At 32.0% G+C, this 72,089-nt stretch overlaps 2 protein-coding genes, 1 long non-coding RNA gene and 2 pseudogenes across 3 annotated transcripts; 2 read left to right on the top strand and 3 right to left on the bottom strand.

The window, feature by feature from the left end:
• Positions 1 to 112: 112 nt before the first annotated feature.
• LOC114733624 (uncharacterized) lies at positions 113 to 3,038 on the bottom strand. The gene is made up of 3 exons (XR_003739088.1): positions 2,871 to 3,038; positions 2,284 to 2,291; positions 113 to 124 (listed from the first exon to the last, which is right to left on the bottom strand). It is a non-coding gene; the product is annotated as an uncharacterized LOC114733624 (long non-coding RNA).
• A 34,478-nt stretch (positions 3,039 to 37,516) lies between these two features.
• Positions 37,517 to 41,038, bottom strand: LOC114733653 (protein DETOXIFICATION 43-like). The gene is made up of 13 exons (XM_028921146.1): positions 40,947 to 41,038; positions 40,708 to 40,829; positions 40,365 to 40,589; positions 40,070 to 40,254; positions 39,777 to 39,912; positions 39,586 to 39,682; positions 39,395 to 39,495; positions 39,142 to 39,305; positions 38,658 to 38,729; positions 38,420 to 38,536; positions 38,043 to 38,138; positions 37,799 to 37,920; positions 37,517 to 37,677 (listed from the first exon to the last, which is right to left on the bottom strand). Exons 1-13 carry the CDS (start codon positions 41,036 to 41,038, stop codon positions 37,635 to 37,637), a joined length of 1,572 nt encoding a protein of 523 aa, XP_028776979.1. The 3' UTR covers positions 37,517 to 37,634.
• Positions 41,039 to 54,133: 13,095 nt separating this feature from the next.
• On the bottom strand, positions 54,134 to 58,476 carry LOC114733632 (PTI1-like tyrosine-protein kinase At3g15890; annotated as a pseudogene).
• A 4,374-nt stretch (positions 58,477 to 62,850) lies between these two features.
• LOC114733633 (potassium transporter 5-like) lies at positions 62,851 to 66,548 on the top strand. Its single transcript, XM_028921127.1, has 9 exons — positions 62,851 to 62,988; positions 63,080 to 63,302; positions 63,447 to 63,695; positions 64,067 to 64,108; positions 64,221 to 64,481; positions 64,577 to 64,629; positions 64,932 to 65,046; positions 65,149 to 65,403; positions 65,502 to 66,548. Exons 1-9 carry the CDS (start codon positions 62,863 to 62,865, stop codon positions 66,524 to 66,526), a joined length of 2,349 nt encoding a protein of 782 aa, XP_028776960.1. The 5' UTR covers positions 62,851 to 62,862; the 3' UTR covers positions 66,527 to 66,548.
• A 1,522-nt stretch (positions 66,549 to 68,070) lies between these two features.
• Positions 68,071 to 70,675, top strand: LOC114733650 (uncharacterized; annotated as a pseudogene).
• Positions 70,676 to 72,089: the final 1,414 nt, after the last annotated feature.

Below are 72,089 nucleotides of genomic sequence, written 5' to 3'. Positions count from 1 at the left end.
AACGGAAGATTTAAGCATCAACGAATCTGGATTCAATTGTACATAATATTTATACATATAAATTAAACTAAAATTATGCAAATAATTTCTACATATCATCATCATCATCATCTCCACATACACACTTCTCTATGATGTGCGATTAAACTCCACCTACTGTGAGGGTCGGGCCCAACCGTGGGGGAACAGCTTTCACCACAGTTTAATTTAACAGAAATATATGTACTCCATCTAATTCACAGCATAAATCACTTTAATTAATTTATCAATATGAAAAAACCGTAGTTAACTCATTAAGTATGTCCTAAATTGAAATGTTTTCCAACTTTATCCATAATGAATGAGGTTGTTAAAAAAGAGAAAAATATAATGGGTAAATTTAACTGATTAAGTATGTCCTAAATTGAAATGTTTTCCAACTTTGTCTATAATAAGTGAGGTTGTAGAAAAGAAAAATAAAAATATAATCGGTACATTTAAATATTAATTATGGAAACAAAAATAAGGATTAATTACTCTCCAAATGATTTATATTTTTGTATCAAGTTATTTTTCTAAAAGTGACTTATATCAGGAAGGAGCAGATGTATAGTCAATGTCATTAATTTCAAAACTCTATATCAAGAAGATTGAACTATAAACAATAATTATGCCTTTTCTTTTCTTTTGTGGCTTTTTTTTTTTTTTAAAAAACGATTGTATGGGTCTCACTCAAGTGATAAAAGATTACGTGGCCCCCCAAACCCCCCCCCCCCAAAAAAAAAAGAGAGAGGTGAGATTAGAATAGAGGTCAAGGATTATTTAATCCCCCCTTCATGTATAGGAAAAAAGTTAACTAAAAACGCATTCCCCTCATATATTTCAGCGCGAAAAGAAAATTAAATCATCCCTTCTTTACTATTTTAATTGATTTATTTAATTTATTATTTAAAAATTACGATTCAAAATTATATCTTGTTAGATTTAAATTTTTCTATAAATGTTTCAATAATTTTCAAATTTATATTAGTATTATACCTATATTTAAATTAAAATTTTTTAAGATATCAAACAGAATTTGGTTTCTTTACAAAAGTAAAAAATTTCTTCCACTTCATTTTCTCAAATAAAACATGTATTATAAATAATTTGACTATTTTACATAAAATTTAAATTATAATGGACAATGTGAAGATGAGTTGCATTACTTACATAGAAACTGTGAAAATCATGGTGAAAAATATAATTTTATTTATTATATGAGTCACCACTCACCACAAAAAGTTGTGATTATATATAAATGTAATTGTTCTACATGGAAATAGTTTAATTAGATCAAACAAAAAGTGATCATTAGTGACAAATATCTTGGGATTGCTACGAGAATTTTAAACTTCTTCCCTTGCTTGTTGATAAACTAAAATAATACTTGGTGCTAAAACTTTTAATGGTGGCCTCGAAAGTTACTTTTTATTAGATATATTATTTTAATAATTATATTGATTAACGACACAAAAATAATATATAAAGGATATGATTACGCTTCACTAATTATTGAGTTATTATTAAAATTCATATGATCATTAATTAGTTGAAGGTGGAAAACAAGAAAGTAGGAAGAAACAATTCATTTGGAATCTCTTCTAGTACCATAATATTGCCAGTGTTGCCCAGATCACAAGCTACAATCATCAATATCAATTATTGTTTTGGTTTTTTTGGACGCATATATTAATAACAATATTTAATACTCTCTCACGTCTTATTTATAAACTTTAAATTTATGAAGGAGTTTGATTCATTTTATAAGTTCTAATTTAGGTTTATCTAAACATTTAATGTATTTTTTTTCAACTTTGCTCTTAATTATTTATTCTGTCTCTTTGTCATAATCTCTCTTATCACATTTTTTCACATATCTCTTTCATTCTTTTTTTTATTTATTATAAGGCATTTTAAAATAAAAATATATTTCTAACTTATTAATTGTTTTTAATTAATTATTCATTATTCGTGAATTAGTTATTTAAAACTTCTAATAAGAACTGGATGAGGTATAAAATAAAAAGGAAAAACATTTTGCAGGTATTTATAGTTTTTCTTAATTTTTAATTTGGTACTTGTGTATTTTTCTCTCCTAAATAAACACTATAATTTTGCTCTTTTAGTATAATTAGCTTTTGAACATAGGCTAACAATACTAATAGAGCAAAGTTACCAATAACGGTATTAACAGAGTAAAATTAGAGTGTTTTAATTAACAAGAAAAAATGTAGAGGTACCAAATTAAAAAATTAAAGAAACTATACGTACTTGCAAAATGGTTTTTCCAAATAATAAGACTACAATAACACCATTCCTGTTATAATATCAATTGCTATTATTAGCTTAATGTCATTTCACATTAAGCATGGTGATTAACTTGATTATAAATTTTATATTAAACTACTGAGTGAAAAAAACTAAGAAAAATATTTAATATCACTAAAATATATTGGCAGTTGAACTGTTGACAAGTTATGAACAATATAATTTTTTTTAATTTCATGTCAATTTTTATATTCTTTCGGTAATTTTTCATATACATCGTTGAGTTTTAATGTGTATCACTTTGTTTTGATTAAATTAAATTTTTATTGAAAATTCTCCAATATTTCTATAAAATTTAGACGTTAAAAAGATGAGCACAATTTGGCCACACATTTATGTACTAGCAGCGAAAAAGAAATAGCTATAAGTCGTGGAAGAAGCTATATTTATTGAATGAAAATCTCACAATGAAATTAAGAACATAAATTAAATTAGACAGCTGATAAATAAGAATAATTAATCAAAGCTAATCTGGCCATCACGCACACATATGGAAATTAGGTTGCGTACCTGGTTTCCACAGTATGATAGAGATCTCATCAGGGTCCGAAGAACTTGAACCCTCTTCCTCAGTTCCTTCAACAGACACACACACTCACAATTCCTCTATGCACAAACTCACTCACAACCATAGAAATAATCCTTCAATCTTCTACTTTTGCCCCCTGACCCAACTCCCCCTTCTCTCTTCCTGCGTTCACACAGAGAGAGGGGGGGGGGGAGTATATAATTGCAAAGAAAATGAAGATGGCGGACAGGACAAGTAATTAAATTAATCAATAAATATATATACTATATGTATTATAGATTAAAAAAAACATGTAGTTATTGTCTTATATATCTTTACTGGTTTATGTAAAACTTCAATAAATGGCATTCATCTAAAGCTTTTTCTCTCTTTTAGAGGTTGTCATTTAGTGAAAACTACTTTCTCTAAAGATTCATATGTCCACCACCAAAGAGTAGTGATAAGCCAGCTAACTAGCTGTAAACATACATGAATGATATCCTCCGTCCTATTATAAGACCCAATTTGACTTTTTATTTGGTCCTAATTATAGGACCCAATCCATTTTGTCTCTTATATTATGCATTTTTTTCAAGATAATCCTTCTAATAATGATAGTTTAGCCAAATACTTAATTAGCAAGGATATTTTAGGAATGACAACACTTATTATTATAAATAACCAACTTAACTTACTTCCTTAATCTCCTCAAATAGTCAATTGGGTCTTATAATTAGGACGGAGGAGTAATATATTTTATATTTTATATATATATATAGTTCTACTGTTATAATAGCTTTTCTTGGCGAGTTCAAAAGTTGTGGTGTTGTGGACTACGTAAGAATTCCATTATATATATCTAGAAGGCCCCACGTCGCATAGTTAGGAGTATTCTTGCCTCAAGTTATTTGAGGTGAATAAGTAATGGAAAGAAATTAAAGAGGGGGAAGAAAAAGTATATATGTATATATTATGAGATCCACACAATAAAAGTAAATCTCATTTCTTTTTAAATTATGTGTCTTTCTCTTTGTTTGATTTACGTAAAGTTCATTTCAAAAGATCATCCATGATGATATTATAATGAAACTTTCTTGTGGTGCAATCTGACCTAATTTTTGTGGTTTCAACGTGTGAGCTCACTTCTTTAGCTATATATATATATATATATATATATATATATATATCTATTTGCCACTCGTTTAATATCTATCTAACAATTCTACGTCGACGTCAATATTTGTGTCTTGCAAAAACCTACGTGTTCTTAATATTTCTATATATATGTTACAATTATTTTTTTTTGAGCAAAATATGTTACAATTATTAACACGGTCATTTTTATAAGTTATAGTACTTTATAAGTATTTAAATATTATTGGTTAAATTCATTGCTTTAGCTATCCTATGTATTGGCTTGTTCCCTCTTTTCTTCTGATCTCTCTCCATAATAAATAATAACATTTTTATACGTTTTTTTTTTAAAATTATGTCCCGGCTTGATTATTGCCATAGGGGTGACCGGAGATCAATATATTATAAATTAATTAACCCAAATGCTGAATCACTATTCAAAGCGTGCGCATACATTCACGCACCACCTCCCATCCTAAATAGAAAAATTAGTTAGAGATTTAATTTAATTATAAATATAAAACATCAATTCACTTTTTTTTCTTCATTTTTTTGCCAAAATAGTCATATGATGATTATATATGTTAAATAGTTTTTATTTTACTCCTTCAGTCTGTTTTTGTAAGAAACAATTTCATTCATAGTGATGTCTCTAATATATAAGAAACAAATTCTCTTTGTATGAAATTTTAAATTAATGTTTCACTTTTACCTCCATTAAATATATGCCCCCCTATTCTCTCTACAATAAATTTTCATTTATTATTTCTCATATGCTCTCTTTACAAACGGGGTATAATTAGAAAAATATGTATATATATATCTTATACATCTATCATTTTCAACTAAATTTAATTAACATTTTCAACTGTGTGATTTTTTTTTTATAGTTTTTCTTAAATAAGAGATAAAAGAAGTAATGCACATTATTAACAAAGATATTTTTAGAAAAAACAACACATTTATTATAAATAATTAGCTTAACTAATTTATTTAATATTTGTAAATTAGTTATTTAATTCTTATGTTAAGGAGAGGATATAACATATAATAAAAAATAAAAATAGATAATATATCTTGAGGATATGGTTGATTATTCTTGGAAAAAGATTAGCTTCATTTTGTACATATCAGCACATATCATTAATATTATTATTAGTTTATAAACAAGAGACTACCTATTTGTCGAACCATTAACACTCCTCACAATCATTAGTGTGCTTTTGATAAAATTATTTGATCCAGATATATATATATATATATATATATATATAATTGATCATCACAAATTAGTTTATAAAAAAATATTAAATCAAACGAAAAATAAAATTTACACACGAAAAAAAGATAGGAGTGGAAGAAACAGAATCGAAGATGTTTCTTTGATTATATAAAAAGAAGAGGAGACGCGTTCAACTGTACTTCAAATTGCCGTTACCATTGTTTTGTTTTGTTTTGTTTGCCAACATGTTGCCATTATCATCTGACATGTCTTTTCTTATGAAAAGCCAGAAAAAAAATAATATCTGATCGCGAAATTATATATAAAATGCATTTATAAAGTACATTACATAATATCCACCAAATTAAAAGCCTACTGTCAACTTTCGCGTGGCAGGCACGAGCTTGCTTGCTTTTGCCTTTATTAAAATATTCCATAATTGATGTGGATTTTTCATTAACGCACGCAAAGTCTGTTTTTTTTTTTTTAGAAAAGCAGTTTATATATGTGTGTGTGTGTGTTATGAGTTTAGAAAGGACAAGTAATGTGATACATTGAAATATTTTTTAACGGCAAGTAATGTGATGTTACATTTGTAGTGTGTGTTTGGAAGGGCCATTGGATCTAAAATAAGTAACTTTTGGAGGGTTATGCACGTTTGGGCCAAGATGGTTGTGTTTGCAAAGCTTTTGACTCATATCACTCAAGGGCCAAAAGTTGGTTTGAACACCAACAAGAGTTGGTCCAGTTAGTAAAGAGTCGACTCATAACCTACAAGGTCGTGAGTTCGAATCCCGCTGCCGATATGAGGACCTTGTTGGTGGGCGATCTGTAAGTACCTCTGTAGCGCTCTTTGAGCCTGAAGGCATGTCCTGGCCCTGGTGAGCCCCGGGACCCAACTCACCTAACTTTAGTATACTAAAAAAAAAAAAGTTGGTTTGAACCTGGCTTTTTCAGAAGCTCCTTTTTTCCTGCTGGCTTTAGCTAATCGAGCTTATAGGCAATTATGGTGGCTCAGAAAAATATTCTCTCTCCTCTTGCTCATTTTGTCTCACCCTTCACTCTCTCCTCTGTTTTAGGCTTCACGCATCTCCTTTCTCTAAGCTCGTCTCCTTTGTCTTGGGTGTGTAGGGGGAAACAATTTGAATTAATTTCAATTTTTATATTAAATTAATTTAAATTCATTGTATCATGTAAATTTATTTTTTTATCATATTTCACTTTATATTTAAAATATTTTTTATAATTTTTCTAAAGTTTTAAAATTTAATTCATTCATTAAATTTCACTTCTTCATATTAAATTAATTTAAATTCATTATATTATGTAATTTATTTTTTTAAATCATGTTTCATTATTTATTAAAACTCATACCTATTTGGTAATTTTACAAACAAACTTACTTTTACTCAATCATAATCTAAACAACCTTTTACCAATCTTACTTTTACAAACTAACTTTTTTAAATTCCAATTCAAACACAATTCACCTTATTCAATTTAACTTTTACCCAATCTTACTTTTGTAAAAGTCAGATTGAAAATAAACTACTTTTTCCACTGCTAATCCAAATGGATCCTAAGTAATGAAAAAATAAGTTCAGATATAAAATAGCCTGACTTATATATTTATTTATAATCTAGTGATACATATGAATATTTTAGAGAGAGAACATATAACATATGATATGATTAGATAATTTATTTAGCTTTTATAATCTCTTCAAATTAGTCTATTGGGTCTTATATTAAGTACCTGAGACAGTATATTACATGTACATAATTTGATAAATTTAAGACATATAATAAATAAAAAATGATTAAATTATTACCCACAAAAAAAATCATATTATTGGATCAAGATAGAACCTACTTAAATACCCTTATCATTATTTTCATCTTCATTCTTTCACTCTCCATGTTAGAAACGGAGAGAGCTAATATTTCTAGCGTTGTACCGTATTGAGCTTTTCCCCCCTAAGTTAGTTGGGTCAAAAATCCACCCAAACAACCTTTAATCTGCAAATGAACCTTGAATTACCTGCGTTTCACAGAGTCCCAAGCACTTTACCTTGATGAATCGGCAATCCAAACACACTGTAAATCGTTATCATTATCACAATTAAAATTATCCCAAAACATTGTTGTGAATTAGAAATAAACATTGCTCAAATTTCATTAGGATGTTCTAACTGAGAGCAACCAGCTGAGTGATAACCTTGATAGTCTTTGTAGTAGTTCTGAGTTAGCAGTGAAAAACCATACCTGTTAAGTAGCTATAGATGAATTATGTGTATTATAACTGATTATACAAGGAAAATCTCTTAAAATCCAGGATACCTCTCTGTGTTTTGGATTTGGACAGCAAGCATAGAGCCTGGTTAACAGCTGGTGATCGGATTCTAGACCTAGTGCCTTCAAAGCACATCTTGTGCCACTAGACCCAATAGTCTTCGGAAAACCCCAGGATATCTTTACTGTATTCATTTCTCTACTCTTACTTATTTACTTTCAATACTAATTGTCTTGCTATATATAGTTGCTCAAACACACTTTTACGAGATGTAACGGAGTAAGGTGGAGCATGGGTAATAAGGGTTACTGATCATGAACTAATCATATAAGAAAAGAAAAGTTAGAAAATACTCCTCTTGTCCTTAATATATGATCTAATTGTTGAGTTAATCTTAACCCTAAATATAAGATCTATTTTTCATATTTATTAATTTTTTTCTAAATTATCTCTATTAATACGCTCTCAACTATAATCAAATAGCTAGTGGGATGAAGGATATTAAAAAAATGATTATGGTATTTTACAAAAACATATCATATTTTGTATAATTAATTAACTTACTTAAATTTTTTAATCTAATTAAATTAGTTAAATAGGTCTTACACTAAGAACATAAAGAGTATTTGGAAATATAGGAAAAGTAAGAAGAATGTAGACAAATTATCTGAGACGAAGAGGTTGGGGCGAGGAGAATAGCGACAGAGGGAAGGCCAAGCTTTCCATGCAGCGACCACGACCACCAATACAGTTGCGAACTAAAGAAAATAAATAAATAAATATAATAATTGAGAGTGCCACGGGCACAAACAGCAACTGTGTATAAAAAACAAAGATTGCGCTTCATTATATATAAAATGACAAAGATTCCATCACATCTTATACATATAATGGTTTTCTTACATGCATATTTATGAGCAAAAACTTTCTAAAATTACTCTTTTCCAAAAACAAAATGGAATATCTCAAACTACAAAATTCCAAATCAATACTTATGACTAAAATAGAAATATGAAGTGTTGCTACATTTACAATATGATCCTTTATTTTAAAAAAAAAACTCAAGTTACATAATCCTAGCATCCATTTTGTCCTTGGAATTGGAGAATCACTTCTTTTTATTACTTTCTAATTTTGAAAATAGTTTTTCATCAGTCTTGATATATTTGTGTAACTCAAAAATTAAGTGAAAGTGTAATAATCAATACTTGATCAGGCGTTGTAACGAAATCTTCGTAAGAATGATACTTTACTCATCATTTTATTACTTGTTACAAGCCGTCCATTTGTGGTGTGAACACCTAGCTTGCAAAGGGTTTGATAACCATTGAGCCCCCAGACTATTTATTATAAAAACATACAAAATAAGGTAAATATAAGAGGAAAAAGCCCGGTTAAAAATCGTTTATCACACTTCCAACGGCAATAACAACACTTACGACGAGTTTCACCACTCCATCAACGATATTTAGAACAATTTTTTTTAATCATTTCAACACTTGAAAAAAATACAAGTAAAAGCGCCCCGTTATGAATCATTCACTACTCCACTAATGGCATTCATAACATTTTCATAGGGTTTCACCAATTCACCAATATCATTTACAACACCTTTTTTAACAACGTGACCTTCTTATTTCGATTTATTTTCAAATGTTGAAATTGTGAAAAAATAAATTGTTGTAAAATAGTATTGAAAAGGTGATGAAACTTCGTAAAAGTCATATTAAGGTTGTTAGTAGCATAGTAACTGATTTAAAACATGATTGTCTCGTCTTCTTTTTTCAAATGTTAAAATTATTATAAAAAAAAAGTTGTTGTATATAGGGTTGTTACAGCATGCCCAAGACACGGGTTCCTCATTATATGGATGACTAAATTAAAAGTGGAAGATAATAATGGAAGCGCAGTGCTGGAAAGAAGAAGACAGGTTCAGACACTCAAATCGGTGACTTTAATCAAAGGGTTTTGGTACCAAGGAAAAAAAAAGGGGACCGGACCGGCCGGTTCAACCAGAAAACCGGTGAACCGGTCACCAGTCCGGTCTGGTTCACCTAAAAAACCGGTCCATAGTTGAACCGGTGGAAAAATGGTTCAACCAGTCAAAACCGGTACTGAACTGGTAACCACCAGTTACCCGGTTCAATTTTTTTTTACTGAGCCAGTCGTTCTATTAAAAAAAAAAACTCAACCAAAATCTCCTTCGGCCCTCACTCTCATCCAGCTGACCAGCTTCATCTTCGATCTTCTCATCTTCCCAAATCTGAAAATCCCCTCCCCCCAAATCACAGAATCACATTGCTCCTTCTCCCAGATTCCAACCTTTCCCTCCATTGGAATCCATACCTTCGTTGACGACGGACCTCCTAGTTCGGCCATTCACTGACAGATGTCCTGCTTTGCCTTCGCCGTTCACTGGCATCGTGCTTCCCTGTTGCAGCTCACTAGCGTTATGCTTCAAGGATGTTCTGCTTCGCCTTCGCTGTTCACAGAAGCTTCACCTTCCGTCTGTGTGTTAAGCTGTATTATGATAAAGTTATAAAAGATAAAAACTAGTGAATGTTCAGCTTGTGGGTGAACATCTACTGCCTTGTTTCCATAGTAAAACTCGTGCAACTACTGAATTGCATATTCAGTGATTAATTACAATTTCCATCTACTTCAAAGTGTTGGTAAAGTGTTGTATCAAGTTTGAATTGAATTGTACCAAAAAAAAAAAGTCTGAATTGAATTAATTCAAAAAAATTTTATATTCGATATTATGATAAAATTATAAAAGATAAAGAAATTAATTTTTAAGATATGTATTTTATTAATGTTCATTTGGTATAATTAAACATTTAAACTACTTTGGTAGCTTCTTATATTTTTTTCAATGATTATTATTTGTGAATTTTGTTCTATTTTAATATTGTCAATTAAATTTTATTATTTTAATATGACCGATGTAACCCCAATCCAATCTTGGTCCAACCAATAACTCTTGACTCACTGCCTGGACCAGTTTAGTTTCCAGTTCAGTTTTTTGTTCTTTGTTTGGTACTGAAGTAGGCACCTAGTGGAAAGCAGCTTTCCACGCGCCCAGCAACCACGTACCACCCATAGAATAGAAATAGAAAACAAAAAGAAAAGCAAAATGAACAAAGACTATGACTGAAAGTGGCACGCGTACAAACGATTATATACTGAAAAAAACATTCCCATCACATGCTATAGCCTTATATGTATTTATATATATAAAGGTAAAATAACATCCCCATCCTAATGTTATCTCTGACGTGGATCAAATACTTTAATTTATTTAAGATATATTTAGCATCCCAATTTTTTTATGTTTTCAGTATCTTAATTTTATTTATGACAATACTTACAAAGTTTCTTATGTTATATATGTTAATATTTAATAGTATTTAATTATGAATTCACATGAAATAAACAAAAACACATGACCAACGTATGATTGGAGACTTGATGTAACACGCATAAGAAACTTAACATAATTTTTTTTCTTTTTATTTATAGTGTATTTAGAGCCATAAACCATAAATAAGATTAATATGTTGGATGTAACTGAAAAAAATAATATTTGGATGATGAATGTATCTAAAAAATAACATATGGGTCACAGATGCTACTTTACCCCATGTATAACATTTTAATCCCTCAATATGTAAAATAATCCAAATTTTTATTAAAATATAGAACTTAACATTTTAAACTGATATAAATTTGAAGAAGTTTGAAATTATAAACACCAAAATTAAAATAAAGATAAATTATAAGATCTAATTAACTAATTTGAATAAATTAAGGATATTAGTTAAATTGGTTAATATAGCATATTCTTTCTAAAACATCTTAAACATCTTCTTTAATTTTCCCCTCACTCTCCTGCTTAATTATTGTTGGGGAAATATCAATAGAGTTATTTTGAAAAAAAAATTGATAAATATATGAAATAGGTCTTACATGTATAATTAGTATTAACTCTCCAATTATGACTTATATTAAGAAAGCATGGGAGTATTGTTTAATTCAGTTCAGACTTACTGACAAAACAAGGACTTTGAAAAAATGGATTATGGATATATATATATATATATATATATAAACAAATTCCTACGCTCAGCATAGGGATATAAGGCATTTTAACTGCATCCGGTGATTATTGATTATAAAATCGTGCTTCAGTTTCTGATACGACCATGAGCCAGGAGAAGCCGCGTGGATCTAAAGCCGAGCGGCAGCACGTCAAATCCAAAGATGTTTTCCCCTTCTTCGGTGATCTGAACCCAGTTGCGGAGTTGCCACCGCGAGAAAAGAATTACCATAGGAAGCTCCTATGACCATTGACGCTTCTTCTGGCCAGCGAAAACTGGCGTGACTGGCTCAGAGATGAGAGAGAGCAAGTTTTTAAGGAGGAAAAGGAAGGGCAGCTTTTTCAGTGCCACGTCACAACTCATTAACGGTGTTAGGAGAAGTTTTAACCGGAAGGACCTACCCATGTATCATAGTAATATAGAACTTAACTACAGAGTTAATTTGATCCTAAATATGAGACTTACTCTCTGATCCTATTTATAAAACACTTCTAATATATTTTAAAACAACCTTCTTTTAAACCCTTAGAATAAGCATTTGGAAGTATTACAGTTTAAGCAATTCATGAAACAAGCCCATAGATTAAAAATTTCAACATAATTACTCATGTTACTATTCACTGTTTAAGTTCCAGATTTTTATTTCAACTTTGAGAATTTGTATCTTTTAGTGTACACATCCAATTGAGGTAATTTACCTATCATTCTAAAACTTGGGATGTATATAATATGTTTGCCAAGTTTCATGGCTTAACTCATTCATTCAATAAGTTAAGCTGGAGCTGGAAACTGACTGCTCCAAGACCTACGTTTTATCCATTAAGCAATTCTTACTTTAATTCTCCCTTCGTTCGAACACGCAACAATTAGCCTTATGGATTCCTATTTAGTCATATACTTTGAGTTGCATGCCATTATCTTATACATCAAACATTACATCACATTTCATGCTTGACATATCCATAATTAATTACATAAGTAGTGATGTTAATCATTGTATTGAATCGCATGTAAATTCTCCACTTTCTTTGCTTCCATCTTCTTGCCCTTCTTCATGCATGCCTTCTTTTTATCATTTGACCAACTATGGTTGGTTAAGGAACGGTGAGATTCAGGAGAATCTCAGTAGCAAACAATAACCACCCAAACTTACATGGCAAGTTTGGCATTCATAATATGTTTGCAACTTAACATTTCTATAACATAGTGACATGTTTGGAAATCATCATGCATTAACCATAAAACATATAGGCCTATAAAACATTTCAAACATATTCACAATCACAATGCATGAGTTCATAAAACTATATAAACACAAAACATGTTATACATGCAAGCAAATACCAAGCACATAAGAGTAGGGTAAAGTTTGCTACCTTGTGTCCTTAAGCTTTCTTTTTACACCCTTTTTGTTTTCAACCATTAAAGTTGCTTGCTCAACCACATCCAAACCTTCTCTTAAATGCCTCAAGGTTCTAATCACAACCACAAGGGTCACATTACTCATTAGGACTAAAAATTACATAATATGGAAGACTTATGTCCTTAAACTTAATCCCTTTTTCCTTAATTTATAATGTAATGTTCTAGCTTTGTAAAAATTGTTCTCTTAAGCAAATCCTACACAATTTTGCCCAAGGAATCCAAATATGAGTTTAGATTCATCAAAATCCAATTCCTTCCCTTGGTTCTATGCCAAAATCGAAATCTGCCACTTAATTTCCAGTTTTGATTTTAATGCTTCCAACTTCATTCTTTCATCTTATCCCTACATAATTTTTCATTTTAAACACATTAGAAGCATCAAAATCATCAAAATCATATCCTAGGCACAAGAACTAGGTTTGGTCGAAACAATTCCTCAAGTTACACAATCATAAAATTCAACTAATTTCAGCATAAAGCCATTTGATTCGTATTCCTTTCAAGCCTTTGAACATTAATCTAACATAAATTTCATCTTCTCCTATCCTTAACAATTTCATGCAGCATGCCCCCTAGGGTTTCAAGCTCCCAAAAATCATTAAAATCCATAACTAAACTCAACAACAACAAGGATAGTGAAAACTATATCAAAAAGCATAAACATACCTTGTTTTAGAGCTTGATCTTGTATGGAACCATTTGGCCTTTCTTTCTCCCTCTTCTTTCTCTCTCTAGAAACCATTTTGCTAGAGCTTCCCCAAGGTTTTCATGAGATTGGATGAAAATGAGGGGTGGGAAGGGGGTATTTATAGAAAACAAGACTGAATCTGGGCCGTTAATCTTAAAAATATGTGGCTTGATCTGGACTGTCCATTTTCTCTTTTAATCTTGTGGTGACAAGTGTCCTATGACATCATGCTTACCTCATCATGATGACATCATCCTTACATCATCAATCCACATGCTTTTAATCTGACCGTACACATAATACCTTCTTTTCCCATCTAACCGTACACTTGTCTCCTCCATATTTCTTCATCATTTTGGCATTAAAATAGGAAAAAAATTAATATAAAATTCGTGTGAAATATAGCCCTTAGGCATTCCTCCACCTATTTTGTTATTCTGCACCGTATAGGGTACTTTTTGGGGTCTTGACTTTCTCGGGACGACTGGGACATGTTATGGCACCATTTTCTTACCTCTAATAAATCCACATGACATTATATAACATGCCCAAAGAAGGAGTGATGCTCTTCTCTTGTTCTTCCATTAAATTAAAATAATTAAAATAATTAATAATATTTATTTCGGAGTGAACTTGATCAAATTCTTTCTACCGGTCTACGACTCTGGGAATCTGTCTCCAGGTACCAATACTATTTATTCATCACAGGGAATTCCTATAATTTTTTTTAAGTCAAAAGTCAGCCCTAGACATTTGACTTTGACTTTCCCGCATAATACATAAATAGGCTTTAAATTCTATTAAAGCTAACATCTTCGCTTTCTGAGGACAGAATTATTTTTAAAACATGTGATAATTCCTCAAGTATTTTCTCCTATTTTCTTCCAATTATATGAGGCCTCCCTATACTTTAAATAATTCATTTTCAGTAATATTCAAAATCAGTCAAAACCTTGGGAATTCCATAATTTCCTTCCAAGGACATTTTCATCATTTTTAGCCTCATAGAGGCCTCTGAACCTTATTTCTTTTCTTTTCTAGAATTTTTTTGAAGTGTTCAGGTCTTAACATACCATTTCCCATTTTTTGAGATTTTTCTGGGATTTTCGAGCATGATTTTCATTTTTACCCCTACCAGCCCGAAACTTTATAAAATTATAATTTTGTCCCTGGTTTGGCTTAACCTCAAAATTCATCTCATTGAGGCCTCCAACATAACTATTGGCCTACATTCATTTCTATTTCTTATTCTTGGGCCTTGAGACTTCACTAGAGTCTCTAACTTTCTCTTTTCTCAGTCCCAGAAAACTTTCCTTTTGCGATTTAGTCCCTGGGAATCCCTCTGTTCTTTCAGGGAATCTCTGGGACATCTGTCTAAAAAGGGTTTAGTAGCCTGCCCATCTCAGGCTAATTCTGGTACTTTTAGGCCCAAAATTTAGGATATGACATATTTCATCCAGACCAAGAAAAACCTTAAAATGTATTAACTCTCTATTAAAATACAACAATTTTTTAACTTTACCCATATTTAATATATACACATTTAAAAAGAGATACTACCTATACCATAATAAATGAAAGACAAAATAGTACATTTACACTGAAAATTTAATGAAGTGACTTATAAATAAGACCAAAAAAAAACCCTTCTCTCTCTGCCCTATAATAGAACCAGAGGAGTATTTCTCATATTTATCAATTTTTCTAAATTACCCTATAGATATTCCTTCAACCATAATCAAGTAGAAGAGGGAGAGAGGATATTAAGAAAGATGATCATGGTGTTTAGGAAAAACATGTCATATTTCTTCTAATTAACTCACTTATCCAACATTCTTAATCTAATTAAATTAGTTAAATATGTCTTATATTAAGAACTGGAGGAATAATAAACTACCACTCTGGTCCTTATACTCCTTCCTGTTCTTATTATAAGTATCCAAATAATTAATTCATGAAAATCATGTAATTAGTTAAATTAGTGTAAAATAATAAATAGATTCAAAATATACTTTTGTTGAGAAAAATAGTGAAAGAAAATATGTGAAAAAATATGATACAAGAAAATAGCTAAGGGCAACATTAAAAAAATGCATTATATTAATTAAATTTAAGACAAACTCATGTAAAGCTTATAAATGGACTACACCCCTTTTCAAATTTAAAACTCATAAATAGGACCGGAGGGAGTATTTGTCACTTTTAGTAGTTTTTCACATACTAAGGAGAGTATTAAATAGATTAAATCTTTCACTTTTGCCCCCATTATAGAGAGTATTAAATAACAAATACTAGCATATTTTTTTCTCACTCATTCCCTTTTTCTTGACCTTTACTCTAACTAATAGGGGCAGAATTAAAAATAAAGCATTAAAAAGGATACAAATGATGAATTAAAAAAATCAAAATTCCTTTTCTTGTAGGTGACAAAATAATAAGGACCAGAGTGGTATAAGGATTCAATAATAAAAAAGGAAACAAAATTAGAGGGACTCGATTCAAAATCTAACAAAACTATAGCTGCTAAATTAGTGTTCCCATGTTATTACAACAGACTTCAAGATAAGGTTTAATCGTGACCACAGCTCAATTATTTTAGCTCAATATTATATAATAAATCATTTACTGAAAAAACTTTCGACGAAAGGACCAGAATTGAAAGCACCACGCACGCGGACCAATAATGATTATATATATAAAAAAAGATTCCATCCATCTCGTGCAATAAATATGATGGTTATCGCGCGCGCACCTGAAAACAGGACATAAGAAAGACGAGTGCCAGCCAATAATCTATTTAGAGGAGTCACACACAAACAAAAAAGGAAATCATGAATGCAATAAACCCATTAAACAATTCCTTAACTTATCAACAGAAGCTAAGTTGCGGCACTGAGCAACATTTTCCAAAAGGAAGTTCTCTTGAAAAAAGGTTCACAAATCACAATGTTGCGGCGCATAAACAAGATCCTTTAGATTTCAGCTTATCTTCACGGCCTTAACAGATCCATTCATCAATCTTCACAGCTTTTTATAGAACCATCACTTATCACTCGATTCTTAAAATAAAACAAACACGCAAAGGCGTATAGGAGGCACCATCGTAAATCATCCTTGATTTCCAGCATGGTTCTTCTTATCACCACAGCAAGATTTAACTTTCCACAAAACTTGAATCACGGGGGAGAATTTTGGCTCTCACGGGGAAAAGAGTTAATTTTCTGTGGACCCAGGTCAATTTGAAAACACAGTAATCGTGCTTTCACTAGGCTCTATTTTGTCACCAACAGATCAAGCTCAAATGAAATTATTAATAAATAGTTGCATATGTTTGGCCAGAAAAAGATGTAGTACCTTAAGTTTTCTGGTCGTGTGATGGTCCACAATAGGTACAACTTATTGGGCTTACAATTTTAGTACTTAGAAACTACACTACCCCTCGGTACAGCGATCGGCCCTAATTCATTTTGTAGATCAAAGGGCATAGACTACGTACGGAGCTTTTATTAATAATAAAACACACAATCCTTATTTCAAAGGCAAATCATTTGCCATTTCTTTACACCAAACACATACATTAAAAGTGTACAAGACTTGCAAACGTCCAACATAGGATCCTTCGCTTTATTTATAATGCCTTATTACGTAAGTTACAGCTCCTCAAGAAGGAGGTGCATCTGTCTCATGCAAGTAAGTTTTGCTGAACTCTTCATAACTCATATCTGAAAATTGGTTCAAACCCAACTTGCAGTCATTGGGTGACTCTCTTTTGCATTTTTCTCCTTGATATACTTCAAATTACTTTTGAAAACCTGAAACCTTTGTGACTCCTCTTCTTGGGTTTGATACTCTCGTTTCATCTCCTTCTTCCACATTTGAAATAGATGGGAGGCTTCTACCTCAGAAGTGAACTTGTCCAGATCTAGATTCAAAATGGAATACTCATTAGGCTCATCATCAGCCCCACCAGCCCTTGAGGACCCTGCCAACAAAAGGACACATGGACCTGAAAGTGAGAGAAATTGAAGCATACCAAACCAAGAGAAATAAGAGAGACCCCCCAACCCATCTTTTTTTTTTAAAAAAAAAGGTTAATATAAATTTTGGTTTTGGTTTTGATTCTTTAAATTTTAAATCATAGGTTTTAGTCCTTTCTTTTCATTTGAAATATTAGTTCCTATAATTCAATAAAAACCTGAACCATTTTGTCTCCTGAGGGATCAAAATTTATGGTTTAAAAACTTAAAGGACTAAAACCAAAATGAGGACAAATTTAAGGGACAAAGATTATACTAAGCCTTTGAAAAAAAAGAACAGTCTTTTTATATATCTAAAAAAATTCAAGCGCAGAGCAAGGCTTAAAGTTCAACAATACATATTTTGTTCATCGAAGCTTCTTACAACTGAAGCTCAAAAAAATATAAGGCCAGAAACAGGCATAAACGACAGCCATAGAACAGGATAAAAGAAGTATTTAAAGATAAAAAAAGATAAAAAATTTCCAATTTAAATCCTCAATTAGATTTTCCCCCAAGATATATCAACGAGAGATACTTTAGTCCCATTCAGTACTCACTATTTGAGAAAATAATTGTATAAATTGAAAGGAAAACAAGCTGATGCAAAGAACATGAACAAAATCTGCGGCAGTAGTTTTAAAACTCATGGCGATTGAATCAGTAACCACAGTTAGAAACCCAAACCCAGTAACTCAATCAAATTTCTACTATCAGAAAAACCAAAGCCAGTCAGCTGTGATCCGATCGGATAGTACTGAGGATGAATTTCGCCGGAAGCTGAGAAAAATCGTACGGAAGAGTTGAGAATTATCGGAAGGAGGAATTTGGGAGGAGAACAATGGAAGCAGAGGGAGTTTGGGGCGGCGACTGTGAGGTTTTGAGCTCTGTCGCTCCGAGTCTCTGACACGACGGAGGGAGGGATCGAGGGAGGCTCTGTGCTGTGACTGCGTCCACCGGAGGAGACGACAGCCGCCGATCGAGTCCACGAGATTGATATCAAGCGTCTGGGTTGGGCTCTTGCTTAGCATTTTTCCATATAAAATACATATAGAGAGAGGGGAGGGAGGGAGGGAGCCACAATTCCGTTATCATGGTTAACATTATTGGGAAGAAAATTGAGTTTGCTTGCCTCTCATGCGATGAAAATTAAAATTTTTTTTTTAATATTTCTTGCTTTTTATCTAATTATGCCTCCTCCTATTTTCAAATCATGTACTTGATTGCAGGTCGTTAACTTGGTTACCCAATTAATTAATCAAAAAATTGGTAACCAATTACTCTCTAACAATATTTTTTAATTAAAATTTAGGATAATTAATCACAGCTCCTTATAATTTTAACTAATTTTAAATCAGATCTTTATAGTTTTTTTTTCTTTTTATCAGGTCCTTATACTTTCACCTATTTTTAATTAGGTCCTTGTATTTATTTTTCTTTTTATCAAGTGCTTATAAGTTCACCTTATTTTTAATTAAGTCCCTGAATTTTTTATTCTTTATTTTATAAATTCTAATAGTACTATTATATAAACATAAAATAGTATATATTATTTAATATTAGTTTATAAACAATAATATTCTAAAGATATTGAATTATTATAATGATTTTAATTTTTTCAGCAAAAAAATTAATTGTTCTAAAAAATTTCCTGAATTAATTAATTCTATTACTTTTTTATTACATAATTATTAATTTAATTTAATTATTAATATTATATATTTTATTATTAATCTATTTAATTAATAAATTAAAATTTAGTGAAATTATAAGGACTTAATTAAAAGAAAAATAAATACAAGGACCTAATTAAAAAAAGATAAAAGTATAAGGACCTAATAAAAAGAAAAAAATATAGGGATCTGATTTAAAATTCGTTAAAACTATAAGGACTTGCAGATTAATTAACCCTAAAATTTATATCGTAGTAAGTTTAATCTACTAATATACCCTCCATCATTCTAAATCCTTAATTTTGGCTAAAATGCTTTTGAAATTTTAAGATTTTTATTTTTTATTTATTTTATTTTTCTTTTTGAAAATAGTTATTTATTTATTGTTTTTTTTTTGCCATCATAGCTATTATTATTTTTAGGAAAATTATTTTGTAAGTAATTATATTTTTTATTTTTTAATTTGGTATCTAAATGTTTTATTTCTCTTGATTAAATTTTTTAATCTAATTTTGTTACTTTGTCAACGTAGTTGCCGTTAGCGTTAGAATAGGAGCTAATAGTACTAATAGCTCAACGTTATAGAATTTGCTTAAAAGATAAAAAAGTACAGATATCAAAATAAAAATTCAAAAAAAGTATAAGTATTATAAAAATATTTTCTTTATTTTTATTACATTGAGACAGACATTCAAGTAATTTAATTTAAATTTTATTTTAAAATATAAAAAAATATCAATTAAAATAAAATAAGAAAAAGATTTCAAAAATATTTTCTAAAATTTTAAAATCTTAAATCACGAATATTACAAAAATGTGTTGCGATGCTTTTTAAATGTTATCAATTATTATTAAAATATACTATCTTGTCTTTAATATAAGACCTAGTCGATTAATTTGGAGATTGAAAAAATTAGTTAAGTTAGTTATTTATAATAAATAAGTGTTGTTTTTTTTTTAAAATACCTTCGCTAATCATGTGTATTAGCTAAAACTTTATTTTTATAAAGTTTTATTATATACAACTACTATAAGAATTACTTTAAGAAAAATTAGATAAAATAGATAAAATGAATTGGAGTTTTATATTTAGAATCAAATTTTAAATGTCAAATCAGCTCTTATATTAAAGAGAATAAGTAGTAGTAAACAAAAATGATTTAAAATTTCAAAATTAAAAGATATCTTTTTCCGATTCTCCCATAAAACAAGCACACATTATTTGCGAGTTGTGATCAGAGAAGATGCGATGACTGATGCGCTGGCAAGATATGCTCTATCCACACGAGATAGGAGGGAGATGGGCCAATTGTCATTTTCTTATTGAATTGCAAGTTTACTGTTTTGACAGATTTAAGTGCCAGAAATATTTTGTTATAGATTATAAAATACTTAATTTTTGGATGCCAAAAAAATACTTAATTTTTTATTTTCCATTAATAGAGAATTGATTGTTAAGTATAACATTTCTTATAATCTAATTGTTTTCTGTCTCTCACTCCAATTTTAAAAATGTTATACTTAAAGCTAATCATATGCGGTCGCCTGGTTTAGGACCTGAATTGAGAGTATATATGGAGAAGGAGAAAAGTATTAGAGTATATCACTCTAGTTGTAATATACCAGTCTAAAATCTAATAGGTTCTTACATCATAAAAAAATAATAATACTTTCGATTCTTAATATAAGATTTATTTTATATTGTAATTTATACTGCAAATGAATTTTATATCAAAAGACTGAATAAAGTGAGGAAAATGTAAAAAGTAGGAAGGATTGTTGTTTATTATATTTAATTAGTGAGGAAAAGTGCACCTTTCCATTCCACGTTTGTTGATAAATGATAATAGATGTGGGCAGTCTCGTACTAACTACATTGCTTGTATTACAACGCGTGGCCACATAATTTACAAATTAAAGCATTAACCAACGGATGAGAATTGAACAATTTTCCTACAGGAGTCTTGTGTTCCATCTTTTTCAATAGATAAAGATTGGGAAAAAATAGTAATAACTATTTGGTTATTTATTTTAATCTTATGGCAATTTGACACAAAACCATGAGAATTTGGGGACTAAAGGACGAGGAAACGTGAAACGCGGTTGGTTCTGGCTGCTTCTGCACAGGAGTTAGCGTCCCCACTTCCCCCATAATGCTCTGTCACCATCCTTCCTCTTCACTCATTATCTCCATCATTGGATTATTATTTAATGTGATGGGATTTAATATTTTTGTATTAAATAAAAGATCTATAAATAAAATTAAATATTTAACATTGAATTCGAACAATTCAGATTTACATAGGATAAAAGTAAAACAAAAAATAAATATTATAATAAAATTTACCCTTGTGAACTATTCCGATTGAACTTTAAATTTCGAATTTATTTATTTATTGCAATTCTAAACTATTCAAATCAAATTTAAATATCTGAATTTGTTTATGTATAATTTATATTGATATTATAATAATATTTTTATAGCATATTAAATCTAATTGTTGAAGATAATAAGTAAAAAGAAAATGGAGAGGAAAGTTAGTAGAAATATTCTTCTATTGTGTTCTCCTGCTTTCACACGCCAAGAATGATGGAGATTGCAATGTAACAAATGTTTAAAATTTACATGTAGCCGATGTGAAAATTTGGCCAAAAATGGGAGAATTATAATGAGATTTTAAGGAAGGAAAATAATTACTACAAAATCCTAATAGAACCTAAGCAACCTATAATGACAAGTTTCAAAGTAAAAAATGACAACTTCTAAGACTTATTTTTTAATAATTTTTCTTTCTTGAAACTTCTTTGCAATTTTTTCAAAACACTACTGCCAAATGAGCAATTTTTCCTCAAACAAGCTAGAGAATACAAATAGAGTTGAAAAAGTAGGAAAATTCTAAAAAATTGACATTTGAATTTAAAATTCCCAAAAGTGTACTTGAATTTGCAAAATTACAAATAAGCCAACAAGGCTAAAATGAATCTTTAAAATGTTGGTAATTTAAAATGTTACCCTTCATTTAAAAAACAAACTCAAGTCACTCTCATCGGCAATCCCACTGGCCAGCTAAGCGGTTCCTGGTGGCCACTAACAACCAATGCCAGAACTTCATTGATGGGCAACTTTTTTTTGGGTTCTATTTCAACATTCGTAATGTGATTGACAATTCTTTTAACGAGTCTCACAACCCAATTAATGTCATTTACCACGTGTTTTTAAACTTTTTAAACCATAATTTTTTCAACATTTATGACATCGCTGCCAACTCTTACAATGATATTTACAAACTCTATAAATGCCATTAACCATGCTAGGACAATTAATGACATCTTTCCACTTTTGCTTCTATTAATTAGGAGAGAGAGGAGAGAGATGAAAGATAATAAAAGTGTATTTTGAAAAAATAATTTTATTACTTTTCAGCCAATTTTTTTAAGGGTAAAATAAGAAAAATTTTATCATTTTAGGACATATTTAACGACTTAACTACAATATCTCAGTTTGTGAGAAAACTTAACCAACTTCTTATTGTATGGAAAAAGAGAGAGTAGCTTTCTATTTAGCATCAACCATCAAACATATATCACAAGCATACACGCCATCATAAGCAGTAGATTAGAAATAAGATATCATTCCCTCGAACATTAACGCAAAAAGGGGTTAAATTTTGCCCTTGAGTTGTCATTTAGGTTGTCATTTGAAGGTTTTTAAACAAACTAGAGAAAATTATGGACAGTAAAACTGCTTGATTGCAATGAAAATTAAAATGAAACTTCGACTTCAAGACTTTTGGAAACTAAAATCCCCTCGGTACTTTATAAAACTTGATTGATTTCCTCTTAATCAGAATTTTAATGGAAATATGTGTTCATAAAAAATTCTGAAACAGTTAATAGAGTTCTGTCAGGTCAAAAATTTAAAATCTAGATAATTCGGTCTAAAAATTTATCTGGGCTTTAAATACTCAGCTTAAGGTTAGGCATTCTCTGTGGCGTGTTTTCCATAATGCTCTGGCTTCTATGAAGGCTATATTCAAACGCAAATGTACTTCTTCTCCAGTTTGCCTTCTATATATGTATGGGGGTTTGTGTGCTGAATATTTATGTGTTTCATTTGATCCCTGCCAAAAGAATGCAAAACACTGCCTCTGATTCTTAACATAAAAGTTAGTTGACTAATTTGAGTAAATTAAAAAAATTGATTAATTAATTATTTGTAATAAACAAGATACTATTGCAAGTGCTAATAATAATGACCATGGAATGAATGAAATGAACAACTTTGATGCTCTCTTTTGATTTACTATTGCAAGCAGCTAAAAATGATAAAGAAGGCACATGACAATCCACCACACTGCTTGTGAGCATAATAATGTTTTTGACTTTGATCATGTCTTCAGACAGTGTCATCTTGCCAAGCAAAGTTGGCTTTAATTTTGATCCTCCTTTACTCAGTAATGCAAGTTTCCTTCTTCGCGAAACGTTTGCTTCTTTAGGAAACTGGACCCTAAACTAGGAAGCTGAAATTGACGAATCGTTTTTCTAATAAATAAAGGTAGTAGGGACTAAATTATAAAATGGTTAAAACTCTATATAGGGATTGAATTGCAGCAAGTCAAATTTTAAAGATTGAGCTACGACCAAATCAAAATTATAAGGATTGAGTTACACGGAGTCTGTAACATCATGAGCTTTAAAGCTGTAGAAAATAGGCTATTAAGGAATTATGAGGTTCAAATGAATTATTTTAAGGATTAGAGCCTCAAATTACTTTATTGGTTAAGAAGCCTATTTTCTAGTAAAATTTTAAGGAGATTAGAGAGAAAAATAATTATTAAAATTATTTAAGACCTAAAAAAATTTGGGGATATATTATGAAATATTGTTTCGAGTATTTAGAAAATTAGTGAAGAGATTTGATTCCCCAAATATGACTTCAATAATTTTAAAACTAATTTCTAGAGACGAGGGCCTATTTTATAGAAAATTAAAGAAAAAATAGTTAGAATTCAATTTTTGAGCCGAGATTTTTAGAATAAATATTTTGTAAGGTGAAGAAGCTAATTAAGGCAGAATGTCCTTATAAAGTATTAAGGATTAATATATAAAATTAAGGGTTTTTTTATTGAAAAATTCAAGAAAAATAGTTAGGAATTGATGTATGACCTGAAATATTTAGAGAAATTATTTTATAGGCCAAAGTTAATGGAGAAGGGAAATTCACACAGGACATTGTGCAAAAGTTTTTGGATTTATTATAAGAAAGGTCAGAGGGGTAAAATGGTCTTTTGCGTACCTCCACCCATTTACTTCATCAGAAGCTCCGTTTTCTCCATTTCTACTGGGACCAGAGAAATTAGAGAGAGAGAGAGAGAGAGAGAGAGGCAAGAGGGAGCGAGGAAGAAGAAAAAATAATCAGAAACTACTTTTTTTTTTTTTTTGCATGCCACCGGCGATCTTGATCAAGGTAAGCCTCCTAACCATCATTCCATCCTTATTTTCTTCTGTGGCTGCGTTTTTGGGTGAGATTTTAGGGGATGGAAAATCTGTTTTAGAGAGAGAAGTTAAGGAACAGGGAAATAGTCGAACTGAGCTTGCTTTGCTCTGATTATCGTTGCTGGGTTCAGTGGTAAAAGGTTAGAAGAAGCATGTTTTCTTGGTTGCATTTCCCTCTCTGTGTCTCTGTCTTGTGTGTCGGAAACAGGGGTTATTAACCCATGAAGATAGCGTCCGGTTCTGCATGTTGAAGGTTAATGGTCGATGTTGCTATTTCTAGTTTGAATGGCTTCGGGTTCCTTGTTGAGTGCGTGTGTTGTTTCAGATTTGATGAGAAAACAAGTTCAATCTTTGAAGATGCTTCAAACTCGCTGTTATTGCACTTGGGAGCTCGATATTATAATCAAAATTTGTAAATGCAAATATAGATAGATGACCGATGCTTGGGGTTGTAGTGTGAGGATGGTCTTGCATGTGGAATATTGCGGTAAGAATGATGGGTTCGAATCTGTAGCTTCTATCGCAGTAGTGCTCTGTCTGGTTTTCTTATGGAGATAATATAATTAAATGCTTAAGTATATAATGTTGCTCTGTTTAGATCAATGATTGGAAAAGCTGCTTATTAAAAAAATAGCTTATAGATAAATAAAGTTAGGTAAAAATTAAATTGGATAAGCTGAATTGTGTTTGGATTAGAATTCAGAAAAACTAGTTTGTAAAACTAAAATTAGTAAAAAGTTGTTTGAATTATGGTTGAGTAAAAATAAGTTTGGTTATAAAATGACCAAAATGAGTATGAGTTATAAAAAATGATAAAAAATGATTTCACATAATACAATGAAATTAAAATAATTTAATATAAAGAAGTCAAATTTAATAAGTGAATTAAATTTTAAAATTTTAGAGAAATCATAAAAAATATTTTAAATATGAAGTGAAAGGTGAAAAAAATAAATAAATTGAGATAATATACCGACAAAGAAGTGAAATTTACAGAGTGAATGAAAATTGAGAATCTCAGAGAATTAGGATTTAGACCCAAAATTGTCTATTTCATGGCTTTTACCAAGTGTCTTGAGCTCTCGAGAGCAATTCACTCGATCCTTCATGATCTAATCCATCAGAATTTTTCTGTATTTTTAGGCCAAAATCCTTCTTGTTGAAGCAAATATCCCCCACTGAATTCTTTCGGACAAAGATTTCCTTCCTATACCGTCACTTGAAACTCTTTTGAGTTCATCTCCTGCGTCATTATCACAAGCATAACTCCATTTGAGGCTTCTCATGTTATTGTCCAAGCTCACTTCAATGGAATGGAGATCACTATCATCCGATTCATCATCTCCTTGCTTTATTCTATCCCCAACACCTATATGGTCCTTTTTCGCTATAGATTCAGATCCCCAGCGGCATCTATTCAGATATGATCCGATATCTTTGATATTTTTCAACAGGGGAGAAACATCACGGTTTTCACCTTTATTCTTGAGCAAGGCTTCAAGCTCATCTCTTAGCTTTTCGAACAAGGCATTTTTCTCCTCAAATTGATACCTTCCCTCTTTCCTCACGCAAAATTTCAGCAAACTGAAGCATTTCTCGCTTTTGTACCTCATCTCGAACTTTGGCTGACTCTCTTCTCAGTTCTTCTACCTTGGCTCTGTCTTCCGCAATAACTTTAGCTAGTTCATCACAAATTTGCTCCACAGTCTCCCTCGCCCTTCTCTCCGTTTCTAGCTCGTTCGAAAATTTCAAATGAGAAGCTTTTACATCGGCCATTTCTTGAGCAATCTTCTTGTTCAACCTCTCAGGTTGCCTTCTAAGCTTCGTCTTGTTCAGCCTCCAGCACGCGACGCACGCTACACACCCAACACGAGACCTCACGCCGGTGACGCGACGCAGCTCATGGCGACCAGCGACGGAGCTTCTGGGAGGAGGCGACGGAGAAGTGGGAATGGCAGAGGACTCGCTAGTCGTGGGTGACTGCTGTGGATGGGCGGCAAAAAAAAGTGAAGATCACGGGAATAATAATGGCAGAAGGCAGAGAAATAGGGAATAAAAATTTTTGACACCCTCAGAACGCTAATAAGCTTCCTATTTGAAAAATAAGCTCCATTCTCAAGCTTATTCTAAACGCATGGTGGAGGAGCTTATTTTTTCATAAGCCCAATACAATATAAGTTTTCCCAAACAACAATGAAAGTTTGAATCGGGCTTCTATCAATTTTAAACCACGTTTGGGCCAGCAAACGCTGACCCAAACAGGTGCGTAGTTGTTAATATCAATATCCATCTATAGAGATTTCAAGGCCAAAGGTAAAACTATTAAAGACCCGTTCATAATAGCTTATAAGTAACTTTTTAGTTATAATTTAAAAAATACGAAGTAAATATGTGAGATGAGTTTTGTCTTAACTTACATAAAGTGTGCTTATAAGTGCTAACTTGAAGCCCTAAAAAGGGTTTAATCAATATTAATTTTTTAAAAGTAATTTTACAATATACAAGATAAATATGCAAGAAAAATTTTATCTCACCTCATATGAAAATATTTTTTAAGGAGCTTTTGAGGGTTACCAAACAAATTATGAACCATTATAATGTTGGGAGGTCATAATTTATTGCAGAACCATTTTATTGTAACTTCAAAATGTACATTTAAAATTCTGTAGACAACAATAAAGTAGCTTTAGTGTCAAATTATTTCAACTTTAATTTGAATGTATCGTAATTAATGAAATATTGTGATCTTCACAAGGGGGTGATGCAATAAAGTGCAGATATCATTATCAGGAGTATTTTTATATTCACAAATATAAATGAGAAGTGCTGGGAAAATAAAATATAAATAAGAAGTGCTTTAGAATATAGAGAATAAAAAAGGGAATAGGGGAATAGGGGAATAGGTAGGGGTATATGAGATAAGATTTTTTTTTTTGGGTGAATAAAAGTAGGTAGGTGTATATAAGATATATATATATATATATATGAGTTTATACACGGTCACATATATACATTTTTATATTTTTCTTTTTTCTTTTTTCCTAAAATATTGAATGCATGAATATTAAAGATGATTCAATTTATATATTTGTGTTTTAGGCGAACTTTCTTATGTTATGTGATTATTATTGTTGTTTTTTTAGAACCTGAGACGTTACGTGGTTTTGACTTTATCTTTTTGGCCCCTTGGCCTTGATTTGAGCTCATACTTGCATATGCATAGAGGTAAAGTTGGCATATTTTCCAGCGTATAAAAGAGAGAGAGAGAGAGGTAAAGTTGGTATTTTTTTTTAACACGAAGCAAAAAGGATACATTATAATTTGATTAATTTTTTTTATTTATGTACATTTGAAAATAAAATTTCGTTCGTGATGTGTGTGTACATTTATATATCTAAGTTATTGGATGCATATTAGGTAGAAAAATTAAAAATAAATGAAAATGTTTATTTTCTTACAATGAAAATATTGTAAGTATTCAGCTTCAGCAATCAAGAGGAAACTGTTTGGAAAACGCCGTTACTTCAGGACGCATCTGTAAACAATGCGCAGGAAGCAACAGGTGGAGGTATAATTCGAGATTCTTATGAACAGTGGACAATTGGATACCAATACAAACTGGGATATGCACATGTACATCACCACTGTAGAACTTCTTGCATTAATACAAGGTCTTCAATGCTGCCAGCAGTATGGACTAGAGAGAGTAATAGCATATATAGACTCTATGAAGGTCTACAATCTAATCATGAGGGATGGAGATCAGAGTCACCCACTGAGGCAAGAAATCAACGTGGCCCGTAGCATGATCTTCTCGGAGTGGGAGTTGCAGCTCAAATATGCACCCAGAGACACAATCAGATGTGCAAACCGGCTGGCAAAAACTGTTAGGGAATTAATCTGTTATTAAGTTAGAAACTAATCATGTATTCTGTTACCTTTCTGTTATATATTAAACATGTATATATACTTGGTTAAGCAGTGTAATAAAGTAACATTCATTTCCTCCACTTTCGGTCAGTAACATGGTATCCAGAGCATAATTTTTTTTCTCTCTCTCTCTCTCTTTCTTCCTTTTCTACCCTTCACCCTATTCGGTCTTACTTTCCTTTCTCTGAGCTTCCATGGCCGACTCTGCCGTTTCTGAATCCACCACCGCCTCCCCTTCCATTGATCAGACCTCTCCTTACTACATTCACCCCAATGAAAATCCCGCATTAATTCTGGTTGCACCGCCGCTTGATGGTTCGAACTATCACACCTGGGCGAGATCGATGCGCATGGCACTCCTGTCCAAAAACAAACTCAAGTTCATCGACGCATCTCTTCCTCCTCCTTCCGCTTCTGATCCGATGTTCCCATACTGGGAGCGCTGTAACAACTTGGTGCAAGGATGGCTCACCAAATCGCTTTCTCCTACCATTGCGAAGAGCATCCTTTGGTTCGATCGGGCTTCCGACATCTGGACTGATCTCTGTTCTCGTTACTCTCAGTCTGACATTTTTCGCATCGCCGATCTCCAGGAAGAAATCCACAGTCTGAAGCAAGGAAATTTGAGTGTTACGGAGTACTATACTAGGCTTAAAATCCTTTGGGATGAACTTTCTAGTATCCGTCCGATCAAGTCTTGTGCGTGTTCCTCCCATGGATCTGCTGCTAAGCACAGAGAGGAAGACTACGTGATTAGATTTCTCAAAGGACTTAACGAACAATATGCTTCCGTAAAGTCTCAAATTATGATGCTTGATCCTCTACCTTCCATTACTCGAACCTTCTCCCTTGTATTACAACAAGAACGCGAATTTCACATTGCTCCAGAGCCCAAGATTATGCTTACTAAGGGTTCACGACCCTCTCCTGCGGGTTCTTTCACTGGTTCGAAACAGAGTACGACCAAACAATGTACCTATTGTGGGAAACCAAGGCATACTGAAGAAACATGCTATAGAAAGCATGGTTTTCCACCGGGTTTCAAGTTTCGCAATGGTTCCTCTGCCTCTGTGAATAATTTTTTGACTCAAGATGCTGCTTCTGTTCAAGAAATCCATCCTGCTAAGTCTCTCCCTCCTCAACACTCAACACAAACAGCGACTATTCTTCCTCAACTCTCTGCTGAGCAATACCAACGTCTCCTAACTCTGCTAAGTCCATCTCCACCTTCTGCTTCTGCTTCTGTTAATCACGTATCTACTTCAATCTCCTCGGTTAAAGGTAATTGTCACTCTTTTCCTTCTCCACATTCCAATACTTGGATAATCGATTCTGGTGCTACTGATCATGTGTGTTTTTCCTTAGATTTATTTTCTTCTTACCAATCTATTTCACCTATCTCTGTCCGTCTTCCTACTGGTTCTCATTCCATAGCTTCTGTTTCTGGTACTATTGCTCTATCTTCCTCCTTGGTCTTACACAATGTCCTGTATCTTCCAAATTTTACCTTCAACATCATATCAGTTTCTCGTCTAACCATTTCTCTTCACTGTTTTCTAATTTTCTACTCTCATTCATGTCAGATACACTTGCTCCAACCTTCACTGATGATTGGTACAGCTAAAATTTTCGACGGGCTTTATCTCCTCAATGCAGATATGCTTCCATCCTTTCCTGCTTCTCAGATTCATCTGGCCACTGCCAAAACAGACTCAACCTTCACTCTTTGGCACCTTCGTCTTGGTCATATTTCCAATTCAACTTTATCTGTTTTGCATAAGAAAATTCCTGACATTACTTGTATTCCTCATTCCATTGTTTGTGATACTTGTCATTTTTCCAAACACAAACGCTTACCTTTTCCTGTAAGTTCCAGTCAAAGCAATAAAATTTTTGATCTGATTCATGTTGACATTTGGGGCCCCTTTTCTGTTCCCTCTATTCAAGGACATAAATACTTTCTTACAATTGTTGATGACTACTCCCGCTATACTTGGCTATTCTTATTGAAACTTAAATCTGATGCCAGAACACAGCTTAAAAATTTCTTAGCTCTTATTGCAAATCAATTTGATGCCACTGTTAAAGTCATTCGTTCTGATAATGGCCCAGAATTTTCTATGCTTGATTATTACACTTCTAAAGGAATTTTACACCAAACATCCTGTGTTGAGACTCCTCAGCAAAACGGTCTTGTAGAAAGGAAACATCAACACATTTTAAATGTTGCCCGTGCTCTATTATTTCAGTCTCACATACCTATTACTTACTGGTCATTTGTTGTTCAGCATGCTACTTTCATTATCAACCGTTTACCTTCTCCTGTGCTTCATAATTCCACACCATATACAAAATTACATAATGCTGAACCTTCCTATTCTGATTTTAAAGTTTTTGGCTCCCTATGCTTTGCATCTACATTATCCAGTCATAGGCTTAAATTTGATTCAAGAGCTAGAAAATGCATTTTCCTTGGCTTTCCATCTGGCTCAAAAGCTTACATTTTATTAGACTTGGTTACAAATCAAATTTTTTTGTCTAGGGATGTTGTTTTTCATGAACTAATTTTCCCTTTCAAATCTGACAAAGTCAGTTCCCTTTCTTCACCCATTAGTTCTCCTTCTGACCCCACCATTCAAGACTTTCCCACCTTTTTAGATGATGACAACAACACCTCCTCTGTCCCTTTTCCCCACACTGTTTCACCCACTTCTCTTCCTGTTGCTATTGAACCTACCACTGTTTCACCCACTTCTTCTTTTGCTTCTGCCAAAACCATTGATAATAATAATAACTCCTCTTCATCAATGATCCCTCCTTCTATATCTACCAATTCATCCATTTCTCCTCCCTCTCCTCAGACTACCTCCCATTTCCCTCGCCGCTCCACTAGACCCCATAAACCTCCATCATATCTGCAAGATTATCATTGTGCCCTTATTTCTACTGCTGACCAATCATCAAGTCCAGGTTACTCATCTAGGTATCCTCTATCTTCAGTTTTATCCTATTCTTCTCTTTCTTCTGATTATCGTAATTTTGTATTATCTGTCACCTCTTCCCCTGATCCAAAAATATATAGTCAAGCTGTTAAATATTCACAATGGAGGGATGCTATGACAGCAGAAATACATGCTCTAGAACAGAATCAGACTTGGGTTCTAACCCCTTTACCACCTGGCAAGAGAACCATTGGGTGTAAATGGGTGTTCAAAACTAAGTATAAAGCTACTGGTGAAGTTGAGAGATATAAAGCCAGACTTGTAGCAAAAGGCTATACACAAACAGAGGGCATTGATTACTTTGACACTTTCTCACCAGTTGCCAAGATGACTTCTCTTCGTTTATTACTGTCCATTGCAGCTGCAAAACACTGGTTCTTACATCAATTAGACATCAATAATGCATTTCTTCATGGAGACCTACATGAAGAAGTGTATATGGACCTTCCAAGAGGCTTCACACCCTCCTCTCCAAATCTGGTTTGCAGATTACAAAAGTCCCTCTACGGTTTGAAACAAGCAAGTCGCCAATGGTATTCAAAATTATCCTCTGCCTTACTTTCCTACGGCTATGTTCAGTCAGCTTCTGATCATTCCCTCTTTTTCAGAGCTGTTTCTGATTCCTTTACTGCTATACTAATATATGTTGATGACATGGTCCTTGCTGGAAATGATTTGGCTGAAATCTCTCTTGTTAAGCAGCGGTTAAATGCAGCCTTCACAATCAAAGACCTTGGTGAACTGCGTTTCTTTCTTGGTCTTGAACTTGCTCGGTCCAAAGATGGCATTTTTCTATCTCAACGTAAATTCGCCTTAGAGCTACTTCAGGACACTGGTTATCTGGCTTGCAAACCTGCCTCCACTCCCATGGACCCACATTTGAAACTTTTCAAAGATAAGGGTCAACCTTTGACTGATCCACAATCTTATCGGAAACTTATTGGTAGACTTCAGTACCTTACTACCACACGGCCGGACTTGAGCTTTGCTACACAGCAGTTGAGCCAATTCATGTCCTCTCCCACTGATATCCACCTTCAGGCAGCCCACCGTGTTCTAAGATACATTAAATCATCTCCTGGAGCAGGACTTCTTTTCTCTTCTCAATCAGACTTGAAATTAAAAAGCTTCAGTGACTCTGATTGGGCTGGTTGTCCTGATACTCGTCGCTCAGTCACTGGTTTTGCCATCTTCCTTGGTTCCTCTTTAATCTCCTGGCGAGCCAAGAAACAAACCACAGTCTCTAGATCTTCCTCTGAAGCTGAGTACAGGGCTTTGGCCTCCACCACTTGTGAACTACAGTGGCTTATCTACCTTCTAAACGACTTCCACCTATCTCACATAGATCCTGCACTGCTCTACTGTGATAATCAATCTGCTATTCAGATTGCCTCCAATCCAACCTTCCATGAACGCACAAAACACATCGAACTTGACTGTCATTTGGTCAGAGAAAAGCTACAGGCAAAGGTTATTCATCTACTCCCAGTTCGGACAGCAAATCAACTAGCTGATATTTTCACCAAGCCTCTACATCCAGCCAGATTCCACGAACTTATTTCCAAGTTGGGCATGCAAAACATTCATGCTCCAACTTGAGGGGGGTGTTAGGGAATTAATCTGTTATTAAGTTAGAAACTAATCATGTATTCTGTTACCTTTCTGTTATATATTAAACATGTATATATACTTGGTTAAGCAGTGTAATAAAGTAACATTCATTTCCTCCACTTTCGGTCAGTAACAAAAACCGCACATGATAGGATGGGCAACCTCGGGATTTGGACGACTCCCCACCCAGAATGTGTGGTCCTTTTGGAGGAGGAGGGTCCTCCGATTAGCTCGTAGAAGTTTTCCTTTTCCAAGCCTGTGCTTAGCCCTTTTGTCCAAAAAAATATATATGGTAAGTATTCAGGAAAAAAAAAAGAGAGAAATGCATACGATGTATTGTGTATCAAATACTATTACAAATATTCCTTTATTTCTTGAGCCTACAGTGAGTTAACAACAGAATTCGAAAATTTCAAATCTTTGACGGTTCCATGTACATGATTGAGCTGCAAAAACTTCTAGATAAGTATCTTTTATCTGAACTAAATTTTTTCTGATTAAAGAATATTTTTTTACTTGCAAGAAATAATTAGGAGATTCTCTAGAAAAATTATGGGATTTCGTTTTTGACCACTGACTTCAAGCAAAAAAACTTAGTGGTAGTGACTTTTGCTAGAGAGATATATATACACAAACTTTTGACTATTATATAGTAAGTGAGCGTGCGATTTAATTAATTATTTATTGCTCCAACATATTCTTCTGGGAGTAATTTCAGGCATAGCTTTTTATGCACCGCACAGTATTTAACCATTTTTGCACTTGTAAATGTTTAATTTAATGAATTGTCAAATAAAACAACCCTCTAAAATAAATTGATAAACTTTTTTTTTTAGATTAACTTTTAAAAATATCTTTTTATATTCAAATCATGCTGTCAATAGACTCAAATCTATCATAGTCATATAAACTAACTCACTCTATAATAATACTCTTCTGATTCTAAATATAAGACTTATTTTGTAGTGTGGATTACACTATAAAATGTGTCTTATATTTAGGACTAGAGGAGTATTATCCATGATAGAAAAGAGTGGGATCTAATTTTACATACTATCAATAAAAAAACTTTTTTTAACTCATTCACATGCTAACCATGTTTGAAAGGATCAATCTCATATAACATAGTTATAAGACAACATATTGCATAGCTCATAAACTAAAATAGTGAGAATTAAATCTCGTCCATATTTTATAATAAATTCATAATAAACAAATCACATGTAATCCTAAATCTTTGGCTAACTACCAGCATGTATATCATAACAGAACAAATAAAAGAACACAAAAATACTACCTCCGGTATAATGCGTGAATTGATTAAACATAATTTGTTATAAGGTAGCAATTAATAAACAGGAAATAACATAACTCATAAATTGAGGAGTCGCTATAAGTCGCTAATGTAGCTTTACTTCTCCTGAGTCTTTCCTGATGTCCTTCCTTTAAAACTTTCATCTGAAAAATATTAAACAACCACGATGAGACAATGTCTCAGTAAGTAAATCCCTACCTATTACACAAACTAGCATGAGCTAGTGTGGTATCAAGTGGGATACACAAAATTAATAACAATCAATAAATATTTATTTAACAGTTAAACTCACAATGACTATACAAGTTAGATATTTTTGCTAGCCTCATGCAATTGATAATATAATAAGAGATCATGTATTTTCCATTAATTTGAAGTACACATAAATATCAATAAAGGTTCTATGTCATATGCATGCCTAAACCCAAATCCACTCTTATATCTTCCTTATTTCTATATCCATGGGCTAAGTTGTTTTGACTTGACTGGGTACTCTCACAAGCTCACCATATGAGTGATATGGACCAACCAAAGACTACAGAGCACTTAGTAGATCATGGGTCCCTCCTCGAAGAACCAGTGGGTGTTGTAGTCTCTCAAAGAACTAGTAGGACAATAACAGTGGCCAACCATAGAGCTCCGTATAAAGACTAATATCACATGGTAAATATATAGATCTTAGTAACTCCAATCATCTCATCCACCACCCATCTCAAATGCACATGATTCAAAACATTCAAGTGGATATACACATATACAGGAACATCAAAACTTTGACTCACGCATCACATTCCTTATATCAATTATTTTCAAACTCACTTTATTCAGTTCCCTTTAAAACAGTATCCCACAAGACAGCTTATGCAAATAAAAACTTTATATAAAAGAATTTGGTTATAAAAACCACTCTCCAACACATACCAGAGCATGCAATAGATAGAAATTCAATTAATTGGTCTCCTAGTTAGCAGTCAAATACAAATGAGACTCAAACTCGAAAATGCCACAATAAAGTTTATATCTATAAATGAAATTAAAACATTATCTCTAAGTATTAAAGTAAACTACTCACAAAGTTCTAGCCTCTAGCTCTCCCTCTAAGATTTTTTAACTATTACTCATAATTCTAACTCCAAAGGATTTTTCTAAGGTTTGGAATAGGAACATATATATAAAGATTTAGATTGAATTTCTAGGTTTTATTAACTTATATTATCCTTTAATTATTAAATTATATTATTAGAATCACCAAATTCACAACCTAGATTAAAAAAAACTCTCAAATTTATAACTTATGTTCTATTCTTGAAAACTCAGATAAACAGATTTAACATGAGTTAAGTTGTTCATACTAAAGGAGTATAACTATTGATCTCACCATTCAATTTAACATTTTAGATGTCATTAATCAATTCTCCAAATTGTATCTTGATCTAGCAGTAAACAAATTTGAAAATGATAATTTACTATTCAGAGTTTTATCAACAAAATCTGAAAAAACAAGTTTAAAGCATACTTAATAACTCGTTCCTCAAATATCAGATTGATGATCCAACCATTAAAATTGATAAGTTTGAAATCACAAATATCCTGGCTAAATTTTAACCTGATCCATCGGTTGACAAACTCGTAAATAACACTTGATTGTCTCAATTTTTTATGAAAATTTTTTGACTTATTCTTAACTCTCTTCTACTACCATGATACCACCTATATATATAGGCTTTTAGAGCTCAATCTCTCCATTTTCAGTTGATATGAGACTTCTTAATATCACTATTTTATTTATTTATTCATATATACACTTATACATATATATGATCATAATTATTTTAATAGCTTATATATATATATATATTAACCTTTGTAAGCTCAATCTTAATAAATATTTGCTTAAATTTTGAGGATAAGAACCAAACAAATAGTTCTGCTTTTTCCTTCCTTTATTTTTCAATTGAAGGTGAGATAAATGCTGGATAAAGATTTATGCATGTTCAATGTACATACATGCATTCCATTAGTTCGCTATTTCCTGATCAGTATAAAATATATCGGACGTAGATCTGCTTGGTATTTAAAAGCTTTCAATTAATTTTTCTTATTTTTTATTTTTCTTTTATTAAATTTTTAAGACTAGCTTCTGTAGATGATAAGAAAATAGTGCAGACGCAGATTAATTAAGGGTTCACATCCTTTAGTGTATATCATATCAAATATATATACATATGCATATTCTAAAAATCTATATAGACCTACCTTGAAATTCAATAATTCTGCAAAGAAAAAATAGCAATTCACTTTAATTTATAAGAGAGAAAAACGGTAAGGTCTCTAAAGATTGAATCAATCATATAATTAGGTTCTTGACAAAAAAATTTTAAAAATGAGTTGCAAATATTGTTTCAGATATAGTTGTAAATTGAAGAGCCTCAACTGGAGATAAGATATTTTAATTTCAAATGTAATTCTTAGTTTATAACTAGAATTTCGGTTTGCAACTGTTTGAATCGATATTTACAACTCACTTTTTTTTATTAAAAAAAAAGCCCTACTTGTCAATAATTCAATATTTTAAGATTTAAATACTGTTTCCCAATTCATAAAGATGACAACTTTTATTTTCCACAACTCATATACGAGCATCTAAAACATAGATACATAACATACGAAAGGAATGGGAACCCTCTAAAAGCCACAGGATTATTACAAAAATGAAAATGTTTAAATGGTGCAAAAAAAAGAAGCCAATAATCACTAGCTGTAATAATGATAGATTATGTCTTGATATATAGTGATACAACAAAGTTTGTGGATTGGTAATTAGGCTATAATTAACTATAACTGTATCCCAAGTTCAAATGCATTATGGCTCTTATTCTTTAAGAAAATGCCATGGTCCTGTTCCTGTTCCCATCCTGCAATAAGGAACATTAATTAAATAAATATTTTTGTAAATGGATCTATCATATTTCCCAAAAACAACGTTGTCTGATGATAATGAAGGTATCATAATGTGGGAAAAGTATACATATATACCTCCAAAAACCAGCAAGCATGCGAAGAGCCATATATATTGTCAAAGCAATCCAGATGCCAAGGAACCCTTTCATCTTACACATCACAAATTCTATTCCAATGCTTACAATTGAAACTATTACCTGATGTGCATATATCAACACAACGAACAAAATCGTACTTTCATTAATCTTAATACATTGCTTAGAGATACATTATAAGTTTGATTTGGTATGACTAAGGTTAAGGGTAAGTAAAAACTTGCCAAAGAAGTTGCAGCATACGTAAAGTCAGATGCTCCATAGTTGACTCCATCAAACACAAAAGCTATTGCATTGATTGGTTGCGTTGCTGCTACAAACTGTTCCATTCAGTTCAACATAACATTTAGTTGCTGACATTTGTACCATGATGGGTCCGCATTCCCTAGTTATCAATTGGATGAGCAGGGAAAGCGGATTCGTCCCCAGTATACTCATACACACACTATCCTGTGTATAAAAAAAAATATATACACGTAGAAGATATAACATGGGCACGGAGATTATTGAGTAATTATGGTGGAGAGATAAATTGAAAGAGACCAGTGAGATTGGGTTAGAAAATTGCGTTTCATTAGGATTAAGAATAAAAGAAGCATACGGGGAGGCCAATTTTGATAAGGTGGAGAACACTGAGGGTTTGGGAGAAGACGCCTGCTCCAAAGTGCAATCCTATTCCAACGACAAGAGATAGTCCTACTCCCATCACAAAAGACATCTGCACAATATCATATCAAACAACACGATCATTGGATATACCATATATTGAATCAAATTAATTAACTTAAGTGATAAATTAATTCATCAGTTTCTGAGATTCAAAGTTTCATCATTATTACTTGGAGAACCCTCACTGCTGCTGCTTTGGCCTTCTCATAGTCTTTCTCAGCAAAAGAACATGCTAGAATTGCCTGTCGTCCAGCAAAATCAAAGTCATTATCATGCTCCGAATAACTCATTACTACTCTTTCCGGTCTTGAATATAAAAGCTGATGACAAAATTTATTTTGATTCGAAATCTAAAACCTCAATTGACTTTGTTTTCTTTTCTTTTTGGCCAAAAAATTTACTTTGTTTTTGAAATTTATATTTTTTTCCCCAAACTATACATACTGATCACACATGTGAAGATGGTTTGCATCAAAAGGTAGTTCCAAAGCGAATGACTAAAGATGGTATTTTTAGAGAAACCAATACATATTTTAAACAAATAATGACTAATTTAACTAATTTTTTTTAACCTCTGCATTATCTAATTCTTATGTTAGGAACCAAAGCGAGTGTGTATGTATTTACAAGTTGGAAATAATATAACTCATTTACCTGAATTGCAACAGCTAAACCGTCAGAAAGAAGAGAAGAAGTCATCCAAACTTGTTGACAAGTTTGGAAAGCAGCCATTGTAATTGTACCCAATCTTGCTGCTAATGAAGCAGCAAATGTCACACAGAATGTTACTGCTATTACTCTTGCCAACAACAGCCCTCCTGCACGCACAATAATTGTAAATGTCATCAGTTGTTATACTAAAGTCATTCCTTGTATGGTTTCACTTTTAGTGATTTAAGGTTCTCACCGTTTTTAAGGAAGCGAAAGATTTGCAAATCCTTAATACTAGGAGGTAAGAGATCTACTTTTTTCATCAATATCAGCAAGAGAGCCAGTGCCATCAAGTACCTGAAGAAGTAGTGTGATATTAATATTATTCTTACAATTAAAATGGTCAAGATTATTTATTAGGGTAAAAGGATGATTATTAGGACTTACTGTGAGATGACATGTGCCATAGCTGCACCTTTGAGGCCAAACTTGCAGTAAAATATAAGTATTGGATCCAAACCCACGTTTAGAGCATATCCGAGCACTAAACATATATCAAATCAGACAATATAGAAATTATAGTACGTTCGCTTTACTAGTTAATTTAAGCCCAATATTATAAAAGAAATTGAACCTACCAATAACATATAAGGGAGTTTTGGTGTCCTTGAAACCTCGGAAGATTGCCTGCATAGCCAAAGCCAGAAGAACAGCTGGAGCCCCTAATGCCCTTAACTTCAAGTACTTTTCCGCGAGAATCAGCATAGCAGAGCCCTAATTAATTAACCAAATTCAAATCATTCTATTAACCTTACAGAACACATCTTTTGTGTGTTCTAGTCAATATAACAATAAACTTCATGAAAATTCACATTATCCACAAGTTAGAAGTTAAACAACATGATTTATTTCGTTAGATAATAGATACTACTTGTTTCGCACCCATTGCAAGTAATAGAGGTTTTGCAGCAAATATAAGGATTGACGCTTGAAGGAGGCCAAGGATTGTCCCAAATATTAATGCTGTTGATGCTGAAGCTATCTGCTTCTTTTTTGTCTTCTTATTCTTACTACTTGTAGCCATGGAAGAAGGCTTGGGCGTGTTCGTTTTGATATCTGATAATTCAGCAAATTTAAGTTTTAAGAGTTTAAATTTACAAATAAAGTTAAAGTTATTTTTATGCAAACTTCACTGAATAGATGACACGGTACTAACTAACTCTTACTCTTATCACTATCCTTGTCAACAGTGTCGCTCTCATCATCACCATTATTGTTATTATCATTATTCTCTTTGATGGGTAAACCTTTTTCAATGTCTGTAATTTTCTGAAGAGTATCTTCCTCTGCCACAAACGATGTAGTGACACTGACCAGAGGGAAAATGGTGATCCTTGAAGCTTGATTGAACAGGGTTATGGAAATTCCAGCAGCAGCAAGTTCCACAGGTCCTATTTAAGAATCATCAACAAATGAGAAACAATTTTTTGGGCAACACTTTTGATTTTAGTTTGATATGTATATATATACTTATCCAGAAGCATATGATTTTGAAGCTTACGTACGTACCTAGGTGACCTATGAAAGCAGTGTCAATGAGAGAAGCAATAGGATCAGCGGCCACAGCCAAAGCAGCTGGAAACGCAATTCCCAGTAATTCTTTACCAATTGAGTCCAGCTTCAACACTTTTCTGCACCCACAAACACATGGTAATAATCATAAGTTGGGAATAAGAACACAGTTTGAGATTAAATTGATCAGTGGACGATGATACAATCTATGACAGGTATGTGTAGATGGTATATACCTTGCATCTTTGAAGAAAACAAGGAGAGGCATCTTCCACTTGTTATTATTATCGGATACATGCACAGTACTGCCATGATTATTGTCTGCCATAAGATTCTAAAAAATAAAAAAAAGAGCTAAATTAATGTCCCAAAACACCCAGAATCAAAATGTTTGCATTTAATTTTATCAATTCAACCCATAAAGCGGGTTGGTGGGGACTAGCTAGCTAGCTTCATGCCCTTTTATTGCAGGCCAGCACAGTGATTAATTTAATCAGAAACTTTATCCTAAAACTATGGATGAGGTAGGAAGAAACAACTTTAACTAAAGCTATTACCCTAAAACTATGGATAAGGGAGGAGGAAACAACTTTAACTAAAACTATTGGATGCAGTATGAGGAAACGATATATTACAAATACATCAAAAAGTTCGAAGAGCTAGCTGAGAAGTAAGGCCATTTTCATGCATGCAAACATGCTGATCATCAATATGAAGAATTAAGAGGGATGAATGTGTATAATAAAACCTAATAAACAAACTCACACACACACAATAGAATATACAATTTAAACGAGAAATAATGAAACTTAATTACTTGTCAGCTTTATGCATGCTCATTATACACATATATAGATGGAAGTCATGGAACTAGCTAGCTTGCATACCTCTGATCTGTCCGCGTGTGTGTGTGTCTTTTGATAAATACAATGCTCTCAGAGAGTTTGAAGCTTGAACCCTCTGCTTTGAACCTAAGCTCCCCTGCTTTGCTTTCTAACCTCCCACAAACACACCACACACAACACACAGTATTTATAGAGACGCGTGCACACATATATAGACCCCTCAAATTCTCTTCCAGATACCACATTCAAATTTAAATATATTAAAGCTTGTACGTTATAAAGAGAGGGGGGAAGGTTCGTATCCCATGCGAGTTAAGTTCAAGATGAGAAGTATATAATTGCAAGTTGATGGAGGACTATAGTATTTATTATGTCTGATATACATTCACAGATTTAATAATCTAAAGCTTTCTCTGATGATCTGTTATATCGATGTTGGCTTGTAAGCATATAATATATTGTTCTACTTTAGGCTACAAAATAATAGTGTTTAATTTTCTTCGGAGTTAAAATTAAAGTCTGTGGTCTTCTTGTGGGCTTCGTAAGAATTCCAATATAAGCCATCACACGCAGAACTTGGAAACTCATCGGAATCAGTCTGACCTAATTTTTTGTGGTTTCGAGATATATAAACCTCACTATTCTTTTCTTTTTTGTGTAATAATTTATATTAACCTCACTATTAATGGGCATTATCCTCCTTCCTACGCTAGCTAGCACTTGCTCCTTGTCTTTCTCCTCTACGCATGGACTTGAGTTTGTTTTAGATTCACTTTGTGTATGCGTGCTTTTGTGTCTCTCTTTTTATTAAGATTAAAGGAGTGAAGATATGTGGTCATTATCATCTGACATGTCTTTTATTATAAATAGAAATCACTTTGGAGGACATAATGTCCCATACTGAAGGCCTGCTTTAATATATATATATATATAGAGAGAGAGAGACACACACACACACTTTCGTGTGGCTGCCACGAGCTTGCTGGGTTTTGCCATTTAAATAATCCAAATGTGTTTGTAATCGCTTTACCTAATACTTAATTTAAAGGAAACACACAAATCTAATTTTTATACAATTGTTTAGGTGGATTTATTTAAAACAATCAAATAAGATGTGATGCTATAGCATCATTATGTTAATAGATAATAAGAATTTATATATAAAAAGGAAGCCTATTGATTAGTTTTTAGATTTTACAAAAAAAAATTGTGTGTAAATGGGAACAATAAAACATCAATAGATGTGTGAATTATGACAAGAAAATATAGGGAAAAAAATACCTTAGAGTGGAAGAAACATGGAAAAATAATCAATCACTTTTTTTAATGAATGTTTTTATATCTTTTTAAGACATATTTTTAATAAGAGCCGTGTTGCCATTGTCATCAGATATTTTTATTCGCATAAAAAGCCAAAGTAGGCTGAATGATTGTGCCAAATTGAGCCATATAATATAATTTTGCGTGTGTGTGTATTATATTGAAACTTTCGCGTGGATGCCACAAGCCAGCAATATTTAATTATAGAAAAGTAATTAGGTGAAGTTTTTTATATTCATTATATCAGGTTCTTCTATCACAAATGATTATGTGTCCTATTTTTGAAATTTTATCATTTAATTAGAAAGACACATTAAAAATGGGATACAAATATTTGTGATTGGAGAATTTAATATAATAAATATGAGAAATACTTTTTATTTATAATATATATTGAAAACAAAAATAGGGAAAGGATCTTTTTTGAGAGAGTAAAGGTGAGGTCAGAGGTGACAAATTAAAACAAGCACACACATCAATATTGTCCACATATCCTAAGTACCTCTTTTTTATTTGGGCGCACACTAAAGAAAAAATAATTTGGGATGATTATGATGCATTTTTTGACAATTAATAATGTGAATGCTGTTTCAGATTAAAAATTATTGGATGCTTATTATCTATATACTACATCTGATTCCTAACATAAGAGCTAAATAATAATGCAAGGATGTTAAAAAAATTAATTAAGTTACTTATTTGTAATAAATATGTGTTAGTTTTCATAAACTATACTTTTTAATCATATCCACTAGTGTTACTCTTTTGTGAAAACCCTTACAATCAATAGAAATAATTAGAAAAAGAATTGTTAATTTGGGAGACAAAATAAATTATGATCTTATATTTATTATCAAATTCTACCATCAATTAGCTTTTATACTAACGATCAATGGTTTTATATTTATTCTCAAATTCTAACATCAACTAGCTCTTATATTAAAGATTAGAGTATAATATAAAATATTAGAAGCCTCATTCATCATAAATATTGACTAACTACTGTTAAAATATCATATATTCACTCTGTTATGATCAAATTAGATCAAATATTTTGGCCAGCCATCTTAGCATGTCATTAAAATGGGCCGGTGAATATAGGAATGATGGGTGTGAATACCTTCTGGTGTTTAAAAAGTTCTCTTTAAAAATTTATGTAGTTTAGTACCTTTTTTTTTGGAAAAAAAAAGAAGCCTATTATTGTAACCATTCACTGAAAAGTTGTTAACAATGGCCTGTGATTGGGGGGGAAAAATTCTTGATGACAAATATTTTATTTTTCATTTTTAAAAAACAAGATCTTAACAATATATATTATATATTCTTCGTTAAGATGCAAATGTCATTTTCCAAATAGTACGCCCACAAGCAAAACCTTAACCATGGTGTCACTTCTTATTCCGTTGGCAATGAAATGGCAATTTATTGTCAAACAATTTCAACTTGGCAAATACATATTAATTATTATGTTAATTAATCTAATATGGTGATAATATGGGTTAAAATATTTTACTAGCTAACATGAAATATAATACTGTTTTAATACTAAATATAAGAAATACACTAAAATAATTTGAATAAATTAAAGCAGATGAAATGTTGGAAAAAAAAAAAAAGAGAAGTTAAACAAATTACTTAATTGTAATAAATGTAACATGATCTTTCTAAAATAGTCTTATATAATATTAGATTATATATCAATTTTGGCCTCGCCCGTTCTATCAATTGCCAGGTCATCCACTCCAGGTTATCTTTTTGCTGCATATAGGTAATATGCTTGGAGAGGTCAATATACTTGGCAATAAACTCATCTTCATGCATGTTTTCCTATCGAAGAGCATAAAAGGTTGTTTCTTTTTCTTGTCTCATGGCTGGAGGAAAATAGTGATCAAAGAACATCTGTTTGAATTTTATCTAAGTAACCCCCAAGTCATCGATGCGGCTCACGCTCCTCCACCTCCTCTTAGCTTGGTTCCTCAATAAGACCACCACTGCTTGTATCTTTTGATAAGTATTACAACCACAAACTTTGAATATTGTCTCCATGTCATCGATCCAAACCTCAACTTTATTAGGATCCATACCTCCATCAAAAGTTTTCCGGTGGTGCCGCTCTATGTCTTTCCATACACTCTTAAGGTTCATAGTCTCTTCTTTTTCTTGTCGCCCTTGTGAGCTACTCTCCTTTCTGGTTCCCTCAACAGAACCCCCACAGGTTCCAAAATTACCCATAGGTGGCTCAAGAAACCCACTCTCTTCGAACTCTTCCACAACTTTCTTACTTCTCAAGTCTTCCTTCAGCTTCCTTACCCTGTCATCTACCACCATAACTACCAATTTCCTTAGCTGTTGCAGTAAGGTTTCTTGGTTAAACTACAGAGGATTCGGTAGATGATTAAGCGGGTTTCTGAATTCATCCCCATCCTGATCGATTTGTCAGGATCGAGTCTGTACCATCCTCCCAGCCTAAAGATGGAACCCATCAAAAAAGAACAAAAAAAGTAATGTCAAGCACAGACATAAACTAACAGGGAAGGTTATGTGAGATTATTATATATTGCCACTGAATGCAATGTAATGCAATCCAATTCACAAAATCTTTAGCTCTGATACCAAAATGTGACGATCGTTCTTTCAAAATCCATTTAGATTAAATCAAATAATTTATTCCAAAGATTAACCATAATAGAAAAGAATAAATCTTAAAATTATAAAATCACTATCATGGTTAAAAGAAATAAACTTATATCACGAGCAACATCGATCATTAACTTGGGTCTAGAACTTTCAAAGTCTAGAAATAACATTTAACCATTAGCCCAAACTAAACGCATACTTTCAAACATACAAACTGATAAATCATTTAAATTTAAGCTATGGAGTCAATTAGTCAAAAGTCAACACTTTAAAAGAGCGTCACATGCAGAGTTTTAGAGGTCTCTGTCCTTCTAACGGCCCTCTCATATCAAATAGTAGTAATTAAAAGTATTAGTTTACAATATCAGAGTAGATAAACCCTATGTGACAATATATAATAAATCAGCACATAAAACAAAAGCAGGGAGGTTATACAAGCTATAACAGTACACTATACCTCCGGAGCCTTCTCTAATAGACCACCACCTGAACTATCACCTGAAGATAGTAGAAACCAGGGGATGAGACAAACGCCTCAGTAACCAGCTTTCCAACTCATCATACATGCTAACATGTACTCGTGAGGTGTTAAGTGGGGCAATTGTTAAATCTCAAGAAATATAGATATATCAATGGAAATATAAAATATGTATTTTCAGATAATCTCAATCATACAAACCCTCATTACGGGGGCTAACATACAAGTCATATAAGTCCATCCCTCACTATAGGGGATCAATCAGACATATAGGCCTATCCCATACTCTGGGGGTCGAATAAGAAGTCTCAAAGGTCTATCCCTCACTCTGGGGATAAAGGAAGCCAACCAATATGTACCAATGGTGGTCTTACCATGTGGTAGAATAAGGCTCAATCTAAAACCCAAATAACAACCAATTATTCACAATATAACAAAAAATATCTCAATCTTTTCTCAGTATAATTCATAAGATATAAATAATATATCTTTTCAAACTTCTCAATCACAATTCCAAAAATCCTACAAGACAATTTTCATAGCTCAAAAGGTATAACATATCTACTCGATTTTCAAATAACACATCATTATTCTAAAATAGCAAAATACTCACAAACAAAATATTACCATATATAACAAGTAGAAAGTGGTTACCTCTCACCAAAGCAATAAAAAGGATTACCACAAGGTCAGTCCTTTGCTCAATTAATAATTAATCTGCATAATTAATATAACCACATATTAATATAAGTTAATTAATTAATTAATTAAGCTTATATATATTAGTTAAATTTTTATTTTAATTTAATTTTTATTCTAAATTCATGTAACTCTCATAACCCATAATTAAGTATTTTAGAACCAACTTATAATTTTCTAGCAAGTCAGATTATTTATTTACATCTTCCAGGATTATTTACTTAAAAAAAGGAATTTTCCAAAATTTCTAAATACGAAATTATTATATTTTAAATTATAAAAATCTCATTTAAAGTCTAAACCTCAAAATTAAACCATCAAAAATTCAATAGTACTCCAAATATTTATAAATAAATATCTAATCAAAATTTTAATGGTATAACTATCATATATATATATATATATATTTCCATAAATAATAAAATTTTTAGCTAAAATAATTATTTTAAAAGCTCCAGTCAATCAATAAATAAAACTAAACTGATTAAAATCTCAATAATATGTCAAACAATATAAATAAATTATTTAACTTAAATTTAATCAGTAAAAATATGACATATGTCATATATAACAGATTTTTCAACTAAACAAATTAATTTAAATATTAAAAACTAACAAATAGACAAATCTAAACGAATTAGAATTAACTACTCATTTACGTTTAAATTTCTATAGTTATATATTATCAAAACTCAATACTTATATCATATATAAGTCTTAAAATTTTTTATAATTACCATAACAATACTACTATAAAGAAGCGTAAAATATACAGGAAATATTCATGAAGAAAGTTTGATGAAAAGAAGTAATTTTATGTATTTAAATTATTCTCAAAGCTTATCTTCTGCCTCACAATAATCACAATCTGCTCCTTACTCTCTCTCCCACACTCTTTCTCTCACTCTCCCTTCTTTCTTTCTTTCTTTCCCTCTCGCCCTCTTTTTATCTCCATCTTCTCTAACCACCTTTCTCAATTTTCTTCTTGCATTAAATCCCTTGTCCCAAAATTCTTCCTTCCTCATTACTGCCTTAGCTTTCCATCAAAGGTGGAAACCTGTTTCTTGTTTTTTTTTTAGTAAAATATTATTATGTTCTTTGAAATTTTTTATATAAACCCTAAAATAAAATTTAGGATATTACAAATGTTCACTATGAGATATCTATAACTATTACATCACCCTTTCGTAATATCTACAACTGCTTTTAGGCTAAATTATACAAAACCCCTTTGAACTATGTGGCAGTTGCATATAACTACCCCAATATTTTAAAGTTTAAATTTAATTGACCCCTTAATCTTTTTAATAGAATTTACCACATCAGATCAACATAAGATACTTCACATCTTAGTGGCATCTTACATAGCATCCTATCTAATTTAATTTTATAAAACTTCCTTGAACTTTAAGCCGGTTGAACATAACTCCTCTGACATTTTAATACTAAACCCTCTTATCTTACTTTTTTTTTTTCCTATTTAATGCTTATCAAAACCAACTCATTACTTTCATGGTAACATTTTTACAATGTTATGATCTTATTTTGCAATCTTAATAAATTTATTAAGATTTTGAGAATCATTTATTAATTAAAATATCAATGTTTGTGTGGAAAAAAATACTCCCTCCGTTCCTTATTATAAGAGACAAATAATCGAAGTACGTTGATCAAAAAAACAGTTAAAATTAGTTAAGAACAATTAATGTGTAAAAAGTATAATTTTTTTTTCAAAAATGCCCTCATTAATAAGGAGAGAGAGCATGAGAGAGAACAATTAAATTATTAAAAGAAAGAGAAGTGGGAGGGAGAGAGAGTGTGAGTTGGAGATAATAAATATGGGTAAAATAGTAATCAACACAAAAAAGTAGAGACAACTTGTAAGTGTCTCTTATATATTGGAACATGCCATAAGCATCAAATGTCTCTTATAATAAGGAACGGAGGGAGTAGAAGAAATTTGTTATCTAAAAATTTATGTTGATAAAAAATATAAGAATAAAAAGGAATAAGAGTTTTTTTAAACGATAAAATGACATTTTAATCCTCATATAAAAGTGATATAATTATTGTAAAATGATTATATTAGAGAGGATGCCAGATGCAAAGTGTCTTATGGTAATTTGACATGCCAAAATTCAGTTAAAAAGATAACGGTAAGTTAACAACAAGGTGTCCATAACAAAATAATAAAAGATCAGAAGATTAAATTTAAACTTTAAAATATTATGGAGGTTATATGCAACGGTTCTAAAATTCGAGGAGGTTTTGTTTGATTGAGCCTTTTTTTTTTTTTTGCGTTGGCACCTAGTATCCTGAGCCAGGCCATCTTTCAGGCATAACAACGGGCTCAGACTAATCTGAATTGAGGCATGATAGGAACAATTAAGGTTAGTGTCCTTGGCCCTTAAGATGCTGCGTTCCCACGTCTCAAACTAGAAACCCATGATTAAGTTAGAACAGTCCCAACCAGCTGATCTAATCATCAAGGTCTAAGCCTTGTTTTTATAATATATGTCTATATATATTGTTTGTAATTAATATTTTACTTTCTTGCGCAAGTTATGATATTTTGCTGTCATATCTGATTTGCTGATAAAAATCATGTGCAGACGGACAATTAAAAAAAAGAGCCTAAAAATGATTTTTTTCAAAAAAAAAAAAAAAGTGTTACTACGCTTTCTCAATTAAGTGCTGCCATTTCCTAAAAAGATAGTGCTTGTTTTAATAGAGAAAAACGTTGTTACTGCTTCCCCTTTTTTCACTATTATTATTTTATGCCAACGCGCTACTTCCTTAATAGCTAGTACTTTGGAAACGCCATCGCGTTAAAAAAACGGTGTTTCTTATACACCACATGAAAAAAGAAAGAAAGAAAAAATGTGTTATTTGTTATGAAATTAACCAACAATAAAAGTAGATTGGAGAAAAGAAGTAGAGAAGAAGATAAGAGAATGGTATTGTATTCCTTTACTTGCTTCACTTTGCATCACAATACAATAGTATGCCCTATTTATAGACATAGTATTACATATAAGTTACACTATTACTTAAATGATAGATAGTGGACAATAAACCACATGAATGTGAAGTGAGGGTGAGTTACAAGATTAAAGACATAGTGGAAGATTAATGCTTAGTAGAAGTAGTAGGAGTTGATGAAGTTGAAGAAAAAGAGATGGACATCCACATGTTATAATATTCATAACACTCTCCCTTGGATGTCCATTATATAAGATATGTGTTTCAACTAGGAAAAACCCTGTGGAACAAAAACCTAGCAGAAAAAAAAGAGTACACATTCATCGATACACTATTCAGTGTTATCTCATTAAAAACCTTACTAGGAACGACCCATGAAAAAAACCACAGACAAGGAAAAAAGAGTACAGTGTGTATTTAACTCTCCCTCTTGATAACATCAATTGATATTCTTGAATCTGTGACATTCGATATCATAAACAAGCTTTTCAAATATTGTAATAGGAAGTAACTTGGTGAATAAATCTCCTAAATTTTTATTTCAACGAATTTGCTAGATATATATTTCACTATCTTTTGAATATTATGAGACAAATACTCCATTTGGAATTACTAGCCTATGAATCAGAAAAGAATATAGAATTCTATTCCAATGTCTTTGGTGAAGAACGATATCTTACCAGTAAGCTAACAGTAAATGATATGTCAGGTCATGCGTGACTAATAAGATATGATATGAAACTTCTAGACCTATAATTTAATACTTCTGGACCAAGTAGTTCTTCATCACCTTCTCGAAATATATAAAGTTCTTTATTCACCTCTACAAATCTCACAACCATCAAAGTACATAATAGATGTGATTTACCCATATAAAAACACTTTATGGCCTTTCTTGTATCAATTATTTGATATACAAAAATCTTCATTTCTCAAGTATTCAATTTACAATCCGAGATAAAACTTTGTTCTTCCCAAGTCCTTCATTTTAAATTCTTTCTTGTAAACAATTTATAGCTTTTATGAGCTTTTCAGGAGTTCTGATAATATTTATATCATCAATATAAACAAAAATTATAACAAACTCATTTTAAAAAAATTTTCATGGAAATACATAGGCAAATTAGATTATTTTTATATCATTTCTTCAACCGATATTTACTTAGTCGGTCATACCACATATGCCCTGATTGCTTTTGCCAACTTATTTAACTTAATTATTGTTCTCAAGAACTTAAATTTTATGCTTCTGGCAAATGAAATCTTTCAGGGAATTTCATATATTTTGATCCAGAACTATAAAATAGATGATACATACTGAAATTATTTTAATCTTCATAATATTTCATATACTGAAAGATTTTCTTATATATGCTCCTGGCATATTTTGGATCCTTCAAGGATTATCATGTAAATTTCACTATTTAATGATCCTCATCCATGGGTCATAATAATATCTAACAGACACATTTCATAACTGCCAGACTATTCAAATATGCAAAATTATATCAACCACAAAAATAATATGTCTCATCATAATTATTTGTGAAAATCTTTATTTTCACATAAACGTCCATATATTCTATAAAAACTTTATATTTCATGTGTTCGGACTGCAGGTCCATTTTCATATATCGAAATAATATTTTCATCACATCTTTTCCTTTTTATTTTTCTTCTTGGCTAAATTTATGTCTACTTTGTATGATAGATCTATGTGTAAGATCCTCCTTTTATCACGTGATATTCTTATCAAAATTATTATCAATAACCTTTATCTTTTCAGTTTCGTTTTTCTCTTGTGACATAACTTATTGAGATCTCTTTCTTCCTCTTCAGGTACCTGAACCTCTTCTGGGGTTTTACAATTAGTTATGGTTTGACACTCTTTTAGAGTACATGCCTCATCAATATAACTTCTAGGTTGTATGTTCCTCTCTATTCAATATATTTATATTGGAACCGATTAACTTCTCATGCTTCAGGCATGTCTCATTTTTATTTATACTAATTGGAGCATTTTCAGTTGGAATAAGAGATTAAGAAATTTTTATTCAGGTCAGTAAAATATTTTGTAGCATTTCATGAATGCAATTTTGATGAACTTCTGGTCCATACTAATATATATGAGGATCTGTATTTGATAGTAATAATGCATTCCATCCATTCTCTTTTCCAGCTACTCAATTTCTCCCCCTCATGTTAGAAAAACTTTGTCAAATAACAGTCAACTAAGCATGCAGTATAAGTCTCCTAAATCCATTTGCTTCTTTTAGGAACATTATTTTGTTCCATTTAGAGACAACAAGAAGAAGGAGGTTCTTACCCAACATATGTCCCAACTTTATTTAAATATCCATCTATGTGCATTGTGGTGGATTGGTAGGAACAAATATTGCACATTTCAATCTTTAGATGGAAAATATCTGGCTCCTAACTAAAAGCCAATTTCATTGGGAGAACTTTGTTGCCTTGTTGTATATAAGTGCTGCAATATATTAAATTAAATATGCCAACACTAAAATGGAAAAACTTGTTCTCATAAATATTGATTCAGCTATTCACAGAGACATTAACAAATGATTTTGCTAGATCATTTTGTTAAGCAAGCTTTCCAACATTAAAAGCTTGATATATAAATTCACTAGCATCTTTAAAATCAAGTTTTTAGGATCACATAGTCTGGAAATATTTATCTAAACAATCTTGCAAATTTCAGGTTGCAAACTAATGTTAGTTACACATGTTACCATTTTATATAGATGCATCTATCAAATATTGAATACTTGTATGGCTTATGTGCTTCTAAACGGGCCCATATATATGAGTTTAATATATTTCCATAAATGTAGTGATCCATTCGAAAACAAAACATAACTAGTGATATTTTATAATCAATTTTCTTTTAGAACAAGCAGCATATACGAATTCTTAAAAATATTGGCTATTCGGAAGAATCTTCTGGTTCTTCAATGGATATCAATACACAATCTTTAATAATTTGTTACATCATATAGTTCAAGATGATCAAACAAGTCATGCCAATAATAAATCTAATTATATTAGTAAACTTCTGGTTTACTGTACCATGTTTCATTACTAACAATAAATTTTTCAATATAATATATGATTGATAATATCTATTTATGAAATTGATATGAAAAATATAGCCAATATCAACTCATACTTGTATTCCAACCGTCTACCCCTCAAGTGTGAGTCATTCGAACATGATTCCTTTATTCATATATTTCATAAATAGTTACGAGCCTATAATAGGCTAAGGCCAATAATATATTTTTTTGCTTGAAAGCTCAAGTACTTCCTAATTCATATATAGTTAGGAACTTTATTCCAATTGTGCTATAACATTTACACTCTTTGGAGAACCAAAGTTATAATGTACATCTATAGGTCATATTTTTCACTATCAATACTTTATCTATTTATAAAAGAAAATCAGTATTAGTTCTTCTAGAATCATATTAATACTATTACATATAGTTCTTCAAGAACTATATAATTTAAGAGGAATATGAAAGATAACTTTATTTTAATATATCATTAACATAATAACAAATAATTATGAGTATCACAGATTTAGCTTGCAATACATATAGAGAAAACACAAAAATGTAAAAGAATATTTAAAATGAACTTTTGAAAATAAAGTACAAATCAAAAATAATGTTCAAAACTTCTCAATATTGATCAAGGTACTATAGACATCTAAAATATTTAAAACTAATATTAAATCAGATCATATGAATAAGATATAAAGAAAAAATATAACTAGTAACTTTTGTTATATGTCTATACACGACAAAAAATTTGACTTTCAACAGCGACATTTTGTCGCCACTAAGTCGTTACCGTAGCGGCTGTGGTTGAAACTTATCAGCAGCGATTTTTTTATATCGCTGCTGAAAGTCTATTTTCAACGGCGACTAAAAATTTGCCTCTGAAAGTGTATTTTCAGCAGCAACAAAAAGTCACCGCTAAAAGGTGATGAGCTTGTTACCAGCAAATGTCGCCACTGAAATATAAGAATCGGCAGCGACTAATGTCATCACTAAAACATCAATCAGCGGCGACAAAAGTGTCGCCGCTAATTACCATTTTCAGCGGCGACATTTTTGTCGCCACTGATTATATTTCAATGGTGTTAATGACATCATCACTAATTACCTTTTTTGTGATGACAGGTATCGCCACCACTGAAGGTTTAATTATTTTTATAATATATTAATTATGCAAAAAATTTTATTTAAATTCCTGATAAATATTATCATAAGGTTCAATAAAAACAAAGTAATTAACTAACAAATATAATATATTAAATAATAAGATTTATAACCATCAAAGTGTTTTTATGTCTTTAACCAAAAAAAAATTGTTCAAGTAAAAGATACATTATATAATGCAAAAGGAAAATTACGTAGAGGGACCAATACTAGGAATGCTAGAAGTAAGAGTATCTGCAGGAGCATTTAATTGCATCTTTTGCATGAAAGCAGTGAATTGAGCCTGTATTCTCTGTTCCATCAATTGCACCATCCTTCACAAAATTTCCCTTTGGTTTTGAATCTGCAAGCTCACCAAATTTTTCATCACAAGCCAAGGGAAGTGCCCATTTAGATACTGATATGGCACTTGGTTTTTTAATTGGTCTCTTGCCGCTAGCAAGTTCCAGCAAGAGAATTCCAAAGTTGTAGACATCCAAACAAGCATATTCTAGTGTGAGATCCATGACGATTCCCTTAATTTTGATACTCTCATGGGTTTCTCCAATCAACTTAGCAAATTCAAATCCTGAAATCCAAGCCTCAGAATCTGCATCCAGTAGCACATTGCTTGCTTTGATACCTCTATGGATTACTCATGGTGTTGCTTGGTGGTGAAGATATCTGAAAGAAAACAAACGGTCACAAAGGTGTTAGCTAAACATGATGTAAAACTTAATGTACTTATATATGTTGTGTGATTCAATATCTATGATATTATCTGTGTTTTTCAGATGAAGGAAATCAAGGCTAAAAATTACGCGATGCCCTCGGATAACCCAGTTGCGATGTTCAACCTTTTGTTCCAATCAAGAAGGCATTCTTCAGGGTGCTGTACAGGAAGATGAGAGAAGAGGCTCCAATTTGGCATATAGTCAAATACAATTACCCTTTCTTGGCCCTCAGCACAATATCCTCTTAGGCCAACAATATTCTTGTGTTGTATTCTTGCCAATATTTCAACTTCAACAGAAAATTACTTGTTGCCCCAAACTTTCAATCTCTTAACTGCAATCTGTAGATGTACATGGATTTACAGAACAATGAACTATTTTAGGTTCACCTCCAAATCACGATAAGAAAATTTAACGTATATATTCATATGTGAAAGAGTACCTTTTACCATATGGCCACAATCTTGGCCCATACAAAAATTTCACCCTCAGAATTTCAATCAACGAAGATATATGAAAATTTGCAAAAGATGCTTCAACATCGAGCCACAAATGTTAACAGGCCCCTTCAACTCATAGCAAGTTTTTTAGTGCATTTACTATATGGATCTTCATAAGTTAAGGCAAAACAACAAGGTAATCTTATCATTGATCTAGATGAGAAGTAATCTTAACTCAATCTGAAGTGCATAATCGATATATATTGCAGCCAAGTAGCTTTTTTTAGTTCCAACTAACTTAGAAGGCTTCTTAACGTTATTTCAAACATGCACATAGTTCAGTGAGTTAGCTTACACACTAAGCCATCCGTAAACACAAGCAAAATCATGGGCTTGGACCTAGCCCAACCACTGCAACATAAAATCTTAACAATTCTAAGTACCTGAAAATTTATGTCTCCTTGTTTCATTGAGCTTTTGATCAATCTGTCATGCAAAAGCATTCCAAATTCCTATGTTCCATACATTTTCAGCAGAATAAATAACCGATTTGGACTGTTCCTTGAGTGTCCTAGACCATCCCAATAATAGTAAAGAATAAAGATAGTGGCCAACTCAAACTCTAAGTGAAAACATTATGAGGATCTACCAGTGAGAGTAGACTTATGATTTAGCAGAAGCAAATGATACTTATGGCAGAAAGCAATGATATCTGCTGTAAGTATAATTAATCACCATAAGTCCACGACTTCTTACTGAAGATATGTAATCACTTTACAATTAGGAAGATTAAAAGGAAGCAGAAACTGAAGCTGATTTGATTTCATGCAACAAAAACAAACAGAAGAGAAAGTTATCATCTCACTTGTGATCCATCCCGAAGCTGGCCCCAGTAGACACTGCCAAATTCTGCTTCTTCAAGCTTGTTATCACAGTTAAAGTTATTTGTGGCAGAGAGCCATTTTTTCAAAGAGAAGACCCTCCATATTCCTTCCCTTGTTCTTTTCTGCATGATGGAGAATCAAATATGAATTAACCTTGGAATTACAAACAGTAACATATGTGTTTAAATCTGAAAAATGTAATTTAGGACGCCCTTAGGCTTCAGATAGAACAAATATTAACAACTGTTCAGCAATTCTGTATTTTGCCTCCTAGCTTTACCCAGCAAATTAATGATCAATAGATTTTTCTTGCTCATACCAGGGAATCCAAACGCGGAAATCAAACCATCTCCAATTCTCATTTTGCACCTAAAACACGAGATAGTGCCTGAAAGCCACTTTTCACAAATGTCTGACACAAATTCAAAAATGATTGAGTAAAAGACAGCAAACCATGAAATTTCCCAGAGTGGAAGCACCAAATGGTCTGCGCATAAGAGTCTCATCCTTCTGACTACACGTGGGCTTCCGTTTGTAGAGTGTGAGATATAGTTACCAATAGCAGGGTTCTTTTTGTATCATAGTTTTGAATTCATTTAGAAAATATTTTCTTCTTTCAGTAAACAACACATACACACAACAGCCATTAAATCTAGAAGGGGATTTCAAAAAAAAAAACACACAACAATCACAACAAACCAGAGGAAAAAATAGACCTCAAAATGCAGAACAAGAAATGAAAAAAAGTACAGCACCACAAGACTTCAAGCGAAGAAGAAGATCGGCGCACATACATGGATGACGGCAAGAAAGGACGCTGGAAGTGATGGACTAAACACGAAGATGGACGCTGGAAGTCAGACGCTCAAAGCTTTGTATTTGCGCGGCGCTGGTGAGAGGGAAAAGTGAAATTTTCAGAACATGAGGCGGGTTAAACAAGTTGTTTTGGGTTTCAAAATAAGAAAGTTTATACTCCTTCGGTTCTTATTACAAGACTCAATTTGACTTTTTATTCGATCCTAATTATAAGACCCAATCCATTTTCTCTTTTATATTTATGTATTTTTTTTCAAAATAATCCTTCTAATAATGATAGTTTTAGCCAATATACTTAATTAGCAAGGATATTTTAGGAATAACAACACTTATTTATTATAAATAACCAACTTAACTTACTTCTTTAATCTCCTCAAATAAATCAATTGGGTCTTATAATTAAGAGCGGAGGAGTATATAAAAACAATTCGCCAATGTTACCAATAGCGCACGTGGCTTTACTGGCAATGGGGGGTGTTAACTTTCACCAGGTCTTTGAACCAGCCAAATGACAAGTTGGTTATTTTTTATCCTTTTTGTGGCAAAATGAGTGTGTGAAACATGGGCATTTGTCAGATTCGAACTCGGGAACTCTATATTAGAATAAACAGACATGGCCAGCCAAGCTAATGAATTTGATTATAGTTGTTCGGCAACAGAAAATATATATAGTATGAACCATATATGTTTTATAAAATTTAATTAATCACATTTTAAATAAAAAAATAGTAATAATAGTTAATTAACTATATACATGATTTTATTAACTATATCTCTCACACATATTTTAATTAATTATATTATCTCCTTCAATAATTTTATTTCTCAATCCTCTCATACATATGTTCATCATCAAATATTATTATGTCAATTAAGTATACTCATACTAATTTAATTATAATAATCTCTCTCATATATTTAATTATGTTATCTCTTTCAATTATAATATCCTTCTCTCTCTCTCTCTCTCTCTCACACACACACACACACTCTATCTCTCTTTCAATTATATTTACATCTACCTCTTACATACACTCTATCCTTCACTACTTTTCGCATCACTCAAACTTACATACTTTCTCATGTATGCCTCCATCTCATTTCTCTCCCATGCACAATGTTTTTCTATTCCATCTCTCAAACATTTGGATATAATATATGTGTTTTATACACATTCTCAACTTTCTTCCTCTCCCTTTCTCTCTCAAACACCACATTATCTTTCTTTTAGTCGCTCTCTAACACAATAATACATAAAAAAACCATAATTATCAAAGTTACTCAATTACACAAATAAAAGATTATAATATAAACTTTTTATAAAAAATCGTAAAAAAATGTGGAAAAACTTTCAGCGGCGACAAAAAGTCACCCCTGAAAGGGTGTTTTAGCGGCAACACTGTTTGTCACCGCTGAAAGAAGATTCAGTAGGGCCAATCTGTCGTAGCTGAAAGCATGTTTCAGCGGCGACAAATATTGTCGCTGCTAAAAGCAATATTCAATGGCGACGATTTGTCGCCCCTGAAAGCAGTTTTAGCGGCAACAAATATTGTCGCCACGGAAAGTGTACATTTTCAGCAGTGACCACTTTTGTCGCCACCGTAGTGCGACCTTTCGGCGGCGACAAATTTTGACGCCACTGAAAGCTGCACCTATAGCGGCGACAATAACAAGTCGCCGTCGTTACTATCATTTTTGGTGGCGACATTTTTGTCGCCGCTAAAAGGCCTAACTTTCTGAAAGTCATATTTTCAGCGACGACTTTTTTTGTCGACGCTGAAAGTCCATTTTTTTGTAGTGATAGTTATATGTCTTCTATTTTTATATATACTTTAGGCATCTTTCTTTCTTTACAACTTATTGCCTTCAGATATTAGAATTACCTTCGATATTTTCATAATATCACATAGTCTTTCTGATTCCATAACCATTTTCTTTTTTAACATTTGCTTTTCAATGAATTGATACATATTTGTCTATATGACTTCTAATCATATTATAATATTTGTTCATAATTTTATCATATTGATCATAGGGCTATTACTAATTCTTCTGTTATGATTCAATAGTCAAGTCCCAAGATTATTGTCTTTTTAGTTATTAGTTCCACTAATACAATGTGATCATACTCTTTATCAATACTATGGATATATTCCTTACTTTTAGTAGCACACTATCAATTTTCTCAAATATTAGTCTTTCGGACTATAACAAATTTTTCAAAACTACGAAGTTCTTTTATATCGTTTAATTTTTTTAAACCATCAATCTTTAAGACTTTGATATAGATTATCAAATTGTGACAATCTTGTCATGCCATCTGTTACAACCACAAGATAGTCTTTTATCAAATAATCATTAAAACATGATGTGGTTTCTAGCTATCTAATCACAAAATCAAGAGTACAATAGCTATTAGCCATTCGTTTATATATTTAATATTTTACTTTCTAAGACAACAATTAACTAATATCAGATATGATAATCATATATAGTAATTTTATAGATGAACATAAACCTCATAGCAAATCAAAAAGTATAAAGATAATAGAATCATAGAAATATAAGAAAAGTAAGAAATAGAAATAAAAATTTTCATATCTCAATATGATAAATAAAATATGTAGTTACCAATGAATCAATAAGGTTAATATAGAAAACCATTATTTTCTCTAAGTAAATTGGAGAAATTTTATCAAACTACTCAAATCAAACTATCTTCATTCAACGAACAAAACATCAATGTGTATCAACTAGAAGCCATGAACTCAAATGGTAGAGTATTGTGCTGATAACGTGTTATGAAATTAACCAACGATGAAAGTAGATTGGAGAAGAGAAGTAGACAAAAAATAAGAGAATGATATTGTATTTCTTTACTTGCTTCACTTCGCATCATAATACAATGGTATGTCCTATTTATATGCATAGTTTTACATATAAGTTACACTATTACTTAGATGATAGATAGTGGATAATAAACCAGATGAATGTGAAGTGAGGGTGAGTTACAAGATTAAAGATAGTGGAAGATCAATGCTTAATAGAAATAGTGGGAGTTGATGAAGTTGAAGAGAAAGAGGAGATGTACATCCACGTGTTATAATATCCATAACATTATTATATTAAAGCCCATTTTTGTGTTTGTGGTAGTGTTTGGGTAATTTAATATGCAGAGAGAGAGAGAGAACAGCGAATTAAAGTGAATTAACGAGAGAGAGAGATAAGTATGTGTATATAGTGTGTGTGTGTGTGTGTGTAAATGTGTGTGTGTGTCATTTCATGATTGCATCATGTGAATAATTTTTTTTTGGGTCAGAACATCATGTGAATAAAGTTTTAAGGTGGGCAAAATACATACGGCAAACGAAACCAGTGTTGCACGGAGGCTTGATTTTGAGTTTGAAATTTTTAATAAAAAACACTCCATTCTTGTTTTGACTTTTTGTTAAAAACATCCATATATATATACATAATATTATCCTCTAAATAAATAGTAGTAGTAGTATGAAGTAATGAGTACTTGTAATTCTTTCTGCTTTTCCGCATGAGTGACGTAATTCTGTTTTTTAATGCATTTTTTTTTTTGCCTGATTTTTTTAATGCATTATGACTATCACAATACACTAGAATACGACAAGAGAGATTAGGCTTGGGACTTGGGCGTGCGGCAGTAAAAGGTCACAGGCTGATTCTAAGTTCGTTTCTTACCTGGGAAATAAAAACGAGAAATTTTTTTAATAAGTTTAACTTTAAAAATTAAAAAAATTAATTTAGAAGTTTTTAATTAATTCTTATTATCTTTTCATCTTATATCTTTTTTATTAAAATTTTAAAATCACATTTTTTATTTTTTTTAAATTGGACTTATTAAAATTTTTCATCCCCTCTTCTTTTCTCCATTTCCTTCGTACTAAATATAACATTCGGGTTATTTAAGTGTGTCCCATCCTAATTTCTCATTTGGATCTCAATTATTTTGGGACAAGATAAAATTGTCTCAGAATAGGACAATACATGAGATAATTATGTTTTATCCTAGTATACTATTTTTTTAATTTTATAAATGCATTTTACTTATATTACCAATTGTTATTTTAATTATATTGTTTACAAGTTCTCTTATATAGATGATACATGATTTTTTTCCGTAGATATTTTGAGTTTATGTATTTCTGTCTTTCAAGAAACCTTTTTTCAATTTTCAGTCCTTCTCACTTTTCATCTACTTTTTTTTTGTACATTTTTTATCATGAACTCCTATATTCCATATATAGTTATTTTCAAAAAGTAAAACAAAGAAAAAAAAAGAAAAGAAAAAAAAACAGAATGTTTCTGTCCCTTCTCGATAAGAACGGGACACATGAGGAGAGGTCATCCTATCCGGATGACTTGTCCCATGAGCACCCTAACTTTTTATTTCGGTTGACACTCTAGCGGACTTTGCGGAAGCAGAGTTTAAGTCGAGACAAAATAGAAAAATATATATAGACTTTTTTTAAATTTAATAAAACAAGTTTAAATCATATAATTTTTTTATTTTTTAAAACACAGAATTTTCTTGTTGATTATAAATATTTTTAATTTTCTCACACTAAAATAATCATTATATATAAAATAGAAAAGTTCTATTAAGTCACAATATTGACAGAAAAAATGATAAAAAAATACTTATTGAATTTGGAAAAGATAAATAGGTAATACTAACTACTCTTGTAATAGTTTTTACTATTCAATTTGTCAAAATCATCCACTTGTCATTTTGAAATTCAATATATTTTTTTTCTTCATTTTTCCCATTGAAAAATCATGAATAATATTTCATTAAAATTAATCAATGTAACAGTCACCATCATTCATTTTTAAAATTTTATTGGCAAATTTTTTTTTCTTCCAAATTTATTAGCCATGTAAATAGGAAAGAAATAAATATTATATCCCCTATGTTAGAGAGAGAGAAAGCCCAAGAACGCCGCAATCATATGATTCCAAAAATTATAAATTAAAATTAAAGTAAACGGAGAAACAAATCTCAAGCCCAAGAGTTCCCAAATTCATCTGCATCTAATGTCGTTTTTAATTTATTAAAAAAACACAACGAGTATAACCGACGTGACGTTTCAACAAAATACTACCTCTAATCTTTAATTTAAAAGTTAGATAACTAATTTATGATATTAAAAAAATTAGTTAAGTTAGTTATTTGTAACAAATAAATATTATCTTCTATATATTCTTATTAATCTTGTGTATCAGAATGAAAACATTTTAATATGTGTAATTATTATTTTGAAAAAATATATATAAATATAAGAAATAAAGTAAATAAAGATTTTATATTGAAATTCAAAATAAATCTCAACTAACTTTTTATATTTAGAACCGGAAGTAGTAAAGTCTACTAATAAAGGAATTTTTTAGTTTTCCATTTTGAAAACAATTTTTGGTTTAAAAAAAACTTGTTTGGTAATTGATTATTTTAAAAAACAAAAAAAATAGTAATATGTTTTGAAAAACACTAAAAAACCAAAACAACTTTTATATATTTCTCGTTTTTGTTCTTGTGTTTTTTATTTTTGTTTTGAAAATTTTAAAAAATCTTCTTCTCTTCTCACCTATTACTTGCTAACTATCACTATCGGTGACAATTACAACATGTCAAAGTATAGTTTTTTATATAATTTGTTTCTAAATGTGATTTTTTAAAAAAATTATTTTCTAAACAAAAATTTTTTTCCCAAAAACATTTATGTTTTTGGGAATAAGAAAAAAAAGAAAAAAAAAACAGGCCAAAAGTCTTTGGAGATGACGAATCATGCCTTTCCATCATCGAGAGCACCGCAGCAAAAATAAACAAAAGGCCAACAATTGAGCTTCTGCTCACTTTGTTATGGACGCGCAAAATGCTGACCGTAGGAGACGGCGTGCAAGGTATAAAATAAGACAATTATTGAGTGCGATGTCTGACTTTGTTATTAGTTTAACCTTTTAAAAATGAATGGAGAAGCAAAGTTGTCCAATGTAACGATATACTGGATACTATATATGCACATGTGCGTGAGAGCCTAAAAGCAGATCCGAGGCACAAAGAGAGATGGAGATGGAAACAACGAAGGAAGAAAACAAGCTCAAAGAGCGTAAGGTCTCATGGGCAAAGCTCCGTCGAGTTGACTCTCTCAATCTGGAAGCTGGAAGAGTTTCTGAGACCCAAACCTCAACGGTACACTATTTCTCTCCTGGGTTTTGCCTTTTGTCTTTCTCACTTTATTGTAATTGAATCTTAATTAATTTCACGCTTTGCTTGTTCACAGTTTACTTGGAAAGTCACTCTGAGTTTAGCATTTCAAAGCTTGGGGATTGTGTATGGAGATATCGGCACGTCCCCACTTTATGTGTATGCCAGTACTTTCACCAAAGGGATTCAAAACATCGATGACATTCTCGGTGTCTTGTCCCTTATCATCTATACCATCATCCTCGTACCTATGCTTAAGTATGTTTTCATCGTCCTATGGGCTAACGACAATGGAAACGGTAAGATCTCTACTTATTACTGTGCTTGTATATGTTCTTTCTTTCTTTCTTGGATATAAAGGCGTGGGGTCGATCTGTGTACTTATTTTCTTTCTCTGTTTTTTTTTTTGGGGGGTCTGAAATATGAACTTTATTTGTTTGTAGGCGGAGCTTTTGCGCTCTATTCGTTGATATGTCGCCACTTAAAGGTGGGTCTCATTCCAAATCAACAGCCAGAGGACAGGGAGCTTTCAAACTACAGACTGGAAGAACCATCCAGCCAACTTAAGCGGGCCGAGAAAATAAAGAACAAGGTAGAAAATAGTAAGCCTGTGAGGATTTTGCTCGTACTTATAACCATTGCGGGAACTTCGATGGTGATTGGAGATGGAGTTCTTACTCCATCAATTTCAGGTATTTGAATCTCAGTCTAAATGCGCATATCTAGAACCGATTAGAATTATACATGTATATATATACTACCTCCGGTCCTTAATATAAGACCATATTTGACTTTTATTTTAGTCCTAAATATAAGATTCCAATCCACTTTGTCTCTTGTATTTATACATTTTTTTCCAAGGTAACCCTTCTGATAATAATAGTTCTAGTCAATACACTTGATTAACAAAGATATTTTAGGAGAGAAAACATCTATTTAGGACAAATCACTAACTCAACTTACTTCTTTAATCTCCTCAAATTAGCCAACCGGCTCTTATAATTAGGACCGGACAAAGTATATTGCTCAGTTTCTGATCCATTTTTTAACTATATGCATGCAGTCCTTTCTGCGGTAAGCGGGATCAGTGAATCCATGGGTCAAGGTAGTATACTCTCATATAAGTGTGAATTAATATTTGAAGTTACGAATCAATTCGAGATTAGGTGATCGTATACGTAATTGGAAATTGTTTTTTACTATTTGGATCTTTTCAGGCGCTGTTGTGGGAATAACTATAGGGATCCTAGTGGGCCTTTTCTCTGTTCAACGATTTGGGACTGATAAAGTGGGATTTTCATTCGCTCCCATTGTCCTTATATGGTTTTCATTCATCGGCGGAATCGGTCTTTACAATTTATTCAAATACGACGTTGGGGTATTGCGCGCTTTCAATCCAAAATACATATTTGATTATTTCAAGAGGAATGGTAAGCAAGGATGGATATCACTTGGAGGAGTCTTTTTATGCATTACAGGCACGTAGCTACTTTTGAATCTTTAATTATTCCTTTGACTTGGATCTCCCTTAAATTCTAATTATTGATTAGTGTTCTATACATACAAATATCAGGATCAGAAGCCATGTTTGCTGACTTGGGTCACTTTAGCGTACGAGCAGTTCAAGTAAGTCGATGTTTAATCTTCATTTAGCATTATATTCCCAAGGTGGGTATTTTAAAAAAAAAGTTCTAAAAGCAAAAGGAGTTCAATTTCATATCGTAGAAATTAAAAAGCTTAAATCTCAGTATGCTCAACACATCATTCTTTCAGCTTGGCATACTCTGTTTTGGTTCTGTTTTCTCAAGCTGCGTTATCCCTTAGCTTTTCTCAAGGATTCTCTACTAAGAAAAACACTATTGTCCCAGAAAATTCCTTGGTGAAGCAACAAATTGAATTGACCTACATGATAAATAATAATGTTGCAGATTAGCTTCACTTGTGTCACATTCCCTGCATTACTAGCTGCATATACTGGGCAGGCAGCATATCTACGAAAGTTCCCAGAAAACGTGTCCAATACCTTCTATGATAGCATACCTGGTAAGTTTATTCATTATAAAAGGAGACAGACACAAAAACTTTTGAACTGGAAAGGATTAATCCCTGACATTTAGCCCTTCAATTGTGAATAATAACATGCAGATCCCTTATATTGGCCAACATTTGTCGTAGCCATAGGCGCTGCCATTATAGCTAGCCAAGCAATGATTTCAGGAGCATTTTCCATCTTATCACAGGCTCTAAATCTGGGTTGTTTTCCAAGGGTGAAGGTTGTTCACACTTCTGTGAAGCACAGCGGCCAAGTCTACATTCCTGAGATCAACTACATGTTCATGATTGCTTGTATTATTATCTGTGCAGCCTTCAAGACCACAGAAAATATCAGTCATGCATATGGTAAATGTGGCCGTTCTTTTTAATAAGTCCTGTTAATCTACCTATTTTGATTTGGTTGAATCATTTCATTTTAATTAACCTTTTTACATGTGATGCAGGGATTGCTGTGGTTTCTGACATGATGATCACGACCTCGCTGGTTACACTTATAATGCTAACTATTTGGAAGACAAGTCTCTGGTCGGTTACTCTCTTCCTTCTGATATTTGGCTCCATAGAGGCACTCTATCTTTCATCTCAATTAACCAAGTTTCCACAAGGAGGCTTTCTTCCAATTGTATCTGCTATCTTCTTTACCATAATCATGGGAATATGGCATTATGTGCACAAAGAAAGATACAATTTTGAGCTTGAGAACAAGATCTCCACAGAACATGTAAATGAATTGATCAATGGTTCGAATGTGAACCGTGTGCCCGGAATCGGACTTCTATATTCTGAGCTAGTTCAGGGCATTCCTCCCATATTCCCTCACTTCATTGCCAATGTACCATCAATCCACTCTGTGGTTGTGTTTGTTTCCATAAAGTCAATTCCTCTTAGCAGAGTCGCATTAGAAGAGAGGTTCCTATTTCGCCAGGTGGGACCAAGAGAGCACAGGATGTTTCGATGTGTTGTGAGGTATGGTTACAATGATAGGATTGAAGAACCAGAGGTGTTTGAAAATCAACTAGTTCAACACTTAGAGGAGTTTATTCGTCATGAAGATCTTATTATGATCCATGAAGAGGCTCAGGGAAGCACAGCACAAGTTGGTGCTTTGGCCTGGAACGAGAAGGAGAGTGATGGTGAGGTGATGAGAGGGAAAAGCTCTAGTTCTCACAGGATAGCACCAGAGCTAAATCTGGGAATTTCACGTGCCTCATCAGATTCTACCCGTGCCCCTCAAGGCCACAATGCTGTTGATGAGGAGGTCAAGTTTGTGGCAAAAGCAAGGGAGAAAGGGGTGGTGTATTTGTTGGGGGAAGCAGACGTGGTGGCTAAGCCTAATTCATCCTTCATCAATAAGATCGTTGTCAATTATATTTACAGATTCTTGAGGCACAACTTTAGGCAAGGGGTCACACATATGGCTGTTTCTCGTAAAAGGCTTCTTAAGGTCGGAATGACCTATGAAATATGACAGCCTCGTGCGAGTATATATAATTATATATTAACGTATCATATATTTTCAACATCACTTTTGTACCTTGGTTTTTGTGTGAATCTGCATATTTATCTTTGTTTCTAGCTCACACCTCTACATAAATGAGAGAGGGAGCGATGTTTTGATTTTAAATGTAAACTTAAAATATGAGACTTCTTGTTTGCCATGTAGATGATCTATAGGGATTTATGTGAGAGATGTGAAATTTTCCCTCTTCAAGTCTCATCCGTGTAATTAAACCTTAGTCTATGTAATGCACTTTTACCCTGTTATCTGGATAGTAGTAAGTTAGTCGCTTTTCCTATTATCCTTTATCACAAGAAATAAATCTTCCTCTATATTAACATTGTTATATTGTACTCCTCCGGTCCTTAATATAGATCCATTTAACTAATTTGAGATTAAGGAAGTTAGGTAAATTAGTTAATTATAGAAAGTGACACATTTTCCTAAAACACTATAATCATCTTTTTTAATACCCCATCTCCTCTCTACTTGATTATGGTGGGGGAGTATCATAGGGGTAATTTAGAGAAATTAAAAATATGAAAAATGAGTATATTTAGGACCAAAACCAACTCAAGAATTGGTCCTATATTAAGGACCGGAGGAGTAACTAAGAGAATAATCTAGAATAATCTCTTCTTTTGCTTTTTGCCTTTCTCGATCAGTAAAATCTTTTCATCCTTACCTTTTTTTTTTTTTTTAATTTCAGAATTAGCAGCAAGCACATAACTAATAAAATAGTGAATATTTGACCAGGTTCAGACAATGTACAACTCCCTTGTTAAGGAATTACTAATTAGCATATCAAATAGATACTTAATGGAGAAAATCCACGTGTCCAACTTGTCTAGTCTTGTTTCCCTCCTTTACAGTGTCTACGTTCCTTTTGCCTTGTTTCCTTTTCTATGTAAGTAGGGGCAGTGGCGTCTTTAAGACAATATTTGAAAATTTCAAATTGATTCAACTAAGCTGATTCGATATTTTTTATTTCTTTTTTTTGCCAACGTTATCTTTCATATTTGAATCACCACACTTGCTATGTAAAATTTTTAGGGCATATATTTTTGGGATTTTCCTTTCTTTAATTTCATCCGGTTCAAAATATAAGATAAATTTTGTTAAAAATGCTTGATTTTTTTATAAAATAACATTCATTTTTATCTAAGTATTTAATGAGTTTTTTTTTTAATTTTATCATCATACTTTTTCTTTCCTCTTTGATTCATTTATTGTATCTTTTACTTATTTTTTCTATTGATAAGAGCATTCTGGGAAAAAAATATACGGCTTGCATATTTATTATTTCAAACTAATTTTAACTTTTTTTATAAACATAAATAGATAAAATTTAGTTTATATTTTAAACCGAAAGGATTTTAATTTAGACTTTTCAAATAACCACAATTTTTCAAATAGTCAACTGCGCAGGTCATTTTAATTTTTCCAAAAGTCAAATAGTCAAAATTTAGGTATGACCCGGAAACGAAAATCTAACGTCTATAATGTGTTTGGATAGAAGTGCCCCGGACCGATCCAAACGCTCGGCGAACGAAGGGCGGCGATAAGGAGCGAGAAATTTGTGCGCGAGATCTCTGCCCCAGCTGCGTAGGAGAAAATGGGAATGGGAAGATGGTTGAAGATAGCTGTGCTTGTGGGGATCCTGGGGATATTTAGAGGATTGATAAAGAATTATGGATGGGACTGGGACAAAGACGTAGCTATTCAGATATTGAAAGATCAGTATGATAAACTGGGTATTTGGGCCATCCCACTGTACGTCGCTATACATACACTCTCTCTCGCTCTCTGTTTGCCCTCTTCTGTTTTCTTGGAAGCCGCCGCTTCTCTGCTATTGGCTTTTTCCCGGCCCTGCTCTGCGTCTTCTCGGCTAAGGTGCTCGGTGCTTCTCTTTCGTTCTGGATCGGCAGGTTTGCCTTCTTCTTCTTCTATATCAATTTCGTTGTTTATCGTCAATGGAACAAGACTCTCATATCTTTATTAGGTTTTGGTTGAATTTTGACTGGCTTTCCTTGTTCAATGCTATTTCCATCCTAATTATAAGAGCTAGTTGACTAATTTGAAGAGATTAAAAAAAAATTAAATTAGTTATTTTAATAAATGTGTTGTTTTTCTAAAATATCGTTATTAATCATTAAAATTATTATTGTTAGAAGAATTATGTTAGAAAAAATATAAATATAAAAAACAAAATAGATTGGCGTCTTGTCTTATTAGTCACGGACTCAGCTGAGCTATTCTCTGATCAATCTGTTAAGTTGAATCCAGTCTTCATCAAATTAAGTCGCGGAGAGACTCTGGATTAATTCATATGAGTTGTAATTGTATACCAGTCATTTCATCCTTCACTACCCTACTCGTTTCCTGATATTGATCATTGATTTTTTTTGTATAAGGTGAATAGCGAAATTCTACCTATATAAGCATATTAACCTATTCATCAGTAGTGAGGTAAAACAAAAAACCTACTCATCGGTACTAATTGAGGGTATGTAAATCTTATTTTAAAACCGTCTTTTTCGATAAATGGTAATGGGCTGTCATTTGCTCGAGACTAGAGCGTAGAGACTCCTAGAATTACAGGTTGTGACCCTCTTTCTTTTTCCTTTTTAACCCGTATTGAATAATCACTTCTCGATGGTTTTGATCAACCAATGTCTTCGCTACTGAATCTAAAGAATGCATCAATGCACTCTACTTTCAATATCCATCTGGTTCTGAGAACCTGGGAATATCTTGAAAATACTCCTTGATATCTCCTATTATTTAGGATAACAATGGAAAAGGAATTCTTATCAGCTGTTTATCTTGCAAGCTTAATTGCCTGAGAAAAATAATTTTAGTTTCTTTCTGTCTTTCAATAGATATGTGTGCCAGGAACTACAAGAGTCAGAATCATGCCCTTGTATTTTGTGGTTTTATTGCGTCTATTTAACTTCTTGCACAAGCTCAGGTTATGGCCTTATGTATATATTCAGAAGAAAGAGTCAGATAGTTCTTTATCTGAGGGGTAGTCATGAATTTATCCTGATATAAGTAGGTTCATAAAGTATATGGTGAGTTTAAACAGTATTACATTACCAGAGATTAAGCTCTCATTCTTGGTTCAATGACATGAAAATCACTACGACAGTTTGCTGAAAACTGCCTGTGTTGTGCTACCCTAATGAGATTAAATTTTGTTGGTGGATAGCATTAGTCAATAAGGTTGTTGCATGAAGGCTACCCTACTCTTGTTAACAAGTTGAGCAACAGTTTCCCTTGCATTAAATGTTATGTTTGCAATTAACACGCATAAGTCCTCCTATGTTTGACGTTATTTGTTTCAATCGAATTCAACTCGATTCCTTTTTTCAATTCAGGTTAATCTTGAGAAGTTCAAGTTCAGCAGTAGGGTGGGCTCAGAAAAACAAATATTTTCATCTCCTTTCTAGAGGAGTTGAGCAAGATGGTTGGAAATTTGTACTTCTTGCTCGCTTCTCTCCTTTGCCCTCCTATGTTGTTAACTATGCACTTGCTGCTACTAAAGTAGGGTTCTTGTTGGATTTTCTGCTTCCCACTGTTATCGGATGCATCCCAATGATCCTGCAGAATACTTCTCTTGGAAGCCTTGCTGGTGCTGCTGTTGCTACGGCCTCTGGCTCTGGGAAATCTCCAATATGGTCTTACCTGTTTCCAGTAGTTGGTATACTATCTAGTGTGCTTATTTCTTTGAGAATCAAGAAGTACTCAAAGTCACGTTTCAATAGCTAAAAGCTTTCTGTTCAAAGATAACCCTTTTGACCTGGGGTAGAACTTATCTGGAAATGAAGTGCCCTGAAAAGAGTTAGTCTTTTGGGTTGATATTCATATTTAGTCTCTGACATGTTCTATTATGCCGACTCCTTATAGGACTTTTTTTTTGTCCTATCCCTTTTCTTCTTAGGACTGTTTTTTGTGATAACACTTGCACCAATGATCTACTTATGAAAGTCACACAGCTAAAAGAATCCATGTATTGGTGGTGAGTGGAATTAATTGTTGAGAGTATTTCTTCAGTAGGTCCAAGTACTAGAAAAGTCGTCAGCAAAGGAGTTGGCCATGTGAAGTTCCTTTGCGTCATTTGTCACATTGTACGATCATTATTATATTATACATGAAATATTATTGATATGGTAAAATATAGTGAAAAGATATGTATTTTTTCAACCTCTAATTTCTTCCATGAGCATCTTGCATATTCTATTTTTTTTTTAAAAAAAAAAACTAGCTGAAGGTAAAATATCATACTACCTCCGGTTTTAATTATAAGAGCTAATTAACTAATTTGAAGAGATTAAAGAAAGAAGTTAAGTTAGCTATTTGTAATAAATATGTGTTATCTTTCTTGCTGATCAGGTGTATTAGTTAGAGTTACTATTGTTAGAAGGACTAACTTGGGAAAAAATACATAAATATGATAGACAAAGTAGATTGAAGTCTTATATTTAGGATTAAAATAAAAATCAAATGAGGTCTTGTATTAAGGATCGGAGGTACTATAACACTTTCCTGCAAATTAAGGTTGTGATTAATTAGCGGCTCATTAATGACAAGAAATCAATTTGCATGGTGAGGTCATACGTTTTTAATCAAATATCAAATTTTAGTATCACATTTCAGACTTAGGAGGGGTGTTTGGTAACTCCTAAAAACACTTAAAAGATGGTATTTTTATGCAGGTAGAAATCTAACAAAACACTTTTAAAAAGTTAATCAAAACAACATCTTAGTGATGACGACTTCATACTTTTGTCATTATCCATTATCAAACACAAATGTGGAGCATGGTATAAACTGGGTGTGCAAGCTCAGAATTGACAGCAAATATCATAAACGTGTTAATTTAAAGTACATGAGCATAAATGTCAAGACAAAATTGTGCTCCTTCCGGTTTTTTTTATAAGAGATATTTAGAGATAATAACAAAATTTGTTTGTTAATATCTTATTTTACACTTATTTAATTATTTATATAATTGTATTTAATTTTCACATATTCTCTCTTAATCACACCCACTCTTCCACGTAAATGAGATTATATTTGGCAAAAAAGTTATATTTTTTACATGTCGATAGTTTTCAATTAATTTTAACATTTCAAATAACGTAATTTGATTAATTGTATTTTATTTTAAAAAGACAAAAGGAGTGCAATATAAATGTAAAATATATTCTAAATACATACCAACTGATTAATTAATTTTTTATAACGTATTCCTTTTTTTTTTTGGACAAATAAGATAGGAGTCATTATTTCAATGTCATGGGGGATTCACCTGGTTCAACATTTATTATTTTATTATTATTTATTAAAATAATATTTACAAATTCATCTATAAATTTAACTTAATAAATCTAAGTAATTTATCTAAATTTTGTCCATAATTAACTTCCCAAATTGGTTCCAAATTAAGATTCTTCCGAGAGGAAAAAAAATACACGACTATGCTTCCTTTTGAATTACTCAGGATCTAGTTGGATTAGCAGTAGAAAAA

Source organism: Neltuma alba, unplaced genomic scaffold, assembly GCF_004799145.2.
Source record: "Neltuma alba isolate B1F8T4 unplaced genomic scaffold, ASM479914v2 tig00013022_pilon, whole genome shotgun sequence".
Taxonomy (NCBI): Eukaryota; Viridiplantae; Streptophyta; class Magnoliopsida; order Fabales; family Fabaceae; genus Neltuma; species Neltuma alba.
Note: the sequence above shows the minus strand (reverse complement) of the source record. Positions and strands in the feature narration are given on the sequence as shown.

Coding starts and splice junctions, on each gene's coding strand:
- LOC114733653 (XM_028921146.1), bottom strand. CDS start 41,038: ATGGCAGACAATAATCATGGCAGTACTGTGCATGTATCCGATAATAAT. Junction 39,683..39,776: donor AACTCCCTTATATGTTATTG/GTAGGTTCAATT, acceptor ATATATGTTTAG/TGCTCGGATATGCTCTAAAC. Junction 37,921..38,042: donor CGTATGCTGCAACTTCTTTG/GCAAGTTTTTAC, acceptor TATGCACATCAG/GTAATAGTTTCAATTGTAAG.
- LOC114733633 (XM_028921127.1), top strand. CDS start 62,863: ATGGAGATGGAAACAACGAAGGAAGAAAACAAGCTCAAAGAGCGTAAG. Junction 62,989..63,079: donor CTGAGACCCAAACCTCAACG/GTACACTATTTC, acceptor GCTTGTTCACAG/TTTACTTGGAAAGTCACTCT. Junction 64,109..64,220: donor CAGTGAATCCATGGGTCAAG/GTAGTATACTCT, acceptor GGATCTTTTCAG/GCGCTGTTGTGGGAATAACT.